At 36.0% G+C, this 72,089-nt stretch overlaps 3 protein-coding genes and 2 long non-coding RNA genes across 6 annotated transcripts; 1 reads left to right on the forward strand and 4 right to left on the reverse strand.

The window, feature by feature from the left end:
* Nucleotides 1-9,855: 9,855 nt before the first annotated feature.
* On the reverse strand, nt 9,856-11,478 carry LOC138348116 (uncharacterized). The gene is made up of 2 exons (XM_069296727.1): nt 10,216-11,478; nt 9,856-10,095 (listed from the first exon to the last, which is right to left on the reverse strand). The coding sequence occupies exons 1-2, from the start codon at nt 11,476-11,478 to the stop codon at nt 9,856-9,858; spliced, it is 1,503 nt and encodes a 500-aa protein (XP_069152828.1).
* Nucleotides 11,479-11,598: 120 nt separating this feature from the next.
* Nucleotides 11,599-12,090, reverse strand: LOC138348117 (uncharacterized). Its single transcript, XM_069296728.1, has one exon. The coding sequence runs from the start codon at nt 12,088-12,090 to the stop codon at nt 11,599-11,601; it is 492 nt and encodes a 163-aa protein (XP_069152829.1).
* A 5,325-nt stretch (nt 12,091-17,415) lies between these two features.
* Nucleotides 17,416-21,591, forward strand: LOC109120132 (uncharacterized). The gene is made up of 2 exons (XR_003246521.2): nt 17,416-17,926; nt 18,343-21,591. It is a non-coding gene; the product is annotated as an uncharacterized lncRNA (long non-coding RNA).
* Nucleotides 21,592-28,751: 7,160 nt separating this feature from the next.
* Nucleotides 28,752-32,000, reverse strand: LOC101255490 (uncharacterized). 2 transcript variants are annotated; one of them, XR_003246522.2, is made up of 3 exons: nt 31,820-32,000; nt 30,399-30,589; nt 28,752-29,383 (listed from the first exon to the last, which is right to left on the reverse strand). It is a non-coding gene; the product is annotated as an uncharacterized lncRNA (long non-coding RNA). The 2 variants fall into 2 exon arrangements; XR_011220684.1 differs by having other exon boundaries at nt 31,816-31,990.
* Nucleotides 32,001-32,715: 715 nt separating this feature from the next.
* LOC101255088 (uncharacterized) lies at nt 32,716-35,938 on the reverse strand. Its single transcript, XM_004237486.5, has 2 exons — nt 35,769-35,938; nt 32,716-33,913 (listed from the first exon to the last, which is right to left on the reverse strand). Exon 2 carries the CDS (start codon nt 33,872-33,874, stop codon nt 33,263-33,265), a length of 612 nt encoding a protein of 203 aa, XP_004237534.1. The 5' UTR covers nt 33,875-33,913; nt 35,769-35,938; the 3' UTR covers nt 32,716-33,262.
* Between the last annotated feature and the right edge of the window lie 36,151 nt (nt 35,939-72,089).

Genomic DNA, 72,089 nt, shown 5'->3' on the forward strand with positions numbered 1-72,089 from the left:
GGACCCTTAGCTAATTACAATTCTTGCTACACTTCGATTTGATATGCATTTATATTCGTTATATTTCTTTGTGAATTTCGAAAAAAGAAAGTACAAATACAAACTAATATGAATACATATTAGGAGGAGAGAGGCGAGCGAGATTGAGAGAGGAAAAAGAGAGGATGAATACATGTTGTATTATTGTATAACGAATATAATTGATATAAACACAAATACAGTTGAATACAAACTTAATTTTTTGAATACAATCGATATAAAATACAAATCTTTCACCTATATTTGATTGGATACAATTGATATATAATGTATTTGATAGAGAGGATGAATGCATGTTGTTGTATTCATATGAATACCAATATAATATTGTTGATAAAAATTACAAAATATAAATATAGTTTTTCGAATATAATTGATATTACATACAAAACTCTCACTTATATTTGATTACTAGTAATAATAATTTTAAAAAAAGCACAATAATTCTTCATTTTAAAATAAGTGGTGTTTTTAGCTCGTGTACACCTTTTAAGGAAATTAAGAATTCCTAAATAGTGAGATGCATTTTTTCTAATTTACTTTTAATAAATACATATAGCTTTTTTTTATTATTTAAATAACGGTAAAATTAAAAGAACAATATTAACGTGTTCTTAATTATGTAAAACAAAATTTATTTTATAACAAACAAAAAATAAAAAGTTAAAACACCACTTATTTTGAATAGGAAAAATAGTAACTAATAGCGTAACATTACTAAGTACTCCTACGATTATTCCAAATCAGTTAACGTACAAAATAAATACATGTAGCTCTTAATAATAATAATTCAAAAAACAATAAAATTGAAAGGACATTATTTACATGTTCTTGATTATGTAAAAACAAATTTTATTTAAAAAAAAAAAACACCACTTATTTTGAAATGAAGAAAATAGTAGTAACTAATAATGTGACACTAATTAGTACTCCTGTGATTATTTCAAATTAGTTGTCAATTTACAAAATAAATTTATGTGATTCTTTTACGTGAATAACGACTATTATACAAAACCTTATACTATATATACGATACAAACGTGCAATTTATGTACCGTGAAACTAGTAATAAAAAAATTACACAATAGCCCTTCATTTTAAAATAAGTAGTGTTTTTAGCTTGTGCACCTCTTAAGGAAATTAAGTATTTCTAAACAGTGAAATGCATTTTTCTAATTTACTTTAATAAGTACATGTAGCTTTTCTTAATATCTAAATCGCGATAAAATTAGGAGAACATTATTAGCGTGTTCTTGATTATATAAAATAAAATTTATTTCATAACAAATAAATAATAAGAAGTTAAAACAACACTAATTTTGAAATTGAGAAGAAAAAAAATAATTAATAATGTGACACTAATTAGTACTCCTAAAGTTATTTCAAATTAGTTGTCAATATATAAAATAAATGCATAGAACACTTTTTTAAACAAATAATAAAATCGATAAAATTGGAAGGACATTATTAATGTGTTCTTGTTACGTAAAACAAATTTTATTACAAAACAAATAAAGAAGAAGTAAAACATCACTTATTTTGTATGAAGCAAATAGTAATATTTTATAATGTGAAACTAATTAGTATTCTTATGATTATTCCAAATTAGTTGTCTATTTTTTACAAAATAAATATGTGGCTCTTTTTTTAAAAAAAATAAATAAAGATTATTTTACAATATTGTATTCTAAATATACGATACACACGTACAACGCACGTGCTGTGAAACTAGTAATATGAAAAAAATAACACAATAGTCATTCATTTTAAAATAAGTGTTGTTTTTAGCTTATGCACAGCTCTTAAGAAAATTAAATATTCGTAAAAAGTAATATATATTTTTTCTAATGCAATTTTTCAAATTCACTTTTAATAAATACATGTAGCTTTATTATTATTTAAATAACGATAAAATTGGGAAAACGTTATTAACGTGTTCTTGATTATGAAAACAAAATTTATTTATAGCAAATAAAAAATAAGAAGTTAAACACCACTTATTCTTAAATGGAGAAAGAATAGTAATAAATAACATAACACTAATTAATACTCCTACAATTATTCCAAAATAGTTGTCAATGTACAAAATAAATGCATGCAGCTCTTTTGTTTTTATTTCTAATTTAAAAACCACAAAATTGGAAGAACATTATTAACGTGTTGTTGATTATTTAAAACAAAGAAGAAAAAGAAGAAGAAGTGAAACACCACTTTGAAATGAAGAAAATAGAAGTAACTACTAAAGTGACAGTAATTAGTACTCCTATCATTATACCAAATTAATTATCAATTTATAAATTAAATATATATGACTCTTTTTTATTAATTTAAATAACTTATTTTATAACATCATATACTATATATATGGTACACACGTGCAATGCACATGCCGTGAAACTAATAATAACAAAAAACGCATAGCACGATATATAGCCCTTCATTTTTAAAAAAGTGGTATTTTTAGCTTGTGCATACCTTTAAGGAAATTAAGTATTCCTAAAAAGTGAGATGCATTTTTTTAATTTCCTTTTAATAAATACATGTAGCTCTTCTTTATTATCTAAATAACGATAAAATTGAAAGAACATTACTAACGTGTCTTGAGCCTACACCCTAGACGTGGACGAGACTCAATGACCATTATTGGTCTTGAGCGAACCCTTGACCTGGTTTACTTCAATCAGCGGAAGACAAATAAACAGTCTCATGATATAACTTAAAGAAATAATAAGATGGCCAAATTGGAACTTAAGTCTCATAAAAAAGTATTTGAAATACAAAAATAAGAGACTCAAACTGACTATCTGATTGTCTACGACGTCTCTACAATACTAATATGGATGTTGGGACAGACCCCACAACATCCTATAAATGAAATACTAGAAAGCGAATAAAAGTGTCTTGCAGAATGCAAGAAGGCTCATCACTGACTACGAATGCTCAACTGGATCAACGAGTCGCCGTATGATTACCTGCGTCTGCATCATGAGAAGATGCAAGTCAACTGGCATCAGTACATTGTATGTACGAGTATGACAATTGAAATGCTAAACAACAATGTAAAGCTTGAAAAGAATAAGATGAAATTACCTTGACTTATCTCAACTCATGAATACTCAACTCAATGTATATATATAAGACAATTGAAACGCATATGATATTTATAAAGCTTTGTAAAACAGTAAAACAACTTAGTTAGTTAAAGAAAATGCAATAAAAAACTCAACTTTATTTATATATGAAAGTAATATAGTTCTGTGGGAGATTCTGATAGAATGTATGCCTTCACTTAACGAGTAATGGACCAGGTCCCTTACTTTACTTCAGAGAATTACCAGAAAGTTAAATGCAGTAAAATCAACACAATGATTTTACGTGGAAACCTCCTTGCTTAAGGGAGTAAAATCACGACCTGTCTCACAGGATTTTCAATCGTTTTCACTAATCTTCAAAAGCAAAAGAGAAACACGATTACACCAAACGTAAGAAAGAGTTATCAATCTTACCGTTAAGCAATAGATCTCTATTGCTCAACAAGCCAAAGTAGAAAAACAATCTACCCACTAAGCTATCCCACCTGGACAACCTAGACTTTGAACACAACACACCAATTCCTTTATAGATTTAGGAGTGGTTTACAATTTAAGAACAAGAGAATAAATTCCTAAACAACTAGACGAAAAGCTCCAGATGTTGCTGTTGTCCTAGGAATGATTCTGCCTTTGCTTTGTATTTGCCTTTGCAAGAGTTCTTGAAAAGTGTTTATCAAGTTGCAACAACTGAAGAAAAGTGTTTAGGAAAGTGCCTTTTATATGGGCAAGTCACTTTCCTAAACTTCTTTGCCATTGGTTGGAAGGGTCACACTTTCTGACGCCATCGGGAAGTGTGCACCTACTTTCTGCACCATCTCCAGCTGGCAGTTGACTGGCTCATCATCATGAGAGTCTGGTACCTCTATTAGGTCCCTGAGTTTTGTTTCATCTCCAATACTTCGAACAATACACCTGCAATACTCAAGTAGAAAACCCGGTACCTTTATGAGGTCCCTAAGTTTGTCAAATCATCAAAACTACAAATAACATTTTCCCCCTTTTTGATGATGACAAACAATGATACCAAAATCGTTCCCCTAGACTGTGTATTCCCCCTTACTGTATATTCCCCCTTAAAGTATGTTCCCCCTGACTGTGTATTCCCCCTTACTGTATATTCCCCCTTAAAGTATGTTCCCCCTTATTTAGATACTTACAGTTTACTTCCCCCTTTTGGCATCATAAAAAAGATATGCAGTAAACCATTGAGTCAACATAAATACTGAACAAGATCATAGCGAATCAGCAACCAAAACAGTAGAGGAAAAGCATTCACAAAAGAACATAGGAAGAACAGCAAAGGAATAAAGTAACCAACATGCCATTATAACATAAATACATTAAAAACAAACTAAAAATCCATTAACACGATGATTAGCCACACAACAAAAGAGACACAGGGAAGGATAGATCACAGTTTAGGAAGAGGGGGGAGTTTTGGATAGAGACTGGATAACAAGAGTGAGTCGTGCATTGGCAGCATCATTATCCTTGATGGCCTTTTCTTGCAGGGCAGTTATCGTCTCCTTCAACTCATTGTTCTCTTTCTCCAGTGCTTGTACAGCTCAAGAACCAGGTCTCTCACTTTGTGCAGTAAGCAGCTCTGCTTTGAGTACAGCAATTTCAGCCTCTTTACTACTCAACCGCACAGTGAGTTCTTCAGTCTCATGTTTAAGCTGATCCAGGTCCTCAAGAAGTTGAGCCATCTTGCTTTTTGGTAAGCCTATGCCTTCAATACATTCACATTTAAACAAGGTATGCTCAGAGATAGTTTGTTTAACTGTCCCTACCTTGCCAACACCAAGAGGAATCTGAAAGTGCTCGAATACTTTAGTGAGAAAGTATCCATACCCCATTCCATGTACTCCTTTCCTCTCAATAACTGTTTTGTGAATGTGTTCAATCATGAGACTAGGAAGGCACAGAGCCTCAAAGCTGCACAGCATCTCCATGACGTACAAGTCAGCAGCAGTAGCAAGTGTTCTCTTTTCAGTGCGAGGGAGAATCACTTTGTTGACAAACTCAAAGACCAGCTGATAGTCACTCTTCATAATTTTCTTATAGATCCCAGCAACCTTGGTTGTGGGAGTCTTAGAAATCAGAGATGCAAATTCTGAAGAGCAAGTTTTTCCCTGCACAGACCGGGTCCCCTCTGTAGGCACTCTGAGGATTTTGCCCAACACCTCCTCATTCAAAGAAATAGCAACATTGTTCACACGTGTGAGTAGACTCCCATCTTCCAGAAATTTAACATTGTAATAGAATTCACGAACCTCTTCTTCATGGAGGATGGGGGATTTTTTGTTGAACAGGTGCAGCCAAGACGGGATCTCCACCATGTCATGCAGAGAGTCCATGCCCGGAAGAGTAATAATCCCCATATCAAACACTCTTCCAGCGAGAACTGCTTGTTTCCTCAGACTGTCAACTACCTCCTGCAAGTTGACATTCTCAACTTTCCTGGCTTGAGGACCAGGTTCCTGTGTCCGCTTCCTCTTCCTTTCAGATTTCTTCCCTTTTAACTGTGACTTTTCAACCTTCTTTGCAACCCTTTCCCTTTTCTTATCTGACTTCTTCTTGTTATTTTTCTTTTCAACCTCTTCTCCAGACAACTCAACCAGTTTTTCTTTAGGTATCTTAAAATTTGATACTTTGAAGGTTCGTGCACTTCTGACTGCAGCAGCAGATCGTGCGCTTGCCTTCAAGGCATCGACCATCAATTTTTGTGCAGCAGACCTTGTATTAGGTCGTCTCTTAGGAGGCTCCTCCACGACCTTCTCCTTTCCTTTGCGACTCTCCATCTTCCATTTTAATGGTTCTTCCTCACTTGCAAATTCAGATGAAGAGGAAGAAGAGTACCGCCCTAAATCGAGGGTTTTATCGAAGATGGATCGAGAAGGCCTTACCTCTTCTTCATCCAGGGCGTCAGTATGTTCTGCTCTGGCCTCTTCTCTCATCATTGCCAGGCTCTCAATCACGAGTTCCTCACTCGCTGCCAGGATATTAGACCCTGAAGACATGTGTTCTGGTAGATCTCCCTCAAACATGTTGTCAGGCAACATGTCTTCACATGGACCAGGTACTGTAGCAGTGTTTAGGTCGATGGAGAAAAAAGGGTTATCCAGAGTATTTTGAGGAGGACTGGGTGGGGGAGGAAGTCTGTCTTGAGCAGTTGTTGGAGAGTAGAATGCTAGAGGCTCAATCTCACTAAGGGCATCCAACATTTTCTTAGAAGAAGATGAAGAAGAAGACATGTTTGTGATACTAGAAGGGGTCGTTGAAGGAACAGAAAGAAGAAGAAGACATATTTGCCTTTGAATGAGAGAAGTTTAGTGATAGAGGAGAGAGATAAAGTTTAAGAGACGGATGAGAGTTTCAAGAAGAAAAGACCCCCTTTTAATACGAAGTGAAAAGGTGCCAGGTCCTTGAGTAGATGCGTCGTTTGAGGGAGAAACGATTGGACTTATCGGTCAGAGTAACCGATGACTGACACGTGGCTTTTTCAACGGTCAAAATTTTAGTTTAAATTTAATGTATAAATGCTAACCTGGACAGGCACCAGGTACCATGATAGAGTTTAACTTCATTCCTTAATTGTTCTAGCCTCTTCTTTTGCTGAGCAGGTCCCTATTGAGAGTATACCTACAAAAGATACAAAGATTGATCTTGTTCAAATATTTAAGATTCACACAAAGGATACCTGCACTGCAATTCTAACCATCAAGGGAGTTCTACTGTTGGAAGCTAAAAGCATCACTTGGAGATCAACATTCCCAACTTTAATCTATTTTTCTCAAATTGATCCTTGCTCAGAGCCTTGGTGAAGATGTCTGCAATCTGTTCCTCCGTTGGACAGTATGTAAGCACAATATTACCTTTCTCAACATGATCTCTCAAAAAATGATGTTTAACATCAATGTGCTTTGTTCTCTTATGATGAACTGGGTTTTTTCCCATACTCACAGCACTAGTGTTGTCACACATTAGAGGAATTGCTTTGATGTGGATCCCAAAATCTTCCAAGTGTTGCCTGATCCACAACAATTGAGAACAACAAGCTGCAGCATCTACGTATTCAGCTTCAGCAGTTGAGAGAGCTACAGAATTCTGCTTCCTAGTGCCCCAAGAGACAAGTGATGATCCAAGAAAATGATTCATTCCAGAGGTTCTTTTCCTGTCAACTTGATAACCTGCAAAATCAGCATCTGCAAAGCCAACCAGATCAAAAGTATCACCTGCAGGATAAAAGAGAACCAGGTCCCCTGTTTTCTTCAGGTATTTGAGAATGCGTTTTGCAGCCTTCAGATGTGAATCACGAGGACATGTTTGAAACCTGGCACACATTCCAACACTGTAAACAATATCAGGCCTGCTAGCAGTCAGATATAGCAAGGAGCCAATGATTCCTCTGTACATTGTCTGATTCACAAGGGGATCAGATTCTTCTACTATCATCTTGGAATTTGTTCCCATAGGAGTGTCAATAGGTTTGGAATCAAACATATTGAATTTCTTCAACAGCTCTTTGATGTACTTCTCCTGGCATATTGAAGTTCCATTTGATGATTGCTTGATTTGCAGCCCCAGAAAGAATGTCAACTCACCCATCATACTCATTTCAAACTCCCTTCCCATTAATGATGAGAATTCTTCACAGAGATGTTCTGAAGTAGCTCCAAAAATTATGTCATTCACATAAACTTGAAGGATAAGCAATTTTTGTTCTCTTTTTAGTAAGAACAAAGTATTGTCTATCTTGCCTCTTTTGAAACCATTCTTCAGCAGAAACTTTGACAATCTTTCATACCAAGCTCTTGGAGCTTGTTTCAGACCATATAATGTCTTATTCAATCTGAACACATGATTTGGTAGCTCTGCATCTTCGAAACCAGGAGGTTGCTTGACATACACCTCCTCTTTGAGATCTCCATTCAGAAATGCACTCTTCACATCCATTTGATACAGCTTGATCCCCATAAAAGCAGCAAAAGCTATTAAGATTCTAATAGCTTCAATTCTGGCAACAGGTGCAAAAGTCTCATCATAGTCAATTCCTTCTTCTTGATTGTATCCTTGCACGCCTGGATTTATTTCTAGTAATAACTCCATTTTCATCAAGTTTGTTTCTGAATACCCACCTGGTTCCTATTATTGTTCTACCTTCAGGTCGAGGAACCAGGTACCATACCTTACTTCTTTCAAACTGATGAAGTTCTTCTTGCATAAAATTAATCCAGTCTGCATCACTTAATGCTTCTTTGACATTCTTAGGCTCAATGGATGATATGAATGCTGAGTATGCAACTAGATTTCTTGTTTTTGATCTAGTTTGAATCCCAGAATTCAAGGGAGAAATGAGATTATCAAGAGGGTGTGATGAACTATGCTTCCATCCTGACCTTGCAGCAGACTGATTTGGCAGATACTCATGATCTTCTTCATCAGGAGTGACATCATCTTCTGAGGAGTCTAATGTACTCTGGCAGGAGTTTTGAGTAGTACCAGGTACCCTATCATCCTGTTCAACCTCAGCATCCTCTTCAGGTGGACTGTGATTCTGATCATCACAATCATTATTCAGTTGTTGATCTGCATCAGTTTCAGCACCTTCAATCTTCTTGGATGTTAGCTTTCTGAGTACATCATCATCATCATTTGATCCATCATTCTTCAAGCTTCCATTTTCATCAAACACAACATGAATACTCTCTTCAATGCATTATGTTCGTTTGTTGAATATTCTGTAGGCTTTGCTGGATGAAGAATATCCAACAAATACTCCTTCATCACTTCTGGGATCAAATTTTCCCAGATCATCCTTCCCATTATTCAGCACAAAACATCTGCATCCAAAAGCTCTAAGATAGTTCAGCATTGGCTTCCTGTTGTTGAGCAGTTCATATGGAATCTTGTTCAACACATCTCTTATTAGACACCTGTTGGTAACATAACATGCTGTGTTAACAGCTTCAGCCCAGAAACTTTGAGGAAGATTTGATTCAATAATCATAGTTCTGGCAATGTTCACCAAGGTTCTGTTCTTTCTCTCCACCACTCCATTTTGTTGAGGAGTTCTTGGAGCAGAGAAGTTGTGAGTTATACCATTTTCCATACAGAATCTATCCAATGTTGAGTTTTCAAACTCTGTGCCATGATCAGATCTAATGCTGCAAACAACTTGATTCAATTTGGTTTGAATCATTTTAAAGAACACCACCAGCTCATCAGCTGTATCTGCCTTTGATCTCAAAAATCTCGTCCAGGTGTATCTTGAATAGTCATCAACAATCACCAAGATGTACTTCTTGCCATTTCTGCTTTGAATCTTCAAGGGTCCACAAAGGTCCATGTGAAGCAGCTCTAAGATTCTTGATGATGTTACCTGATTCTTGGGCTTGAATGATGATCTGATTTGCTTTCCTTTAACACAAGCTTCACATATTTTATTTTCAGCAAACTTCATTTTGGGCAACCCTCGGACCAGGTCCTTTGAAATCAACTTATTTAATAAAGATGAACTCACATGTCCCAGCCTACGATGCCAGAGATCAGCATTTTCATTTTGAGCACTGAGACATGTTAAGTCATCTCCATGAGAGATTTCCAAGTTTGCCACATACATATTTTTACTTCTGTGTGCAGTGAGAATTACCTTGTTTGTAGTTAAACTCACCATAGTGCATTTTTCAGAAGTAAATTTGACCTCATTTCCTTTGTCACAGATTTATGACACACTTAGCAAGCTGTACTTCAACACATCCACATGGTAAACATTGTCAATTGAATCTTCAAGAGATCTTCCTACTTTGCCAACTCCCAAAATGTACCCCTTCTTGCCATCACCAAATGAGACACCTCCACCTTGGAGGGTCTTGAGTGAGAGGAAGTTCTTTACATCACCAGTCATATGTTTAGAGCAGCCACTATCCTTATACCAACATTGACTGCTGCCCCTCTCACTCACCTGCACCAAAAATCACTTGTTAAGCTTGGGAACCCATTTCATCTTGAGTTCCCAGTAGGCAGACAAAGGAGTGATCAGATTGTACTTGGTCCAATATGGTAGACTTTGAATCTTTCTAACAAAGGACCTAGGAGCAAGAACAGATTTGTTCTTTGAAAATCTGTGAGTTGAGACAGGTTCTTTAGGACCAGGTTTCTCATTTGGTACATTCTGTCTTTCAGTATAATTAGAGTATCTTTCACATGAGTTTTTCCAGCTAACACACTCATTCTTCAAATGTCCATTCTTACCACAATGCAGACACAACAAATTGTCAGACACAAACACATACTTACTATGAGGATTATAAGGAGGACTTATGTTCAGACTTCCTAGTCCTTTCTTATTGAAATTACTCTGATTTGTCACATTTGACATCAGTTTTGAGGATTTGGTCCACTTAAGAGATTTTTCAAGTTCCTCCTTAAGTTTCACAATATCCTGTTCTAATTTTTTATTCTTTTCAAATGACAATCTGAGATTTGTCTCGGAGTTTTTCAATTTTTCTTGAATTTCTGCTTGCAAACTGTTTGGCTTTCCATTCAGCTTTTCAGCTTCTTCAGTAAACTGACACAACTGATGCTTAAGTTCAGAATTTTTAAACTTTAGAGACACCATTCTTGCCATTGTCTCTTCAAATTGAACTTTGTTTTCAGTTAAAATTTCAAGTTCAGCATTCATGGCATCTCTTTCAGATGTTAAATCTATCACAGAATCTAGCATGACTTTTGCCAAGGTTCTTAATTTCTTAAGAGAATATTTATCCAAGTCAATTTTCATGTCAAGAAGAGTTACCTGATTGTCCTCTTCTTCATTTTCTGTGTGTGCCATGAGAGCAAACATTTCATTGAAGACAATTTCCTCCTCATGCACAGCAATCATAGACACATCTTTTGGCTCATCAGGATCTTCTGAATCACTTGAAGAATCCCCCCATGCAGCAAGAGCTCTTTTGACAACCATATCAGCAGCAGCTTTACGATCTCTGTTTCCAAGTACCAGGTCCCTTTTGTTTTCTTTGTCACCCCTGTGTTTTTGATGTTCCTTGTTTTCAGTCTTGAGCAAAGGACACTCTCTAATGAAGTGTCCAGATTTTCCACACTTGTAGCAAGTATCTCCTTGAGCAGCATTTCGAGTCCCATTTGTTCCTCTTTTATACATTTTGTTCTTTCTCACAATCTTTTGAAATCTACTGATGAGATATGCCATATCATCATCATCACTTGAATCTTCATCTGATTTATACTTCAACATCAATGATTTGTCCTTCTTGATTTCCCTTTTTGACAAATCATAGTTTCGATTCATCTCATGTGTTTTAAGATTGCCAATCAAGGCATCCATAGTCAGCACCTTCAAGTCTTTAGCTTTAGTAATGGCATCAACTTTACTCTCCTAAGACTTTGGAAGAATTCGAAGCACTTTCCTGACTTGTTTGGTCATGCTTATAGGTTCACCCAAACTTCATAGCTCATTTATAATAGAAGAAAACTTGGTGAACATGTCATGTATAGTTTCTCCTTCCTTCATTTTGAAGTTCTCATATCGTGAGGTGAGCATATCAATCTTGGATTCTTTGACTTGTTCAGTTCCTTCATGTGCAGTCAACAAGCAATCCCAAATTTCTTTAGCAGACTCACAGGCTGACACTCTATTGTACTCATCAGGTCCTATCCCACAAACCAAAAGAGTTTTAGCTTTGAAACCCTTTTCAATCTTTTTCTTGTCAGCATCATCATATTTCTGCCTGGGCTTTGGAACAGTAATGGTCCTTTCTCCATCTTTTACTTCCATCATTGGAACAAAGGGTCCATCTAGTATAATATCCCATAACTCGCTATCTTCAGCCATGAGATAGTCGTGCATTCTAACTTTCCACCAACTGTAGAAGTGTCCATTGAAACGAGGAGGTCTGTGTGATGACTGACCTTCTTCGAGGTTAAGTGGAGCTGCCATTCTTAGAACAAAATCACTTCCTTGGTGTTAACCAAATAGGTAGTGTCCGCTCTGATACCACTTGATAGAATGTATGCCTTCACTTAACGAGTAATGGACCAGGTCCCTTACTTTACTTCAGAGAATTACCAGAAAGTTAAATGCAGTAAAATCAACACAATAATTTTACGTGGAAACCTTCTTGCTTAAGGGAGTAAAACCACGACCTGTCTCACAGGATTTTCAATCGTTTTCACTAATCTTCAAAAGCAAAAGAGAAACATGATTACACTAAACGTAAGAAAGAGTTATCAATCTTACCGTTAAACAATAGATCTCTATTACTCAACAAGCCAAAGTAGAAAAACAATCTACCCACTAAGCTATCCCACCTGGACAACCTAGACTTTGAACACAACACACCAATTCCTTTATAGATTTAGGAGTGGTTTACAATTTAAGAACAAGAGAATAAATTCCTAAACAACTAGACGAAAAGCTCCAGATGTTGCTGTTGTCCTAGGAATGATTCTGCCTTTGCTTTGTATTTGTCTTTGCAAGAGTTCTTGAAAAGTGTTTATCAAGTTGCAAAAACTGAAGAAAAGTGTTTAGGAAAGTGCCTTTTATATGGGCAAGTCACTTTCCTAAACTTCTTTGTCATTGGTTGGAAGGGTCACACTTTCTGACGCCATCGGGAAGTGTGCACCTACTTTCTGCACCATCTCCAGCTGGCAGTTGACTGGCTCATAATCATGAGAGTCTGGTACCTCTATTAGGTCCCTGAGTTTTGTTTCATCTGCAATACTTTGAACAATACACCTGCAATACTCAAGTAGAAAATCCGGTACCTTTATGAGGTCCCTAAGTTTGTCAAATCATCAAAACTACAAATAACAGATTCTCTAACCAATAAGCATCACTATGAGCCTAAGCGATGGTACAACGTCTTACCTCACATTGCAAGACAATCGTCCTATACCTTATCATCGGCATAGGACTTGAACTAAGTGAATCCACTAGTCTATGCTAAAACTCACTAAGGAATCATCTAAAAAGTATGACCCTTTATATGTCCATGTTGGCTATATGGTTTATAGGGGCTTGAGTTAATATGAACTCGCGTCCCCATATCAGTGCTCAACACTACTCACAAAATACTTAGCTCAATGTTTTAAAAATAACTTCTACTCTGGTTTGAGGTAGTTTATTCAAACTTAGCTTTTAAAAGCTCTCTTGAAAATCATAGTTTTGTCTTTAGTAAAAACTAGCCAAAGGCTCTGTTAGAAGTCTAGCTTCCTTTATTTCTCAAAATGTGAAAACATTTGTACTCTTAGTAAATATTTAGTCCCCTCATAACTTTTAACAAATGAACTTAATTTTTTACTCTTTGCTCAACTTGTAACTTAACTCTTATGGAAATACTAAGTTCCTTTATAACTTTTGAGAATTCTAACTCAACTCACTACTCTTTGCTCAACTTGTAGCTTGATCCTTAAAACAAAATTAAAATATTTGTTTAAGACTCTTGAAAATTTTTAAGAACTTAGTTTGATTTGTTTTTAACTTTTAGACTTGACTCTTAACTTATTTGACTTTACTCTTAACTTTCCTTGAATTGAATTATGAATTCAAGGTTCATGATATCATGTTTATGGATAATTTCATGATGTTTAGATGTACCTTAGAGTGTTGGAATCAACTAAGAAATGTGGTTATATCACTTAGGAACTAGTACGAAAAGATGGGGAAAGAATGGAGTATCCATGCGTCCTTGGCTCCCTGAGAGGCGTGGAACACCAGAGCCTGATGGAAAGAGGTTGTCCTGAGGGGATCTGGCTGGTGCGCCGCACTAGGGCTTGTTGGACAGAACCTACCCTGAAGGGCTCTGGCAGACGCAGCGCCCCAAGGCCTGTCAGACGGGAGTTTCAACTTTTCTTCTCTATTTTTCATCTCTAAACCTTCTAAACTTCCATGCATATTTCCCTAAACACTTAGGATTACAAATGACCTCAATACCCAATAGATTAAACTCGAGAAACAACCTGAAAACACGAATCAAATCAACTAAAGGCATGCAACAACTCAACCAACAAGATTTCAATAATGTTCTTCAAGAACTTCACTTTTCATCATCAATCTACTCACATACCTTATTATTGATCACCCCCGACGAATTCCACTTGAAAATCCTGGCGTTCTTGATGAATTCTTGATCTTTTCTCCCTTTTTTCCTTCTTCTCTTTTCTCTTCTCCAAGCCCTAAGTGTAAACAACATTTCTATTCTAAATTTCCAATTTATTTTAACCCCAAATAAACCCTTAAAACGGATTAGAAAATAGATGAGCGGAAAGACAAGTTTGCCCTTACTAAAATCGAAATTGGACTTTCCTCTCTTCAACAATCCAACTTCCAAAATGCATATCTCCCTCATACGATATCGAAATCGTGCAAACGCAGCGTCGTTGGAAAGATATTTCCAAGGCCCCATATAAAGAACTAACTCTAGCTCATCCTGAGCTAGAAGTTATAGGCGTTTATCAAAACTGACTTCTTACACTTCGGCAAATTTTCAAGATTTTTTCTATTCTTTTCAAAAATGATAATTTTTGGTTTCTTAGCTTATTCTTGGCTATTACGAGTTACGAGATGTTACATCTTGATTATGTAAAATGAATTTTATCTTATAACAGACATAAAATAAGACGTTAAAACACCACTTATTTTGAAATTGAGAAAAAAAAGTAATTAATAACGTGACACTAATTAGTACTTCTATGATTATTTCAAATTAATTTGTCAATGCATAAAAAAAATCGATATATCTCTTGTTCGATTTACTTTTTTCAAAAAATCGATAAAATTGGAAGAACATTATCAATGTGTCTATTATTATGTAAAACAAATTTTATTTTAAAACAAAAAAAGAAGTAAAACACCACTTATTTTGAAATAGAGGAAATAGTAGTAATTAATAACATGACACTAATTAGTACTTCTCTGATTATTCCAAATTTGTTGTCAATTTATAAAATAAATATATGTGGCTCTTCCTTTTTATTTAAATAACGACTATTTTATAACACATATTTTAAAAATGATATACATGTGCAACATACGTGTTGTGAAACTAGTAATAATAATTAAAAAAAAGTATAGCACAATAGCTCTTCATTTTAAAATAAGTGGTGTTTTTAGCTTGTTTACAACTCTTAAGGAAATTAACTGTTCCTAAAAAGTGAGATGCATTTTTTAATTTACTTTTGATAAATACATGTAGCTCTTTTTTATTATTTAATTAATGATAAAGCTGAAAAAAAACATTATTAACATGTTCTTCATTGTGAATTTACTTTTATAACAAACACAGAATGTTAAAACACCACTTATTTTGAAATGAAAAAGTTAGTAACTAATAACGTGATAATAATTAGTATTCCTAAGATTATTCTAAATTAATTTTCAGTGTACAAAATAAATGCATATAGCTCTTTTTTTTAAAAAACAATCCAAAAAATGATAAAATTGGAAGAACATTATTATCGTGTATGTAAATTTATTTTAATACAAATAAAGAAGAAGTAAAACACCACTTATTTTAAAATGAAAGAAATAGTAGTAATTAATAACGTGATTCTAATAAGTACTGCTATGATTATTATAATTAAGTTGTTAATTTAAAAAATAAATATATGTAGCTCTTTTCTTTTAATTTATACAACGACTATTTCACAACATCGTATACTAAAAATACGATACCCACGTATAATGTTGTCCTTCATCTTAAAATAAATGATATTTTTAGCTTGAACACACCTCTTGAGGAAATTAAGTATTCCTAAAAAGTGAGAAGAATCTTTTTCTAATTTACTTTAGATAAATATATGTAGCTTTTTATTATTATTTATATAACGATAAAATTGGAAGAACATTTTTAGCATGTTCTTGATTATGTAAAACTAATTTTATTTTATAGCAAACAAAAGATAAAAAGTTAAAATATCATTTATTTTAAAATAAAGAAAAAATAAAAATTAATACTGTGACACTAATTAGTACTCTTACCATTATTCCACATTAGTTATCGACGTACAAAAATAAATGCATGAAGCTCTGTTTTACGATAATTCAAAAAATAGTAAAATTGAAAGAACATTAATGTGTTTTTTGTTATGTAAAACAAATTTTACTTTAAAATAAAAAGAGTAGAAGTAAAAAACCACTTATTTTGTAATGAAGCAAATAGTAGTAATTATTAGTGTGACTCTAATTCGTACTCATGTGATTATTTTAAATTAGTTGTCAATTTACAAATAAATATATATAGTTCTTTTATATTTATTTAAATATCAATAAAATTGGAAGAACATTATTAACATGTTCTTGATTATAGAATAAGACAATATTTTTTTAAGCAAAAAAAAAAAAGAAAAAAAGAAACACCATTTATTTTGAGGAAGAAAATATTAGTAATTACAAATAACGTGACACTAATGTGTAATAGTACGATTTTTACAAATTAATTGTCAATTTACAAAATTAAGGTAAAATTACTCTAATTTTCCCCATATTTCCCTTCAATTTTTTCAAAAATATAAATATTGCAAAATACCAAAAATGTTCTTTCATTATCAATTTTGATGTTTACAAATCAAGAACATAAAGATAAAAATATATTTAAGCCATAAAAAATAAATCAGTAAAAATACACATATTATTCATGTTTCTCGAGGGGCGTTAAAGAAAAAATAAATGAAAACAAATACTAATATATTACCCTTTTATTTCTTTTTTTTAATATTTAATATAAAAGTGAACAAGGGTTGGACTAAGACTGGTCAACGGAACGGGATGTACCGGTATTGTTCCGGTTCATCCCGTTTCGATTGCCTACGGGACGGGACGGGATAGTCTGAACCGGTACACGGAATGGGATGAAACCGTGATTTCGTATCGGTATACCGGTACCGGTTCATCCCGGTTTCGGTTCCGGTCCAGTCCAATTCCAATCCTCTTTAATTAATATATATTAATTTTTTTTATATTTTATATAATTTATATTTATATTTTCTATAAATTATATTTCATACTTTATATTTTATTTAATATTTACAAGACACAAATTATAAATATAACTTATAAAATAAATATTAATGAATATAAGTAATAACTTATAAAGTATAAACTTCCAAAGATTTAAATTTTGAAAACTTTATTAAACTTTACTTGCAAACTTAACAACAACAAAAAAAATTATAAAATATCTTTAAAATAAACTCAAGTAAAAAATTATAGTATAAATTTAAAAACTATTAATTTATACTTAGAAAAATAAAAATAAAAATTATATTTTGGTAATCCCAAAAAATATCGCTTATCCCGTCCCGTTCCATCCCGGTCCGTTCCGGTTCCATCCCAATATATAGTGAAACAAGACGGAACCGATTATTTATTCCGATAATTCCTGTCAGATTCATTCCGATACCGGTCAACAGGTTCCGTTCCAATCCGATACCAATTTGTTCCGGTCCAATGAACCGATTCCGGTCCGTTGACCAGTCTTACGGCTATCATTTGTTGTAGCGAAAAGCTTTGTGAATAGTACTTCAAAATTATAAGCAAACCACGTGTACTGAATTTGTGGTCATTTAAGGGGTACTTCTGATTTTATTTTTTGGATTTGATTTTAGGTCTTATTTTGTCTACTTATTATTCGAATGGTTTGTTTTTTTGGTTCAATTTGCTGATCTATTCGGTCTTTGTGTGTGTTGCATGCACTGAATTTAAATTTAATTTGGTGTTGTTTTGATCCATCAAATGTAGAAACTTCATATTCAAAAATATCTCCATTTCTCATAGGGTAAGTTGGTGTGCGGTTTCAATACAGATTACATTCTTTGACTATGTTTAATCTTCTCTGATTTGATTGTAAGAGGTTTTTTTTTTTTTTTAAATTTTTCCTTTAGTATATAACATTATACTTGCTCATGTTCGACTCTGTCCATGATCAAATTATGATAATTCTATTACAATCTTTTTTGCTTTTGTGGCTCTCAAATTTTGTCACCTTTTTTCTGTATATCTCTATCTTGGTGTTTGTCTTAGCTCTTTGTATTGGTGAGACTGTACTTTCATTGTTTATAGTAACCCCAAAAAATTGGGTTGCTTCTTGTTTTGCTGAAAGTTTGTATACATCTCAAGTATTTTGTGTCCACCAAAAAAGTAGAATAGAATGTATGACTTTTACTTTAACAAATTGAGCACTACTTGCAACAGGAATGTTCGACAAAGAAAATGACGAGTGTTGCATGCCTTGAAGGAAGTTGGCAGGATCTATCCTTTTTGCTGTTTTTGGGCTAGATTCTGAACTATCTTCATGACTTCTCCCTGTTTTTCTCACTTTTTCAAAGTATCAAATTTCCTGTTGATGGATATCTGATGGTAGTTTATGGCTTGAGAGCCTAAGACTTTTAATTGGTCTCTAATTTCACTAATGTAATCGCTAGGTAGTAATTTACAGAAATGCATATACACTTCAATCATCTTAAAAGTCTTAAACTATTACTTGAACAAGTTGGTAAAATTTGTTCTAAACACTGAAGCTAAAATTATAGGGATGATCGAAATCATATATTAGATGTCATAGATTCTAACTTAAAAGGTCACAATTGTTTCACTATTACATGGTATTCAATAGTGTTTGTCTAAGCTGAAAATACATCTATTTACATGTAACAATAGTTCACCTTTTCGGTCTCGCTGTCCGCGTTTCAATTTATTTATCCTATTTTGACTTGGCACAAAGTTCAACAAAATATAAAAGAATTTTGAATCTTGTCGTCTAATTAAAAGTTATGTCAATTGGACCAAAATGTACTCTAATCTTGTGGTTTTAAGTAAAAAATTGAAATTGAAGAGTTGCTTAACAAAGGAAAGAGACATTCTTTTTGGACTAAAAGGAAAGTAAGACAAATAAATTGTACCGGATGGAGCAGTTTTTTTTTTGTAAGTATATGTATTAATAATTGCTATGATATTTATTTGAAGGTAAAAGAGGCATAAAGCATAGGGGGAATTTTATAAACTTGCTCTAATTTAGAGATGAATCATAACTTTGGTTATTTTGATGAGTATCAATAGGCCTAAGGATTGAAAGAATGAATTTATAAAATGATGATGATGATAGTCGAGATAATTTTTTTTTGGATATCTGAGTGCTTTTTAAGGAAGAGGAAGAAATTATTGTGATAAAATTTGACATGCTATTTCTAATCTGTGGAAACGTGGTAACCCAAAAAGAGGAAAAAAATGTAACTCTTCAAAAGCTTGAATCTTTAAGCATATTCTTGGCAACTTTTCTAATTGACCCAATTAACTCCTGAAATGTTCCAATTGTTGAAAATATAAATGAGGGAAGAAAAGGTAAAAAGAAAAATTACTATCATCTAAGTCCGGAATTGTTGTGTAAGATCGGTGAAGTTTCCATGTTGTTTGTCCTCTGAGGAAGTTCTACCCTCAAGTTTCCGGGTTAGGTTCATGTTCCCTAGAACAGAAAGACATAATTGGATATAGTTGGTCATTTATGTGTTCTATGGTGATACAAATCTTACATTTAATATGTTTTTATTCACCTTGATTCAGTATTTTCACATTGATAGGTGATATGATATGCTCTGCTTTTAATTCTACAAATCATTCATCCATAATTGTATTTAAAGTCATTTAAATTTTCATGGAGTTGATGTGAAAAATGTAGTAGCATTAACATAGAGGAAAGAATATGTTGATGAAAACACCTCTGGAGTATGTAGTTTTCTTAAGCATCTCCCCGATACATTTGTGTTTTCTAAGACATTTATTATATTTTGTTTGAAGCCTTCTTTGGCAATGCCAACATAATTGCCTTAGATTTCTTCGATTATTTGATGTTTGTTTCTCCCCATCTCTTCTCAAATTGGATACCTTCTATCACATGTTTCTAACAAATGTATTGGCTACAAGTTTCATGGTTTAATAGAACATGATGAAATTTTTATCAAGCCATATCAAATCTTGAATCACAGTGATGGCAATGAGGCACCCGGTCAAAAGCGAGAGAAACCCCATCCCTCTCTTTCCTTTTTTCGCCCCCATGTCGCCACACGGGGGGAACATAGGGACGATGAAAGCGATGGAATTCTTGAAGTAAGTGTAGACCTTTGAAATTATTTTTTTCTAGCAATATCTCGAAATCTTTTCAGCTGCTCAACATTATAACTGGTGGTGTCACCTTAGGAACAGGAAAAAGAGTAGTTTGATTGCTACACCCTTTACTGGTAAGTTTGCTACTTTAGTTCTTCTCCTTACCTGTATATTATTATGTATAGACTGGACGACTAAATTGACTCCCTGCCTATTGGTTGGAAATTTTCAAAGTACGATATTTATTCCCTCTCCATATAATAAGATTCTTCATTCAACTATTTCATGGAACATAGTAGGTATCAACATAATATGAGACCTTTTATTTTTTAAAATCGTACGGAAAAGGATTTCAAATATTGATTCAGCTTTGAATTTATGATTGTATGCATGACTTAACTACTAAGAAGGAAAAGAGGATATGGAAATTTCTAGCTTTCCTATTGAGTCAGGCAGTCGACTTTAGCGTGCAACAAGTCGATTAAATTTTCTACTGCTTTCAAAAGAAGAAATATTATCCAAGATAATTTTTTTTGCTGCAAAGATAAGTATCTATCATGTACAATTGGTGTTGCCAATATTCTTATTATGATGATTTAATAGTTTTTACCTCTGTAGGAGTGATGACACATTTCTTGTACAAATTTACATACAACCTATACTATCGTTAAACTAATTCAACTCCTTTTAAGCTTACAATAAGAAGCTCTGCCGTGAGTATACTTTTGCTACAAATATGATTTTTATTTTGTTTGGTGTTTATTTTGTGCTCTTTGCATAGTTTATATGTTCTAGGACCAAATAGTAAAAGTTACACTTCTGAAGTTTATACGTTGTAGGTGACATTGTAAAATTTTCTAGATCTATGTCATGATAGAGTAAGAAATAATAGTACATGAATGATTATGAGATGATGGAAGCAAAAATTTAATAGTATGATGCATGATATGTGTAATGTTTTATGATTTTGTAATTTATTGCTTTGCTTTTACAGGAATTTCTCTGTTATGTTATTATCAAGTCATGACATATGATTCATTTATGACATTACAACAAATTGAATTTATCAACTAGGACAGAATGCAACTGACTCTTCTCGACATCTGCCACTTCACTAGATATTTTTAACAAAAAAAGACATCTGATGAGAAATTCAAGAATAATTGGCATCTCCATGTTTCCTTTTGAGAGTGATTGTGTCACCTCACTTTAGTTTCATGTTTCTTTGTTAGAGAAGATCCAATTAATTATTACCAGATTAAAATCTGATTTGTATGAGAAAAAAGGTGTATGCCTTTGTACTTCTGCTACAATTTCATTTATCAATTTCCGCTTTTTGTTCAAGAGATTGAACAATCAAGGTGTTTCTGTTGAATCTGATTGGATAAGCTTAGTTTTAATAGGTACTACTTGTGTAATTTTGTTTTGCATATGTGGAATGCCTATTATTGCCTACCAAGACATTCTAACTTAAATACTTACTCAATGTACTTTTACATTACTGTGGCAGTGCTGGCTTTATGTTTTTCCTTTCAACTTAATCATGTGTTAGAAAGTATCCATCACATAAAAATGTGAAATATTAAATATTAGCGTGGGCCATGCATCTCTAGTATGAAGCTAAGTGAGTAGTTTGGAAAAAACTGTCACGTAAGACAAAAGATGTATTAAAAAAAAGTTCATGGAGTAATAGAACCTTAGTTAAGGTGTCTCTAGGAGTTCGGTCATAGTCTAGAGAGGTACTTGTACATTTTTCCAAAATAATCTAATTGATACATAATACATTTGAATGAATTTCTTCTTATTGGCAAGGGCAAGAGAGGGGGCAGTGAGAGGAGAGTCAAGGGAGAGAGGGAGAGAAATTTGTTATAAAACCATACTTAAAACTATGAATTATAATTATTTGAATAACAGTGATTTATCGTAAATACATACTACATATTTGCTTATTTGTGTAATTTTTCCTACTTTGTATTCTTCAAACCAAATGACGTGAAAAAGAATACTTGCTCAATCTTTCTATCTCATGATTGAAGGAATAGGGTCTTAAGAAAAAGGAACCAAATTTTTTATTTAGAGCTTATTTGGGAAGCACGTAAGAAATTGTATTAGTTTAATTAATCATTTTTATTACTATCTTGAATATTTTAGTGGATTTATCTTGATAAATAATGTTTTATCACTCATGTAAAAAAGTTAAAATTGAGTTTGAAGTCGCAACTTGCCCCGACCCGCATTAGTTTTTGAAAAACACACTCCAAACTGCCGCGCAAAACCTTAAATCGCCCCACCCTACATAGCCTTAAAACCGTCCTGCATCTACCCCGCCGTATTGCCATTCCTATGTCGAAGTAGAAGAAAAATTTTCTATTTTGAGCAAAAGAATAGAATAGTAGAATGTTTTTATCAATTGTAGTTGGCAAAGGTAAGAAATTGATAATAAGACGGTGACATACGATTTGGTTGTGTAGTGAGTTGGCAAATCCTTTAAATGAATAACTCCTCTTGCAGAAATTAGCAAAACACACTAAAATAAGCAATACCAGTGTTTTTCCTGCTTTTTAATTTTTTTCATAATACAATAATATTATCATATGAGAGGACTCTACAAACAAGTTTTCATCACTACTGTCCAACTGCCAATTGGCTCTCTAATTTACATTATCTACAAAGTAAAATGAGAAAAAAGAAAAGGGTACCTAAAAGAATTCCCAAGAGAAAATTAAAGCAAAGTGGCATATTTTGCTGAGAACAACCATGTACTCGTCAAATTCCAATGTCTGCTAATTACCATCCACTGCAACAATCATAAGTCCCTTCTTGTTCTCGGAGTTGACGGACCTGTGTGATGCCTTTGGACTGGCTGAGTTCAAGAGTCGTACTTCTGGGAGGCAAGATAGTTAAGGGCTGTAACCACGTCTGCTATTAGAGGGCACATGTTGGGCTGCTCCTGGACACACATTGCAGCTACTGCAAGAGCTTGATACAAGCCTCTAACTGGATACTGACCTTGAAGCTCTAGATCAGCCATTTGTGAGAACTTTCTACGGTCTTTGAACAATGGTCGAGCCTGCAAATTTTGAAATGTAGCTCTAAGGTATAAATTTCTTACCCATAAGTAGCTTGACAAACCAAGAGCTATGAAACTCTTACTCATTGGGCAGCGAACTATATAACAGGATTTAGTTTGAAATGCAAACAATCTAGAAGTGAAGCAAGGAACTGGATAAAACTAAGCAGGTAGGTGCAGGTTGGTATACCGAATACAATAAACACACATGAGACTATCCGAGAAGCAACTAACTGGACAAGGCACTCGAAAGTACAACTATTTGAATAAAGATATGGACTAGGTTGATGACTTGATACTAAATGACACTGACAACATTGCAGCCGAAAGGTTCTAATTTGTGTAGAAGATTGGTTGTATTTCATAGAGTATCATATCTTTTGTACATTCTCTAGTTTTAGGTATGCTACTTGTATACTAGAATTGTTCCCAACATTTTATAAAAATATTTACCTTATCATGAGATAAAAAAGAAGATATATATAAATGTGATGTAATAACTTGAAGACCAACTAGAGATGTAGCAGAGAGCACCATTAAATGCCCAGAACCCAAAGGACAACAGAATATATTCAAGTCCTAATGAGCATTTGAGTGGTTGATTCAGAAAGAAGACAGGGAAAATAATTGAGAAACCTTGCACATAATAAAAACCGCAACAGATTGGTCGTGCAACATAATAAGCATGCACCAACTAGTTGAAGATTAAAGAAAAGACACATAAACTACACAGACTAAGTTGTTCCACCACTGTCAGAACAAGTGACATCATAAAGCCAACACATCTCCTTGCAATCTTCCATGTTGAATTTCTTGAGAATTTCCTTGGCATATTTCTTCTAGCAAATGAAAATTTCATCCTGTCCCTGGTTGATTTCCACACCAAGAAAATAAGACATTAGACCAAGATCAGTCATCTCAAAGGCTTGCATCATTTCTTGCTTGAAATCCTCGATATGCCCTTGTATTGCTTCCTGTAATTAGTGCATCATCCACATATATAGACACAACAAGAATATCAATGCCATGATGTTTAACATAAAGAGTAGATTCTAATACTCTTTTCAAAGCCTAAGCCAAGTAAATGGCGATCTATTCGACCATACCAGGCCCTTGGTGCCTGTTTAAGTCCATAAAGTGTCTTTCTTAACCTATAAACTTTGTCCTCATTTCCTTTCTTCACAAAGCCTCCAGGTTGCTCAACATAAATTTCTTCCTGTAGAAAGCCATTAAGGAATGCTGATTTGACATCCATCTGATACACTTTCCAACCCAACTATGCAACAAGAGCAAGAAGTAACATGATCGTGTCAAGCCTAGCTACTGGTGCAAATGTATCAAAATAATCCACACCAAAAATTTGAGCATACGCCTTAACTACAAGTCTTGTTTTATGCTTATTCACTGAATCATCTACATTTAGCTTGGTTCTAAAGACCAATTTCAACCCAATTATCTTTCTGTCTTCAAGTTGATCAAGAAGCTCCCAAATCATGTTTTTCTCAATCATAAACAACTCTTCTTTCATTGCAGCAACCCATTTTCATCATTTTTGGATTCATTGTACCCAGCAGGTTCACATACTGCTACATTGCATCTCTGGTATATATCTCTGAGTTGTCGAGTACCTTTGACTGGTAAATGATCCACCATTTCATCCTGCCGTGAGAGTGATATTTTCTTCTCAAAAAACTTGGTAGGAGACTTTTCTGCTTTGTCAGACGTGTTAAGGACAAATCTCTTCGAGTCTTTCCACACCAGTCTTCATTCTCTATAAAATTCACATCTCTACTAAAGATTATATTTTCAGTTTGTGGTTGAAAGATTTTATATGCCTTTGAAACTAAACTATATCCAATAAAAATGTCTGGGACAGATTTTTTATATTGTTTATCTCGTTTAACCTGAGGAATGTAGGAAAAACAGAGACAACCAAACACTTTAAGAAAATTTAGCGATGGTTTAAATCCATACCAAGCTTCAAATGGAGTTCGGTCTTTCACTGCCTTTATGGGAAGCCTATTTTGAAGAAAAACTGATGTATTTTCTGCCTCTGCCCAAAAAAAATTTGGCAAGTTCTCCTCGTGCAACATGCATCTAGTCATCTCCATAATGTATCTGTTTCTTCTCTCGCTTACTCCATTTTGTTGTGGAGTATAGGGAGTAGGAAGCTAATGATGAATCCCTGCTTCCTCACATAACATGTCGAACTGGTAAGAAGTGTATTCCTTTCCATTATCTGTTCTTACAGACTGAATTTTACAGTTGGCTTCATTTTCTACTTTTGCTTTGAACTTCTGAAAAACATTAGAAGCCTCTGACTGATGCTTGAGATAATAAATCCAGCACATGCGGGTTAGATCATCTACAAAAATGATATAGCAAAGACTACCTTTTAGTGAAGGAGTCCTTTGAGGTCCTGCTATATCAGTATGAATTCGTTGCAATTTGTTCGAGGCTCTCCAAGTTGTCTTTGGAAATGGTAGTCTGCTTTGTTTTCCATATTGACACGCAAGACAATTTGAAGAATGTACTTCTAAAATAGGCAAATCCTTAACTATTTTCATTTTTTGCATTTTAACCAACCCTTCATAGTGATAGTGTCCGAGTCTCTTGTGCCAAACTTCTGCAACACTTTCTTTTGTTGTAAAAACAACATGCTTTTCCTCAAATGGATCTAATGAGAAACTTTTGCCTCTCAATCTTACTTTAAAACATTTCTTGATATGAAGCATCCTTGATCAAGCAATGATTATCTTCAAAATTTAACTCGTAGCCTTTTTCCATCAATTGACCAACACTAAGCAAGTTTTGATCTATGGCAGGTACATAAAGCACATCAGAAATTGTTTTAGTACCTAAATTATTTGGAATACCAATGGTTCCTTTCCCTCTTACAGGAAGATGGTCGTCATTACCTATTCTGAATTTAGTAATGGTTGTGGGCTTCAATTCCTTGAAGAGAGACATGTCATTTGTCATATGATTAGTGCATCCACTATCAATCAGCCAACACTCACTAGATGATCTACTTGAAAAACATGTAGCAACAAAGAGTTGATCTTACTCCTCACCTTCAACAATTTTAGCCTCTACTTCTTGTTGCTGACCATTGTTCTTGCAAATGACAGCTTCATGCCCAAATTGATTGCATTTACTACATTTAGCATCAGGCCTTCTCCAACATTTATATGGTGGATGACCTTTCTTGTTACATAATGCTTACAAGGAGGATAACTTTTCTTTGAGAGTCAAGTTTTTCCTTTGGTAGTACTTGTTGAAATGCCTTCGCCATTCTTCTTGTTCTTCTTCTTTTTGTTTTTGCCTCCATCTTGAGGCTTGGCAAACAATGCTCCCTCTGTATTTCCTTCTTCTCTCATGACTCTTCGTTGTTCTTTTGCTTGCAAAGCATTCAATAACTCTGCGAAGGTGATCTTGGACAGATCCTTTGTGTTTTCCAAAGTAGTTATGGTTGCTTCAAATCTTTCCAGCACAGTTACCAAAATCTTTTTAACAATACGTTTATCATTAAACACGGAACCAAGCAATCTTACCCTGTTTGCTATGTTCAAGAGCCTTTCAAAGTAATCTTTGATGGTTTCAGTTTCTTTCATCTTCTGCATCTAGAAATCTCTTATAAAATTTAGCACTTGCATACCTATGATCCTTTCATCCCCTTCGTATTCTGCCTTGAGATAATCCCATATGGCTTTTGCTGACTTTAGAGACATAATTCGAATGAAGATTGAAGAAGATACTGCTGAAAATAAATTGCCTTTGATTTTTGGTTTTCCTGTCTTTATGGTTTTTGATCTGGGGCATAGTAGGATTGTTAGGCAATAGAGGAACTTCATAATCTTCTTCGACTGCCTCCCACATATCCATGGCATCTAGATATGTTTCCATCCTTACTGCCCAAATATGATAGTTACAACCATTAAAAACAGGTGGTGCCATTACGGAAAAACTTGATTCTCTACTTCCACGATTGATAAACTTGTCTTGTTGATTACAATCAAAACGCCCACGGATCCATCAAGAAATAAATGTTCTGATACCAATTGTTAGTTTTCATAGAAGGAAAAACATAACAATATGATCTTCTTTTGTTATTGAACAAGTAGGAACATTAGTGAAGAAAAAATTTATGAAAGCAAAACTAAAAAACTTCATTATAACACATATATTTATAGAGTTTACAAGTAAACCAACTCCTAAGGATAAGATTAAAAAACTAAGGATAAGATAGAATTTAACAGCTAAACAGTAAATAACTACCCTAGTAAATAACTACCCCACAATACAGATAACTTGGACTGATGCAGTCCTTATGCATATTTCTAACAAAAGTCCCATCAGATACCGATTTGTATCGAAAGGAAGCTATGCAATATTTTCTTTTATGGTGCAGCAAGATTTGATATTAATCCCTTGGACTATTTAGTACTTCACAAACTAACCAAAATTCCTTCAAATAAATTCCAGATGAACTCCAGTAGTCATATCATTATATCACCTAAGATAGAAGTTGCGGTATTGCTATTTTAATCTTAAGAACACATTTTTTTGTCAAGTACAGCAAGATCCAGAACATGGTAGAATTAATTAATTAGTTATCTTATACATACCATGTAGATGGTCTTCCAGTAATCCTAACGGCATGAACTCGTAAACGAGAAGTCTCTGATCTCCATCAGCACAATATCCAATCAAGTTGACAAGGTGTGGATGGTGAAGTAGGCTTAACATCAGGACCTCAACAAGAAATTCCCTATTTCCTTGCAATCCATTTCGGTCGAGTTGCTTGATGGCCACGACCTATATAAGAAATCATTTTCATGCCTCATAAGCAATCTAAAGAGTACGAGCAATATCCAATTGACAAAACAGAAGTAATCTACTGTTGAGCACAGTAACAGTAAATGACCCCGTGGCACCTGGAACACATTAGGTGGACGAGTCTTGTTTTTCTCTCGAGGCTGGTAGCTCTAGTATCTATCCCCGCTAACAGCACAGAAGTATAGATAAAAGTTAGTTATGAACGGAGGAAAAATTCAAAGGTGGCAAAACTATTAGTTTTTTTTAGGTGGCAAAACTAATATGTCAGACTCAAGTTGTGCGTCTACAACTTCTCCGATGGATAAAAGAATTCTCGCTAACAGCATCATAAGAGCCAAAATGTTGCAGAATATAAAATGAGAAGACGACAATGCAGGTGATGAATCTGAATCTGTTCAGTCATAGTACCATCGGTCGAGGAACATGGAAACAAGGCGTTACGGCACAACATTATAAAGGTATAAACCACAGGAGGCTAAATATTAAGATGCAATCATTAAGGTTTCTCGTCCTCGAAGTCATCGGGGATGGGATAGTGCACCTTTCACCATTACATTTCGGTGATGTTTGCAGTATCAGGTATTGCAAGGACTCCTTTTCTTTTTAGAAAATGGCAACTTTATATTCACACCAAAAAATAATGAATTGGAAATTTACATCCCACATCCTAAGGGTATTCTTTACAAGTTTCCTATAAAATCTACTCTCTCCTCTTATCAGATTTTGTTTACACCAAAAAAAAAGAAGGCTTATACAATTCATTCTAATCTTCTGTAGATTAGTCTTCTGTCCATCAAAACACCTTGAATTCCTTTCTTTCCAAAGAGTCCACCAGATGATGCTGGGATAGTTCTCCACCAGTGCTCTTTTCTGTACTCTTTTCTTCCTCTGTTACCAATACCATTCCAATTGTTTAGGGGTTCCTTTGTTGTACTGGGCATCACCTACTTGACTCCTAACAAATAAAAAAATATGTTCCATAGGCTCATAGCTGCCTTACAATGAAGAAATAAATGATCATTAACTTCTGCTTCCTGCTCACACATGACAGATCTTGAGCAAAATTGCCATCCCCTTTTCTGCAAAGCCTCATGAGTCAGGCAAGCCTTTCTGCATACCAGCCAGCTAAAGCAATCTACCTTTGAAGGGCATGTGGGTATTGCAAGGACTTCTGGTGCAACAGGAAGCTCTTCAGCAATAATACTCATTTCCACCTCCACAAAACAACTATGCTCCATTAAAAAAAGTGGAATCAATAATAAGAAACTTTTCAATAGTTGAACTTGTTCAAGATTTTAAAGGGTTTCCACCTCCACAAAACAGCTATGCTCCATTAAAAAAAGTGGAATCAATAATAAGAAACTTTTCAATAGTTGAACTTGTTCAAGATTTTAAAGGGTGGGGGCTGGTGGAGTTAGCGCAGAAGGCAACCAAAAAAGGAAGCAGATTCGCCTGTATTATCTCTTTAGACTTAACCCTGGAAGCAGTTAAGGGGCTTTAGCAGATACAGCAGCATGGTGTTTGTTAGCATAAGTCAAGTCCATACTATGGTCTTCTTCACGGTCGCTGTGACCAAGCTGATTCTTATTTCTTCTTTAAAATTGCTTCTATTTAATGAACAAAAGGGTCTATACTTGAGTGACTTCTCCTTAACCTGTATTTTAAGGACAATCAGATGATAACAGGAGACTGGGAAAAACCTTGAGGTGGAATTGCATTATGATCATTTAAAATCTTTTATTTGTGCAGAGCTTTGATGAGGGTGTCTTGGTTTCTGTTTTACTAAAGTTTCTTTGTAGTCTACCGATAGATGAGAAAAATTAGAAGGCTCTAGCTCTAAATCAAGAACCTGAAAAGAGATTAGCTATCTTTAGATTGTCGGAGTGACTGGTTTCACAAAGTTGAGCTAAACTGTAGTTGAAATCAGATTTTAAAGACAAAACCTTGCACCATCACCCCAAATTAAAACCAGAAGATTAAAACCAACTGTACATACAGAGAGATCCATGCAGCAAATGAGTAATCAACAAATTGCTGTCTTCTAAATTATTTCACTATTCCAAAAGACTTTGCACTTTCCTCTCTGAGAGGAAGAAATCAAGAAACAGTACAGCATGAAATGGAGAGAATGCTTACTCAAAATTAACTAATAAGAACAAAAAGTGTTTGAACACATTGATCATAAAAAGCAAGTCACCATTTTATTTTCAATTCAAGACTTAAATTTATGAGATAGACCAACCTGATTAGTTCTCTCTAATCGCCCTTTATATACGCTACCAAAGCCTCCCTCTCCCAAGAGACAATCTGCCCTAAAATATTTGGTTGCAGCAGCTAATTCACGAAATGTAAACGTATGTGCCGCTATGTGTCCAGATTAACCATTTCTGGAGCTGTCCTTTTCACCCAGTGAAGTATTTACCTTGATTTTTTCTGAAACATGAAAGGAAAAATTGTTAGTTTTTCTGAACTGGAATGTATGGTAGGCCAATGTAACCTCCAAGCAATGTCCACAGAAATGGCTTCATTCATAAGCTTCAGGAGAAGAAAACAAAACAAACAGAGGTGGGGTGATTTTTGCATTCATGCATAAAAGTGAAATGTGTGTTAGCAGCAATAGAATGTTGTTCATCAACATGTGCAGACAGTAAAAAAACTTTCGGAGTAGTAAATAACTAAATATAGCAGGTGCAATGGTACTAGATTTCTCACTAATTTGACAAATGTAGCAACCCAAAACTGAAAAATCCCAATGTTAACGGTACTTGAGAAACATGATTCACTTCATTCTAGAAGAACTGGCCCTAGTCTTGACATGTGTTTGAGAATACAATTAACTAATAAAAGAGTACTCTCTCTACCAACTTAAATTGTTAGATGAGATGATTACATACTTCAATATAGTATTAGAGTAGGCAAATAATCTGAGATTGAATCTCACCGCCACCCAAATAAAAAAAATCATGTCCTTGGACCAGTAAAAAGAGTCAAGTCCGAACATGAGGGGCGTGTAGAGAATAAAATCAACTAATACAAGTATACTATTTGTAATGACTTAATCTTTTAGATGAGATGATTACACACTTTAACAATGTGTTATCCAATTTCATAGGAGACAATAGCTCCAAACAATTTCTAACAACTTAAGTTTTTAGCTTGAGATGGTTACACACTTCAACAATGTGCTATCCAATTTCATATGAGACAATAGCTCCAAACAATTTCTAACAATGTAAGTTTTTAGAGAGATGGTTACACACTTCAACAACGTATTATCCATTTTCATCAATCTCATCTTGCATAGAAAACTTCAAAAGAAACCTTGAGCAACATCACTGAAGGATTGCAAGTTCCATGCTGAGAAAGCTAACAACAACAATAGTATAGCCAAAGTAATCTCATAAGTGGGGTCTGGAGAGAGAGGGAGGCCTTATGACAGCAAAATAGTGGAGAAGCATCAAAAACTAGAGACACTTGAATTTAACTAAACATATTATTTATATGGAAGTATGTGAATAAGTTAAAGTTTAAAATCCCAAGCTCAACAAAGGGAAATGGAACATGGCACACAAGTCACAAAAAAAAGGACCATTTACAATGACGTAAGCTATTTTTGCCATGAAAACTCAAAGACAAAAGGCAAAGTGATTTAACAGCACATACTGAGGATGAGATCTGATGAGCAGAAAACTTTCCAAATTGCTTCTTCTTTGATTTTACAGAACAAAGGAAGCATCCCATTTCTTCTTCTTCTGCCCTTTTGACAAAAATGGGAAAGCAGCACCAAGACAGTAGAGAGAGTATATTCCTATTTTCAATTATTTTGCTTAGCCTGACCCTTCTTAATCCTTTTTCACTATAAAAACCTACAACATATTCTCAAGTCAAGCAAATTTTCATAACTATTAAATCGTTTGGACGAGTGTATTGGCAAAAATAATGTATATTTTTTCTTTGTTTATTTTTATTTATCATGTTGGTTAGTTAATTTTTATCTTACTTTCAAAAGTAAATTAGATATCCGATCTGTTGAACAAAAAATTTAAATATACAAAAACTATATGAAAAAGTATTATACATTGCAAATTTTTACATATTAATTTTATGAAAAAATATGTTCTAAAATGTTAGTCAAAATTTTATATTTTAACTCAAAATGAAAATGAAAAATATGACAATTAACAGTGAACAAAAAAAGTATAATAAATTTTATATATTAATATCTTGTTTGATATATTTTTTTCATGTTAGGTTAAATGACAAGTAATTACGGACAAGTGGGGTATTTGTGTAATCACTTTCAACTAAATGACAAATCTAACCTTTTGACTGTCCTTTTTAAGTTTGTCATATCAAATTTAACTCACCATATGTAATGTAAAATTATAATTAGAAATTATGTATTTTTTAAATAAAATTTAATTGAATATGCAATTTAAATTTTTGATAAATGAAATTAATTACCGCATGAGTTAGATCCTATAAATCTCATTTTTTTTCATAAATAAATAGAGATAAAGATGTTATAAAAATACTATAATATTGATACTGGACAAAAATTATAAATAGTGAATAAATAACATATTATAAATATTATATCATAGTAAACCATTGTCTTGTAAACAATTTCGACTCCATAAACATGCAAATTATTTTTGAATCGTTCATCGAGCTCTGTAACAATCCAAAGGAAAATCTCCTAACTCAGAACTAGTCAACTTTTGGGTGTCCCATATCCTGTTGTCGCTCCTTTCACAGTTGCTTTTAAACATGTCCATTCATGGCTGAAAGTTAAGAGATTGCCCAAAATCAATTGTTAAAACATGACTCAAGAAACAAGAAAGGAGGAAGATATTTTCTTTTCTTTTGGTTGGTATTTGCAAGAGTGAGTTGCAAATAGGAGAGAATTTTGAGAAACGAAACCTTTTTTTTTTGGAACGGACATCTTTCCCCTTAGAAACGGACTTGATTTGTATTCTTTGCATTACACTTGATTAATAAAGAGTAGAACTAAAACAAGTTTTATAGGAACATGGAAGAGAAGCACGCTTATAACTATGTTCTGAATTTCTCACCAAAAATAAGCTACAATTAATGTCCTTAGCGCTAAGAGAGCTCAACTATGTTAGCTCGATTTACAGGCTGTCGCTTCCTCTTCAATGCTTTCTTAGGAGAATCCTTTTCTGTAAGCTTAGATTCTTTTCCTAGAGAAGAACCTCCATCATCATCATCATCATCATCATCATCACTTTTGTTGGTATCCTCAATGTCATCCTCATCGCTAGTGTCTTCAGATTCTGTCGTATCATTGGTATCCAGATCGATTACTGGTTGGTAACTTGCTATTGCAGATTCAGCAGCTGATACAGCCTCCTGTGTGTGAAGTTCAGCAACACCCAACATTAAGTCCATCTCTATGTATTCAGATTCTTCACCGGTAAGAGCTTCGATATCATATTTCTCAGGATTCTTCTTTGCTTCAAGCTCCACTTTTCTATTGTTTTCCAAAAATACTCCCAAAAAATCCTTGACCTTTGTTAGAACTTGGCTTCTCGGTACAGAAGAGATTTCAGGCTTGTTAGGCTTGTTATCAGGAAGGTCGTCAGGTTTCAAATTTAGAGATTGAGATCCGCCATCACTAGTGCAAAAGAGAAGTTTTGATTCCAAGGACAAGCCTTCAGTCTCCAAGTGAAGCAGATCTTTGCTGTTTGACTGCATATCAGAACCAAGGGCAAGCAACTGATGATCTCCTATATGCTGCATGTTAATCGTTAAATTAGATTTCTGATATAATCATAAATCCAAAGTGCAGGAATAAGAAAACATCTAATTGAGAATGCAAGGCAACGGAAGTATATCAAGTGTGGACAAACAAATTCACAATCATAAATGCTTTTAAGAACAACTAATGACTTCTTCTACAAGTTTAAGTTTTCATATATTTTTTTTTTTTGATGAAGTAGATTCAATTCAAGGCATCAAGAAGATGCAAACTTTACAAGGATAGATCAGTTAAGCTCACATAAAAAGGATTTGTAGCCTCTTTCTAAGCTATAGAGCTAACAAAATCCAAGAATAATTTCATATTTTGCAATTATTTTGGGCTATTTCTGCTTATTTACATGAATTTGCTATTTCCAACAAGTCCACAAGGAAACTAGATGACACAAAAAGAATGAGCAAAGACCTTATAAACATTCTTCCAGCAATTTACCATTTTCTGAACAACTAACCAGCTAGATTTTATCTTTTTTTTGGAAAATACAGAAATGTACAAGTATGGGATATGTATCAAATACAACCAACACCAAACCATCAGTATCTCAGCTAAACCTCCTTCCCCCCTATTCTCTATCTGTACCTCCTGTTCTACGACACATGAGAAAAAATCATTTCTGTAGTCTGCACTGTTTTTAAGGGTAAACATCGTGTTGCAGTAGGAAACTTTTGTTTTGGCAGCAGCCTCAACAATGCACCTCTAGTAATATCCTGCAGACTTCTTCAACAATTCTCTTGTTTTGAAACACTCTTTGATTCCTTTCTAGCCAGATAGAATAAACATCCCCTACCAGTAACCTCGGGCACTGGCCATCTTCCCATTAGCATGACTGATAGCCCATTCCAGTTCTTGTGTCCATCCCTATGCCTCCCTGTGTATATTCATCCAGTGTAACAGCTTTGCCCATAAATTAGTTGAGTATGGGCATTTGAAAACAGGTGCTCTAGAGTTTTATCGTCTTACCAAACATAGAAGGCACACAGTTGCAATAGAAACTCCCCATCTAAACAACCTATATCTTGTATATATCCTGCCCTGTACCACCAAAGTGAATAGAAATAACCACTTAGGACTACCTTCATTGTTGCATACCATTTATCAATTGCTAACATATGTTCAGTTTCTTTACTCCTTTAAATCCAGTGTGAAATTCTCCAGAGCTACTTTTTTTCTGTAGCATTTGATTTTACGTTTTGTACTATTTTTCTATATTTAAATCAGTGTACACCAAATTTCCCTGCTCTAGGCATTCAAGTTAAGAGCACCACGCCCTTTGCCTCCGAACATGGACCGCTAAATAACCTTCGCAAAACCCCACTAGATTGCAACCTAATCAGGATAATAAACAGGGACCTTGAAAATAGTCAAGCCCAAAAATATATAAAATAAAACCCAAAGCAGGCTCTTTTCACATACTAGGCTTAGCGGGTTAACTAGTCCATTAAATCAGTGGCAGCGGTTCCTCAAAGAGCTGATTTTGAATGGTAAAAGAACCATTTCTCATAAAGCAGACTCTTTTCACATACTATGTTTAGCATTAAATCTCGAAGACTCAAACAGTAAAGTCACTTGGCATAATCAATAGCATTAACAACCACCAAATCACATCACATAATAACTTAATGAGTCTAACAACAGTCTAAAAAGTTAAAAGATAGTTCTTCTGTAACTATCATCTCAACTATAGCCTCTCTAACTACTTCGAATTCATGGTTTGAACAAGCAGAAATATCGTTTCGAATTAGATTCAATTCAGTTATTGCGTGTATATACTTGGGGTTCTTTCAGAAGATTTAATTTGTTCCTTATGAGAAAATAAATGACAAAACTTACCTATAATGAACAAGCGGCAGCTGGCGGCGGCAGAGCGGCAGCCGGGAAAGACTCAGCAAGATATTTGAAAAATGAGTGTTATTTTTGGAACCCTAGTCTAAAGTCTAACGGATCGTTTGGTTATTTGTTCCGTTGAGGAAATTTTATTCCATTTAATGGAAAAAATTATTAGGCCTTTCTTATATCTAAATATATTATAAAGAGGAGAATAATTTTTCTAAATTACCCTTTAAATATAATTAAATACAATGTCTTGAAAAATTCAATAAAGAAATAATTCTAATTAATGATAAAGTATTTAACTGTAAAATTGTTCATTGATTTCATAAAGTAGACAAGTGTCGTTGGACAAGTAGACAACTATTATAGAACGGACGGAGTGTTTATTTTGCGTTATACTTTTTAAATACATATTTGTCTTTAGGATCCGTTTGGTAGGAGATATTAATCAAAATAGCCATAGATTAAAATTTAGTCCAATAAAAACATTTGTTTGATAACTTTATTTAACCTATCCATTGATTAATTATACCTCATACAAGGTCTTATTTTATCCCTAAAAAGGGAGGGATAACTAATTGAAGGTGTAATAATTCTTGGATAAGATCTCTAAATGACTAAATTATCCTAAAAAAAATTCTTATTTTTTTTTGTAATTGAATGTTCCTTTTTATTTATATGAGAATATTTATAAATATTCTTTTAACTTCTCCAAATCCATTCCATGTAATTTGATGACCTTCAAAGTAATATTTTTTTCTATGTTTGATTTGTTAAATTGAGTTGATTTTTTAATTTTTTTTCTAAGATGTAGTTTGTCGATTGACCGCTTGAACATTTATTTTTAAAAATAATAAGCTTCGCGTATTTGAACAATTTAAGTAGTGTTAAATTTATGTTAAGCTTAAGATATGTTTGATCAACAAAAAATTAAAAATATACTATTCTATCAAGGATCTCTATAGTGACATATCACACCTCAAAATAATAATATTTTTTAAAATTATATTTTAATATTTAACTTGACTAGTTAAATAAATATAAAATCTCATAATAACTCAAGGGTATAATAGGAAAAAACTTTTTCCTAGATTTTAAACTAGACATAAGATTAGGTGAGAAACATAAACAAAATACTTAATAAAAATTAATCCCTGCAATGCTAAATCCTACATTACTAATTCATGTTTTACTAATTCATGCGTTAGTAATTCCTGCATTATGAATCTTTATATCAAACGGCTCCTTAATGTCTTGAAGTGTTAATTTCATGGACTCCATCCTTATTATTCTACACAAATTTTTATTTTTTAATTTCTTATAAATGGCAAAAATAAGTGGTCGTCTCTTGATTCTCTAGAATATTAGAGATCTTGTTATAGCTGAGTACTCATCCAAGAAGTAAAAACACTCTTGTCCTTCTAATCTTTCTAGCTTTTGATCAATAAATGAAATGAGACAGTGATCTTTCCTTGTGGCTGCATTCAAATTCTTATAATCCATTAAAATTATAAATATTTTTGTTGGAATGAGATCTTTTTTTGTCATTAGTGATAATTGGCATTTCACCTTTATTAGGTACATATAGAATAAAGCCCGCCACATATTACCTAAAGTTGATATATATTGTCATCTAGTTACTATATTTCCTGAGATCCTAACAGAAGATTATCACAAACCAAATATTTTAAGTCCATTTTTATTTGTCTAGAGTCGATCTTAGAACTTATATCTATTTTTTATGCACAATATTTTTAAGAAAGTTGTCTAATGTTATCGTAGCATATTATCGATTAAGTACCTAGTTTGTTAAGACGCTTGGGTAACTCTTCTTCTTTTAAACCTGGAAAAAAATAAAAATTCCAACAAGATATCCTAAAGAAAAAAAATACTAAGTGTGGTTCAAAGTACTCTCTAAAAAAAGAACGGAAAACAAAAATCAAGAGTTGCACTTAAATAACTATTAGCATGACTCTTCACCGACTACTTAATTAACTACTTAGGAGTCGTTTGGTGTGAATTCAAGTTATGACGGGATCATTTATGATTGGATACGTTATGATGAGCTTAGTTATGAATGGATAAATTATGCTAAAATTATTCTTTATTGAGTATTGATTTATATTATTCAAAATAATGAATATTAAGGAAAAAATATGTGTTTATAAAAATAATTAATCTCTCAAATGAGATAGTGAGAAATGTTATTATCTCTTAGAATCACTTTTCTTCTTCCTTGAACTTCAATTGGAAAGATAATTTGGGCAAGCTAAAATTATGTCATGTAGCAAAGCAAATAAAACATAAAATTATAAGATTTTTTTCATTTATAGTTTTAGCCTAACATGCGTAAACTGGACCAATTCGACAAATTTCACTTCTATAAGCTTACTTGAACGATCTTACTATATAAACTAACAAAACGATCTCCCTTTCTCCTAATTTCTTTCTTCTTCGAAAAATGATTATAAAGCTCAGAAAGCCACAAGTCAAATTCAGATCTCAAAACTAATATGAATGGACAACGTTTTCTTAATGGTGGATCTTATGGAAGATTTTTGAGGCTCGAAGAAGAATATCACGCACAATCAAACCCAGATCTTTACACAGAAAAAAGAAATCTATGGACAGAATGCACTACTAAAAAAATAGTGAACACCGACATACAAATACTCTCATAATATACTTTGTTCAGTCAATTATGTGCATAACCATATCCATCAACTTTGTACGGTGGTTCTTTAGTTACCTTTGAAATTTTTGGAACCCTTTCGCAAATATCATCACCCGTTAATATTGGGGGTGGACCATTTCTTTCAATTTAATTCTTTTTAAATGCATGTTTCTTACTCCTAAACTCATAATCAGGTGACAAGAATCGCCACTGATGATCAAACCATGATTTTTTCAGACATGTTTTAATGTGAATGAATTAGTATATTCCTTAGAGTAGGTACATGCTAACTTTCCAGCTGTCATCCATCCAGATAACATTTCTTAGACAAGAAAATCATTAATAGTCCACATTAAAGTAGCACACATGTTGAAATACTTTTTACGAGAAATTTCATGTGTTTCTACCCCGTCATATCACAACAATTTCAACTCATCAAACAAAGCTTGTAAGTACACACCAATCTTGCTTTTTTTATTACTCAGACCAGGAATGAAACAATTCAAAAATAAATATGGACTTGTCATACACATCTTAGGTGAAAAATCATACGGTGTAAGAAATACAAGTCAACAAGAATATGATGCAGCCCCAACTAAAAAAGGGGTGAAACTATCTGCACACAACCTAACATTCCTTGGTTCAGCTACGAAATCTAGATATTCTATGAAAATGTTTCAAAGCCTCTTTGTCAGATGTATGACACATGACACCAGACGACCTTTTATTTTCACGATGCCATCTCATCTGAAGTCTAAAGCTATTTGATGCATACAACCTCTTCAATCTTGATATAAGAGGTGAATAATGCGTCGTCATTATACCAAGTTTCTTTTTGATAAAACCAGTCGTATAGCAAGGGTGACTACAAAACTTACAAGACTCTAGATCGACATCCTCCTTATAATATAACGTGCAAACCCCCCTTTTTGCTTTTACTTTCTAAGGAAGTCATCAACCGAACAATAGTAATAACAAGTTGAAGTTAAGTCTAGACTATTTTCCTCGTGGGAACGATCCCAGCCTCACTAGTTGGGTTATTTACTTGACACGACTGCTTTACTTCTCATTTGAGAAGTAAGTTTGAGTGTATCAAATTTTGGCGCCGCTGCCGGGGAAGATAGCTTTTAGATTAACTTAAACTTCTTACTATAGTTTAGTTGATATTTTCTTGATTTTACTTTGTTTTATTGTTTTTGATTTCTTTTCAGAACTATCCTCCTTGTATGCCAAATACACGGAGAGGAAGAGAACCGTTGTTCCCCTACGATCACGAGTTAGAACGTACACTGCGAAACATGAATTATAATTTGGGAATCAATGATGAGGATCCAAACCAGAACATCCCAGCTCCGGCTGATGTTCATGGTCAGATGTTACCCGATGCTCCGGGTGAACATCAACAGAGGGGACAGAATCCCGCTCCACAGCCCCAAGCATACTACAGAGGCTATGATAACATAGCAGATTCGGATGGGCCACTGGTTTTGCCTCCTCTACCCACAGGCCACACTTTTGTGGTAACTAGTAGTCTGATGCAAATGCTCACAGCCAGAGGTTTGTTTTCAGGGCTACCTTCTGAGGATCCACATGCCCATATAGCTAAGGTAAGGGCAGTGTGTAAAAGTTGTGTGGGGAGGCCTGATTTGGATCTAGATGTAATAGGTCTCAGAGTGTTTCCTCTCTCACTGACGGGAGAGGCTGCTATGTGGTTTACTGAGCTCCCATACAACTCCATTTTCACTTGGAACCAACTACGGGATGTCTTCTTAGCACGCTACTATCCGGTCTCCAAGAAATTAAACCACAAAGATAGGGTGAATAACTTTGTGGCACTACCAGGAGAGTCAGTTAGTAGTTCTTGGGATAGATTCACCTCATTCTTGAGAAGTGTCCCAAATCACCGTATTGATGATGAGTCACTAAAGGAATACTTCTATAGGGGACAGGATGATAACAATAAAGCGGTGTTGGATACTATAGCAGGTGGATCTTATGGAGAATGCCCTTATGCTGAGATTGCTGAGAAATTAGAGAAAATCTCCCGTAACAACAAAGCTTGGAGTACTAGGAAGTCCGATACAGGGAGAAACACCTTCGCAGTGCAGTCCACTCACAACCCAGCCACAGATGATATTCGGGAAGAAATGGCTCAGATGAGAACTGAGCTTGGGTTGGTACTAAAACATGTCACTGGGGGTGCAGAAAAGGTTAATGCAGTCAACTACTTGGCTAAACCACCACCTCCAATCGATGAGTGTTATTATGAGGAGGATTCCTATGCAGTAAATGAACAGATGGGGGGTTTCCGACCAAGTGCCCAAGGCTCTAATCAGGAAAATTAGCGCCAAGGTCAAGGGAACCAAGGTTGGAACTATGGTAACTACAATCGTGAGGGTCATTATGTTCGAGATGGAAACTACAATCGCGACAGCAACTTCAACAGGAGTAGCTATGGTAACAGAAATGACAGAAATGGACCTTATGTTCCTCCTCAAAATCGTGAAGTTACTCCTAGGGATGGTGGAGGTAGTATGTCGCGAGTTGAGGATATGTTGCATAAAATGATGAGGAGGTTCGATGTTAGTGATGAGCAAAATAAAGAGTTGAGGAATGATCTAGCGGGTATTGGGCAAAAAGTTGATACCCATGCAATATCAATTAAGCAACTTGAGTTACAATTGGCCCAATTATCTGCAACTGTGAACACACGGCAACCAGGCACTCTTCCTAGCAACACTGTCCAAAATATGAAAAATGATGGACATTGTATGGCAATTACTACTCGCGGTGGTAAGCAAACCATTGATCCACCTATGCCATCTGATGAGAATAAGGTGACAACAGAATTTGATAAAGTGGTAGAAGTTGATGCTGAATTAGAGGATAACACTGCAAAAGATGCTGAAGTGCCTAAAAAGGTAACTCCTATGCCTAGGCCACCACCCCATTTCCTCAAAGATTAGTGAAAAAGACCGAGGATGGTAAATACCAGCGTTTTATAACAATGTTGAAGCAACTTTCTATCAATGTCCCTTTGGTAGAAGCTTTAGAACAAATGCCTGGTTACGCCAAATTTATGAAAGATCTGGTTACAAAGAAAAGATCGGTCACTTTTGAGGATGATGATAGAATGCAACATTGTAGTGCTATTGCTACAAGATCTCTGGTCCAAAAGAAAGAAGATCCGGGCGCGTTTACTATTCCTTGTACAATCGGGCTATTACATTTTGCGAAAGAATTATGTGATCTGGGGGCAAGCATAAATCTCATGCCCCTCACGTTTTACAAGAAGTTGGGTTTGGGTGACCCAAAGCCCACTGCGATGCGGCTACTGATGGCTGATCGAACAGTAAAACGACCTATAGGGATACTCCACGATGTGCTAGTAAAAGTGGAGTCATTCATCTTTCCAGCCGATTTTGTTATTCTTGATTGTGAGGTTGATTTTGAAGTGCCTATTATCCTTGGGAGGCCATTCCTAGCTACGGGAAGAGCCTTAGTAGACATGGAAAAGGGGCAGATGAAATTTCGTTTGAACAGTGAGGAAGTGACCTTTAATATTTGTAGGTCCATGAGGCAGAGTGGTGAGCTCCAATCGGCATCTGCTATATCCTACAACATGGGTGAGACCTTTGAGACACAAATAGAAGAACGTCTAGGTGTCGAAGCATTAGCGGCAGTGATAATGAACTTTGATAGCGATTGCATTGAAGAGTACGAGTCATTAGTCGCGGCTCTTGACCGAGGTGATGTTCGGTTTAAACCAAAGAAATTTGAGCTTGATATGAAGAATCGCGAGTCCCCACCCGCTAAACCATCTATACAGGTAGCTCCAAAAGTTGAATTAAAAGCTCTCCCACCTCATCTTAGGTATGAATTCTTAGGAAATGGTGACACTTTACCGGTAATCATTGCATCAGACCTAGATGAACAACAAGTTCAGAGTTTGGTGAAGGTACTAAAAAGGTTTAAAAGAGCTATTGGGTGGACCATTGCGGACATTATTGGGATCCCTCCTGGTATTTGCTCTCATAAAATCCAACTCATGCCTGATCATAAGCTGAGTATTGAGCACCAGAGACGCTTGAATCCTCCTATGCAAGAGGTTGTGAAGAAGGAAATTATCAAGTGGTTGGATGCTGGAGTAATCTATCCAATCGCCGATAGTAGTTGGGTATGCCCGGTTCAGTGTGTACCTAAGAAAGGGGGAATGATTGTGGTCCCCAACGAAAATAATGAACTTGTTCCAATGAGACCGGTTACTGGATGGAGGGTGTGTATGGATTACCGTAAACTGAACTCATGGACTGAAAAAGACCATTTTCCTATGCTCTTCATGGATTAGATGTTGGATAGACTTGCCGGAAAAGGGTGGTATTGTTTTCTTGATGGGTATTCGGGGTATAATCATATTTCTATCGCACCAGAAGATCAAGAGAAAACCACTTTCACTTGTCCATATGGGACTTTTGCGTTCAGAAGAATGTCGTTTGGGTTGTGCAATGCACCCGCAACCTTTCAGAGATGTATGATGTCAATATTTTCTGACATGGTGGAGGATACTATAGAGATTTTTATGGATGATTTTTCTGTGGTTGGTGATTCATTTGAGCGATGCTTGACCAATTTATCTGAGGTTCTTAAGAGATGTGAAGACTGCAATCTGGTACTAAACTGGGAAAAGTGTCATTTCATGGTGAAAGAGGGTATTGTGTCGGGTCATCGCATTTCAGAAAAGGGCATAGAGGTTGATCGAGCTAAAGTTTAGGTAATAGAGAGACTTCCCCCGCCGATCTCTGTGAAAGGTGTGAGAAGCTTTCTTGGGCATGCAGGTTTTTATCGGAGATTCATCAAAGACTTTTCAAAGATTGCACACCCATTGTGCAAATTACTGGAGAAAGAATGTAAATTTTGTTTTGATGAATCCTGTCTTAAAGCATTCGGTGAGCTAAAAGAGAAGTTAGTGTCTGCACCTATCATTATTTCTCCGGATTGGAACAGTCCATTTGAGGTAATGTGCGATGCTAGTGGGGTGGCTCTTGGTGTAGTATTGGGACAGAGAAGAAACAAAATCCTCCACCCAATTTACTATGCTAGTAAAACCCTAAATGAAGCCCAGAAGAACTACACAGTGACTGAGCAAGAACTCCTCACAGTAGTCTTTGCTTTTGAGAATTTTCGCTCCTATTTGCTAGGTACTAGAATTATAGTGCATACTGACCATTCAGCACTGAGATATTTGATGGCGAAAAAGGATGCGAAACCAAGGCTGATTCATTGGGTATTACTGTTGCAAGAATTTGACTTTGAAGTGCTGGATAGAAAAGGGACTGAAAATCAAGTTGCTGATCATTTGTCCCGTCTAGAGGATGAAGCTATGAGAGAGTTAGGGGATAAGACTGACATTGATGATACTTTCCCCGATAAACATGTATTGGCTGCTTCACAAGACTTGATTCCATGGTTCGCAGATTTTGCGAACTATCTGGCTAGTGATATTGTTCCATCAGACTTGTCCTTTCATCAAAGGAAAAAGTTCATGTACGATGTGAAGAAGTTCTTTTGGGATGAACCATACTTGTATAGGAGTTGTGCCGACGGGCTTATTCGGCGTTGTGTGCCAGAATGTGAAATGTTGAATGTATTAGAGGCGTGCCATTCTTCACCTGTTGGCGGACATCACAGTGGTATCCGAACCGCTCACAAGATATTGCAATGTGGTTACTATTGGCCAACTCTTCATCAAGATGCTCACGGGTTTGCTAAATCATGTGACAAATGTCAACGAGATGGTGGTATTTCAAGAAAGCAAGAGCTCCCTCTAAACCCCATTCTTGTGATTGAGTTATTTGATGTGTGGGGTATTGACTTTATGGGCCCTTTCGTGAGTTCTCATGGGATGAAGTACATTCTTGTAGCAGTTGATTATGTATCTAAATGGGTCAAAGCCATAGCTCTCGCAAACAATGAAGGGAAGAGTGTCACTGCATTCTTGAAAAAGAATATATTCTCCCGTTTTGGCACTCCAAGGGCCATTATTAGTGATGGGGGTTCCCACTTCTGCAACAGATTGTTCAAGGGGTTATTGGAAAAATACGGAGTTCGCCATAATGTGGCCACTCCTTACCAACCTCAAACTAGTGGGCAAGTTGAGGTATCGAATCGGGAGATCAAACAGATATTGTCCAAAACAGTGAATGCTAGTAGAACAGATTGGTCAAGGAGGCTTGATGATGCTCTTTGGGCCTACCGGATAGCTTATAAGACTCCCATAGGTATGTCTACATACCAACTTGTATATGGGAAAGCTTGTCATCTTCCGGTTGAGTTAAAGCATAAAGCCATGTGGGCTATGAAGAAGTTAAAATTGGATTGGAGCGAAGCTGCAGAACAACGGTTAAATGGGTTGAATGAACTTGATGAATTTCGCTTGAAAGCCTATGAAAGCTCAGCCCTATATAAAGAAAAGATGAAGAAGTATCATGACAACAAAATTGAAAAACGAGAGTTTATGGTCGGGGATTTAGTGCTTCTATTCAATTCCAGATTGCGCTTGTTTCCAGGCAAACTCAAGTCCAAATGGACTGGTCCTTACACGGTTACCCAACTATTCCCTCATGGAGCAGTTGAGTTGGAAACTAAGGAGGGTGTGCGGTTCAAGGTAAATGGACAGCGCATAAAAATCTATCTAGGGCATGCTGAATCGGTGAATGAAGTGATCGAGACATACCATCTTGATGAAGTCTGAGTAATCAAGTGGCCCCAGTCGTGCCGCGACATTAAATCTGGCGCTTGTTGGGAGGCAACCCAATACTTATCGTCTTTTTAATAATGGTAGTATTTTTTTTCTATAAATGAGTTTTAAATTTGCAGGCACATCACCCGGAAATTCTGTAGAAAAATACTCAGCAGTAGCCACTGACGGATACAACGACGGACCATTGCGAATGAAACGGATCGTCGTATGCATCCGTCACACCAGGTACGTATTTCTGTCATTTTTGAAATTAGGGCACACACGACGGAACCTACGACGGGGCGTCGCATGTGCGACGGACCGTCAACGGGGAACTGTCGCGTGATTAATGAAATTTACCCGACCCGACCCGGCTGGACCCCTTTTCAAAATTTGACCGTTTATACTCCCCACCCCTCCATATTCCACCCCATTACATCCAACTTCCTCTCATCTCCCCTCTCTTTTCAACTTCCACACTTCCCCCACTGATCATTACTCCCACAATCTCCCCAAACCTTATCATTATTATCTACTAGTGGGTGCTGCTGCTATTGGTATCTACCTTGCCACCTGAATCATTCTCCACTTGTGTTTTCTCCATTTCCAAGGTATGTGTCTTTAAATTTATACTCATTTCTCTTGCATTTTGGTTTTGTAGTTGGTATTAACTTAGTTCTTAGTCGTATACTGTTTCCTTTATATGCTTATGTCGAAACCTAGGTTCAAAATGTTCGTCTGTGCCATGTTGATAACCCTAGGCATAGGTGATTTTGCTTGGGTAGTTTCTTAGGTCGTTGGGATAGACACATATAGGTCCACAACACTACACGACCATGTAGGTTCATCGGGGATGCGTAGGGTACCCCCAGTTCTAACACTGCTACTCAGAACGAGACACTGATGACGGCCCGTCGCTCACACGACGGACCGCCGTAGGGTCCATTGCACAAGCCCTAGCACCCTGCCCAACGACGCCTGTGACGGACCGTTGTGTTCACGACGGTCCGTCCTGCACAACCGTCATGATGGTCAGAGACCCCTCTGATAAGGGTCTCAAAAAAAAAAAATTTAAGTGTCCTACGACGGACACTTACGATGGACTATCACACCCACGACGGTCCGTCCTGCACGACCGTCATGATGGTCATAGACCCCTCTTCTAAGGGTCTCCCATCATTTTTTAAGTGTCCTACGACGGACCGTCACACCCATGACGGTCCGTCCTGCACGACCGTCATGATGGTTAGAGACCCCTCTTCTAAGGGTCTCCCATCATTTTCTAAGTGTCCTACGACGGACTCTTACGACGGACTGTCATACCCACGACGGTCCGTCCTGCTTGACCGTCATGAGGGTCAGAGACCCCACTGATAAGGGACTCTCAACATTTTCTAAGTGTCCTACGACGGACTCTTACAATGGACCATCGTACTCACGACGGTCCGTCCTGCTTGACCGTCATGATGGTCAGAGACCCCTCCTTCAGGGTTCCTTATATATACATATACCAAGTATAACACGAAGGACCTCATGACGGTCCGTCATAGTCACGACGAGCCGTCATCGGTCCCGTCGTGTGATACAGTTTCAATATTACTAACACACTATTTTCAGAGTTTAATGTCATATGAGCTTGCCTGTCTTTCTTGCCACTACTCATACTAATATTGCCCTTTTACAGGTACTATCGACTATGGCACCCAAGCAAGACCGCGCTTATGCACGCGGGCGATCTAAGTCTGTCGCCCCGTTTGCCCGCATGGTCCTCGGCTCTGATGATGAGCGGGACCCTGAATACATGCCCCCAGGCACCTCCGCCCCTTCCCGTGCTACACGTGCCCCAGAGACACACCCAAGATGGTGGCATCCGGCGTAGTCACTGCCTCCCAGTCTGATGAGGAGCGCACACTGACCGGCACACCCTCTGGGTCGGCCACAAACGAGGAAGGAGCGTCTGGCTCCTTAAGAGTATCCTGGTCCGAGGAAGCTTCAGGATCTGCTGAGGTTCCCGCACCCGCCACTGCTGCAGCGTCGGCCTCATTTGATAAGGATGACAGTTCAGACTCTACATCCGGTGCACCAGCCCAGGTCCCCGCCCCAGCCTCTGACCAGCCAAACCGGTGGTGCGTTGAAGGCCAGTTTCAAGTTTACTCCGATGCGAAGTTCTTGACCGATAAAGGAGTAATGACTCGAACACTCATCTGGAGCGGCGGGTACTTACAGGGAGTCTCCCCTCGATGCCGGAGATCCACAACATATTCACCAGGCATCGCTTAGAGTGGACAGCCCGTCCGTTGGGATGATACAGCGAGGAGATGGTCCGAGAGTTCTACGCATCCTACGTAGCGAATCTCCGATCACAGATCGACAGGCGAGCTGCTCCCGCTAAACAGGCCCCATTGGAGCAGGTTCTAGTCCGGGGCGTGTAGGTCGACATTTCCTTGCCCGCCATCCGCCGGTTCCTATACGGCGAGAGTGCAGATGCTACTCGGACCCCCATCACTACCGAGTTTGATTACCGCTGGCAGATAATGAAGGATGGACAGTTCCTGTGAGAGCCAGCACTGAGGGAGACCACCAAGCGGTGGATGGCCCTGCACTTATCAGTCGACGGAGAGGGTGCCGATTGGGTCACCGAGCCGAAGGGGGCCATCAAGAAGGCCAACCTCACGTTCGTCGCCAAGTTCTTGTGGCTGCTCGTGCGTCACTGCCTTTCCCCCACAGTTGCTAATAACATAGTCACCTGGGATCGAGCAGTGCTGATGGCGGCGATGATAGCCGGCTTCGAGGTGGACTATGCATGGCTTCTCCAGGCAGTCATGCACGAGAGGGCATTCAAGGTCACTACCACCTACCCCTTTCCGTGCGTGATCTTTGCCCTTTGCAGGTCTACAGGTGTGCCCATATGGCACATAGATCAGTTAAGGACCCCGCCGGGTACCGTTGACATCGGCCTCATCAGAGACGAGGCCAATGAGTTGGCCCCACACTGAGGGCCCCGTCCAGAGTTGCCACCACTATCTGATGATCTTGCGGATACGGTGGCCCAGGCCCGCACAGCTACACAGGCATCCACGGACACTACCCCGGTCGAGTCTATCCCGGGTAGTAGCACAGCCCCTCTACCGACACCGACCCCGGTTGCTCGAGTCCAAAAATTGGAGGCACAAATGGCCACTCTTCTGCATCATATCCAGTCGTGGATGCAGAAGTCTATTGCTGAGTCTGAGGCGCGTATGGAGAGGCAGATGCAGCGAAATATTGCTAAGGTTAACCAGCGCCTAGATGCCTTTGACTTGAGAGTATTAGCTCGACCAGCCCCTCCGGTAGATGTGTCAACTCTTCAGGCTGCAGTCGACAGTCTTCGTGCAGACATCGACACGATCTTAGGGGCAAGAGTGCCGGAGTCTGTCGAGCCTGCTGAGGATACTATATTGGCGGCCCTGTTTCCTACTCCACACATTCCCCCATATTCCCCTCGAGAGAATGCCAAGAGGCGTAGGGGTCGATCAGAGGATGAGGCGCGAGCAAGGAAGAAAGAGCTCTGAGAGATGGAGGCCGCGAGGAGAGCCTCACTTGCTGAGGCGGAGGCACACCAGATCAGAGCATCGCAGATAGCGGCTGGGGCGTCTAGCTCCCGCACTATAGAGACAGCAGGAGGCACTACTGAGGGTGCGGTTGTTGCTGAGGACATCACTGAGGGTGTCCAGATTGCAGAGGATGTGGGTTCTGGGAAACCAGACCCACCAGCTTGTTGATCGACGGCGCTATGCGCCACAGGTTTGCTTCACCTACCCCTCTAATCTTTAGATTTTTTTTATGCATTGAGGACAATTGCATGCTTTTTTGTTGGGGGTGGGGTAAATGGAAAGTGAGTGTTAGGGTGAAGTCTGAGTAGCCCAACTCACTATCCTCTTTTGGGGTTTTCTTGCCTGTGTTCTTTTTCTCCAAAAGACTGATTACTTTTTCTGTTGAACCGGCACGTTATATCTTTTGTACATAGTTTAACTCTGAAGCATGATGGCTAAAATGATATCTCGATAAAACTGGAAAAGGTTGCATGAAAAGGCGTAGTAACTGATAATTGTGTGGATCTAAACATGAAATAGAGTTACACCATTGCACTACCCTAAATCTTCAAGCCGAACTAGGTGTCTGATAATCTGGTATAGTGATGAGATGTCAAGTGAGTGTGAGGAAAGTTGAATAGTCCACTACTGATACTGAGCTAGAACTTGCCTGGTTAGTCCTGCTAAAAGTAAGTTGTAAGAGACAATTAGGAAAGGATCATAGGCCCTTATTCAATATAGCCCATTTCTAGCCTAAATAAAAGAAACCAAATGAAAGTTATCATTCTTTGATCCAAATAATTTGAGATTAAAATTAGACCTTTCTTTTTCATCCCAACTGATCTTTTCAAGGAACAATATGTTGGCCCTGGTCCCTCCTTGGACATGTGCACCTCAGCTTATGCCAAAAGCATAAGTTGAGGGTGGCTAATGTATAAACAACCTTCGTTATGGCCCTGACCCGACTTTGGGTATTGTGTACCTTGACTCATGGCAAAGCCATGAGTTGAGGGTAGCTGTTTTGAGGAATGCTCTGGAAAGTGGAGTTGAAAGAATAAAGAGAGAGAAAGAACAAAAGTAAAGTAACTCAAGAACTCTTTTTTTTTAAAAAAGAGAAATATTCAAGAATTACAAACGAGAAAAGAGAAATATTCAAGAATTACAAACGAGAAAAGAAAAGAGTTACTTACACAAATGAAGAAAGAAGGAAAACAGCAAGGTGAAAGAATAGGAGAAACTGGGCGAGATAAAGTGATAGAAAGTGGAAGGTTTAGCCGATATGTCAAGGAGGGAAAAAAGTCACTAAAGTATACCTAAATATACCCTACCTGACTCTAAGCCTACGTTACAAGCTAAAAAAGTCCTATCGTGATCCTAAGGGTTGTATAGCGAACTTAAGGCAGTGAAAATAAGGGCAAGCTTATGGCAATAGGTATGTATGAGTGTGACTTTGTTTTGAGAGCGAGTGTTGAAATGTAATCCTTATACTCAAACTGAAATCATTGTGTGAAAAATGAGGATTTTGTTCTAAAGTGAGGACACTAATTGCTATACCGGAATTGTTAGCTTCTCGGTGAGAAATTGAAGAGGATAGGTGTTAGTGCGTGGTGAGTCTGTGTCATGTTCGAATCCCACAAAATTCAAGCCTAATAATGATAGCATGCATAGATTTGATGAGATTAATCGGGATTGATAGCCAAATGATTGCAAAGGATAAAAACATGAATACTATTGTACAAAGATTGTGTAGTGAGTCATAGTGCGTCGCTTGAGGACAAACAACGAATTTAAGTTGAGGGTTTTGATATACCGTGGTTTCACAGTATAATTACTACTTTTTCCTTAAGTTTAGTGTGTCCGAAAGCCCTTTTTGTGCTAATTTTGATATAAGTTTCTCTTTGTTTTGCAGGAAATCTGTCCAAAGCTGAATGCGGATATTTTGAGCGAAAAATGCAGAAGAGACCACCTACGGAGCTTATGACGGTTCGTCGTGCCTATGACGGTCCGTAGGTGGCAGCGTAGAGAAGCTGCTGAAGGAAGACGGGGAAGTCTGACCAAGTGTGGGATTACGAAGCTTGTAACGGTCCGTCCTGCAGGTTCGTCGTGAAGATCAGAGAAGTGATCCCAGTACCCAGATTCCAGGAGTTGAAGTATTTTAAAACGAGACCCTCGACGGACCATTGTGCTTATGACGGTCCGTCACACTTGCCGTCGAGGGGAATAAAGAAAGCAGCAAAAGAATTGCACCAAGTATGGGACGACGGAGTCTACGATGGTCCGTCATGACCACGACGGTCCGTCGCGTGGTCCGTCGACCCAGCCGCGTTTTGGCAGATTTCCAGTAATTAGAATCCTTGTTTAATTAGGTTTTTATTTTTTTTATAAATAGTTCGAAAAACCTCGTTTTTGAGGTTAGACTCTGTGATATTAAACATTATATTGTGAGACTTTGTGTTTGGAGTGTTTGATTGTTAGAGATTCTTACAAGTGATTTTTGGTGATTAATCAAGCAAATTTTTGGACTTTATTCTTTCTCATTGAAGTAAGTACATGAATTCTTGTTTACCATATTTGAATATTGTATTTATGGCTATGAGGAACTAAACTCCATAACTAGGGTTGTGGGAACCATAGGCAAATAATGAGATAAAACCTAGCTAAAATAACAATTTTAGAATCGTGTCTTGCATGTATTAATAATTCTTTCGCTTAGAAGTCTTTTTAACGAATGATCAACGTTAGAACTCGCCTTAATGCTACTTGCCGGACCAAGGAGGTAGATAATAGGAAAAGAATTATTAACATAGATTTAGTGTATACTATCGAATAGGCTAGTATTGATTGGTACGAGGTAATAACTTAGTCAAATATCGAATACGATGCTTAATATGAGGTAAGGATAAGGGTTAGGAAAGTAACACACGTAGCCGGACCAAGGTGCGGAGTGAGATTTTCTAGATGCCGGACCAAGGATTTAGAAATACATAACTTATCACTTTGCATGCAAGATACTAGGAAAGAATTGTTATAGTTAGAATTATCAAGTTATGAACCTGTGGGGAACACGTAAACCCTAGTTACTTTGATTACTTGATTAAAACTCAACATTAAAAGCTGTTAAGTGTCTCTTTCAAGTTTGTTAGTTATTTTTGCTCATTAGGAAATACAAACCCCCCTTTTTGCTTTTACTTTCCAAGGAAGTCATCAACCGAACAATAGTAATAACAAGTTGAAGTTAAGTCTAGACTATTTTCCTCGTGGGAACGATCCCAACCTCACTAGTTGGGTTATTTACTTGACACGACCACTTTACTTCTCATTTGAGAAGTAAGTTTGAGTGTATCAGTCCTCACTTAGACACCAATGCATTTACTTTATAATAAGAATCAGTAATCTCTACATTGAGATCAACTAATTCCTTCATAAGATCTATCATACAGTCCATTGCTGCTTGAGAAATATTATTATCAGATTTGACACTTAACAATCACTGAAACAGACAATTTAGAGTGTTGAGTCCCACTGAACAAGGGACTATTACAATCGCACAATTGTTCATAAACATGTTTGTTTCTTCATTGGGAGTTTCTTTTACATTTTCTCAAATTCAAAATTAGAATGCATCCCAAAAGCATTAACCATATATGACATTCTAGTTACTTGGAAATAATTATGCTCTGTAGATCTACTAATTTCACTGACAACAAAGTTATTAAACATAATATCACTTTCAACCTTATGATGACTAGTCCAAAATATATACTCTAATTTGAATCCATTCATCATAAGATGCATTGCAATATTCTCTGTTGTACGATATCTCATTTTCACAATTAACTCACGAATACCTAATTAATCTTGAAGTTAAAAAAATTATCAAATGTCTTTGCGTGATTTATAAATCTAGTGACACTTTCTGCGAATTCTGCAATCATACCCACTCGACCCAGAATGTTTCTATTATAATCCAACTACGATCAGGATCCATCTACACAAATAATAATGATAATTTTAATTCCAAACAACTAAATAACATTTGAACTTATTTGAACAACTTAACAACTTTCTAACTAACTAGTTTTGACTTATTTAGCTGGACCTGACTTCAATAAAAAAGCACGTGAGAGTCACGTGGGAGACTCAATTTTTATTAAATCAAAGTACAAACCCTGAATAAAGAATAGAGCCACAACAGTAAAGTGGACTTTCAGTCTGAACACAAAAAATTATTTGGGCCTGACCCAACAACCCTTCTGATTTATGATAAAGTGCAAGACAGTAAATGGGGACACAGAAAATATGATCTAGTCGTAGAAGTCCTTGATTTCAGTAATTATCCCCTACAGACCAGAAAATTCTAGAGCCACTAAAATATACAGAAGCGATCGAATTTTGTGACACTATGTAGATTGCAGAAAACACAAACAAAGATATGGGAGTAGAGGTACTACTTAATAATATGGAAGAGAACAGTATGGTGTTGGAAGAAGATGGAGCTAACAAAATTCCGAAGGAGTGAAATTGGGTAGTGGAAGATGTTGTTCCACTTCACGTGCAAACCCAATAAGTAACTCTTCATAAAGAAACAAAAAATAACGATTTGGGTTCATGTAAATTAGGAGCACCAGGATACAACATCAACTGATGATGATGCCATGTTAATCATCCAGGAGGAAAGTAGATCTGATACAGAAATTCATGTAGATCTAGAAAATGAGCGTGTTGATGTCAAAAAGATCAACAATGTCCCAGCCTCCCAGGGATCCTTTTTAAGTTAGATAATAAAAGATTTACGATCACCTGCACTGGGATTCATCTGGAAGACTTTGGAGAATATGGATTTTGGTGGAAAATTGATGAAATTCTGCATCACAACTGTGAATTTTTCCGTTCTGATAAATGGATCTCCTTTTGGATTCTTCTCATCTCAGAGAGGATTAAGACAAGGGAATACCCTATCCTCTTTTCTCTTTATTATGGCAATGGAAGGACTAAATGACATGCTTAGAACAGTCCAAATGAAAGGATGGATAGGAGGTTTAACCGCCAATATGAATGACAAACAGGGGCTGGCCATATAACATTTACAATATGCTGATGGCACCTTGATTTTTTGTTATGTAGAGAGATGCCAACTAGAGTATTTAAGAATCATCTTTATATTATTCGAAGCCATCTCATGATTACACATCAATCGGAGTTAAAATTTTATGTACCCCGTCAGTAAGGTGCCCAACATAAATGTGTTAGCAAATATTTTGGGGGAAAGATAGGATAAGTTCCCACAGTGTACCTTGGCATGCCCTTAGAGTGATAAGAGAAATTAAAAAGGCATATGTAATAATATTCTGGAGAATGTGAGAAGAAGTTAGTGAATTTGAAAAGTATATATTTGTCTCTAGGTGAAAGAGTTAGTCTCATCAACAGTGTGTTGGATGCCATGCCTACATACATGATGTTAGTTTTCCAATGCCTGCAAATGTGATTGACATAATGGATGATGCTATATGGAGAACTTTTTTGTGGAAAGGGAACTGTGATCCTAATAAGCACAATATCATCTTGTAAAGTGGGATGAAGTCATTCAAAGAAAAAAAAAGTAAGGGGTCTGGGGATAAGGAACCAAAAAATGCAGAACCGAAGCCTTTTGATGAAATGGCTGTGGAGTTTTGCATCACATGAACAAGCATTATGGAAGAAGACAATCAAGACTAGGTTTGGAATGGAGAATAAATGGACTGCCTACATGCCCACACAACCGTATGGGACTGGAGTATTGAGGTCTATCAAACTTAGTGGATCAAGTTTGCAAACAACTATAAAATTAAGGTGGGAAATGGGGAAAACACTATTTTGGGAAGATGTGTGGGCTGAACAAGAAACTTTGAAGAACAAGTATCCTGACTTGTTAAACCTCAACCTTCAAAAGGTATCCACAATTAGAGAAATGAGAGACAATCAAGGGTGGGATCTCAGGTTTAGGATACACTTAAACGACTGAGAAATTAACAGAGTGGCTGAACTTCTCAAGACTATGAAGCAATACAAAGATTTAAATCCTAATAAGAACAATCTATTTTGCCTACCGGATAACCAAGGCAGATTTTCAGTTGGTACAACTCACAAGACATCACAAAGATAAATCTCTCAAAATAGTTGCTGGCCCTGGAAGATGATCTGAAAAGTCAAGGTACCCTTCAAGGTTGCATGTTTCACTTGGATACTATCCAAACATGCCACGCTCACCCGAAAAACCTTATGAAAAGAGGTCTCAATTTTGCTCTAGGTGCTCTTTTTGTGAATGTGAGATTGAGATAATAAATCATCTCTTTCTACATTGCAAAGAGACTCTGGAGTTATAGTAAATTTCATCAATTCAAGAGGCTTAAGTTGGACTATGCCAAGGAGCATCAAAGAGGCTCTAGCTTGTTGGAATAAAAATGTGATTCAGTTGGGACACATGGAGAGATGGAAGATTGTGTCAACCTGCATTTGGTGGACTATATGGATGGAAAAGAACCATAGATGTTTCAAAAACAAGAGTTGCTCTCTGCAGAAATTGAAGATGAACTATCTAGTCCTTTTCTTTTTTGGTGTAAACACAGATATCCTCAAGAAGAAGAGGATATTCGTAGTACTTTAGATTATTTATGAAGCTTAGTAGGGATACCTCTCCCTCTGAATTTTTTTTATAAGTATCACTGGAATACTTTTCTGAGTATTCCTTTAATTCATAAAACAAGTAAAGTTACCTTTTTCAAAAAAACAACTTAACAACATTTTTATTTTAACTAATTTAGTTTAGACTTAATTTCAATAACTAAATCCATCAATTAAACCACATATTTATTTTAACTTATTTAAATAATTTAAATTTTAAAAACATTAACTAGTTTAGTTTAGACTTAATTGTAACAACTAAATCTTTTAACTAAATCACATTATTTATTTGAACTTATTTAAATAACTTAACAACTTTTTGACTTAAACAAGTTTAGTTTTGACTTAATTCCAATAACTAAATTCACCAACTAAACCACATTATTTATTTTAACTTATTTGAACAACTTAATAACTTTTTATTCTTAACTAGTTTAGTTTAGACTTAATTTCAACAACTAAATCCATCAACTAAACACATTATTTATTTTAACTTATTTAAAGAACTTAATAACTTTTAGCTTTAACTAATTTAGTATTGACTTAATTCCAACAACTAAATTCACTAACTAAACTATATTATTTATTTTAACTTATTTAAACAACTTAATAACTTAACAACTTAGTTTAGTTTAGAATTACTCCCAACAACTATATCCACCAACTAAACCACATTATTTATTAAAATGCACAAGTACCCCCTCAACCTATGCTCGAAATTCTAGAGATACACTTATACTATACTAATGACCTATTACCCCCTTGAACTTATTTTATAAGTAATTTTCTATCCCTTTTCGGCCTACGTGACACTAGTTTGAAAGTCAACCAGCATTGGGCCCACAAGATAGTGTCACGTAGGCCGAAAAGGGTAGAAAATTATGAATAAAATAAGTTTGGGGGGGGGGGGGGTAATAGGATCTTAGTATAATATAAGTGTATCTCTGAGATTTCAGACATAGGTTAAGGGGGTACTTGTGCATTATCTCTTTATTCTTACTTATTTAAACAACTTGACAACTTCATCCAGTTTAGTTTAGAATTAATTCCAACAACCAAATTTACCAACTAACCATATTATTTATTTGAACTTATTTAAACAACTTAAACTTAACAACTTTAACTAGTTTAGTTTAAACTTAATTCCAACAACTAAATCCACCAACTAAACCACATTATTTATTTTAACTTATTTAAACAACTTCACAATTTTACCTAGTTTAGTTCAGACTTAAAACATACAACTAGATCCACCAACTAAACCACATTATTTATTTTAACTTATTTAAACAACTTAACGACTTTTTAACTCTAACTAGTTTAGTTTAGGCTTAATTCCAACAACGAAATTCACCAACTAAACCACATTATTTATTTTAACATATTTAAAAACTTAAAACTTTTTGCCTAGTTTAGCATTAACTTAATTCCAATAACAAAATCCACCAACTAAACCACATTATTTGTTTTAACTTATTTAAACAACTTAACAACTTTTTAACTTTAACTAGTTTAGTTTAGACTTAATTCCAACAACGAAATCCACCAACTAAACCACATTATTTATTTTAACTTATTTAACAACTTAAAAACTTTTTAACTAGCTTAGGATTAACTTAATTCAAATAATGAAATCCACCAACTAAATCACATTATTTATTTTAATTTATTTAAACAACTTATCAAATTTTTAAGGGAAAATGCACAAGTACCCCCTCAACCTATGCCCGAAATCCCAGAGACACACTTATGCTATACTAAGGTCCTATTACCCCCCTGAACTTATTTTATATGTAATTTTCTACCCCTTTTTAGCTTACGTGGCACTAGTTTGAAAAAAAAGTCAACCATCGTTGGGCCTACAAGATAGTGCCACGTAGGCTAAAAAGGGGTAAAAATTATTAATAAAATAAGTTCAGGGGGTAATAGGACCTTAGTATAGTATAAGTGTGTCTCTGAGATTTCGGGCATAGGTTGAGGTGGTACTTAGGCATTATCCCAATTTGTAACTTTAACTAGTTTAGTTTAAACTTAATTTCAGCAACGAAATTCACCAACTGAACTACATTATTTATTTTAATTTATTTAAACAACATAACAACTATAGTTTATTATTGACTTAATTCCAACAATATACTACAAGAAATTAGACCTTTAACAACCACTTTTTAACAAAGGGAAGAAAATACAGTCGTTATAAATGTCTTTATCACAACCAATATTTTTTGGTCGTTGAAATTAAAATTCAAATAAACACCATTGAAAGAAATACTCCACTGTGAAAAGTGAAATATTCCGTGGTTAATTATTTTTATAAAAATAAAAAACTGTCAAATTCTACCCTTTTTTTCCAATTGCCAGCACCATTCACCCACTTTCTTAAAAAAAAAGGAAAAACCCTTTTATCCTACCCTTAAAAAATGCTTACGATTGCTTCATCACTCCTTATATCTATTATTTTGCTCGATACAAAGCTCCGACGGAAGAATTCTAGACTTAATTTTCTGAAAGTGAAAAAGTTTTGTCAAAGAAATTGTGATTAGCAGTCCAACAAGTGTTTGGTAAGATTTTATTTTCGTAAACATTGTGAAACTTTTTGATTGAATTAGGCTCTCATATCTCATAAAAGATTGTGTTGAATAAAGTGATTTATTCAGATAGTGAACCAGTGTTTTCAAGTCAAGAATATAGCATCCAAGGTGTTACTTAGTATTACGGGATTTGTTTTGGGTTTTTTCATTTATACTTATGGGTAAAAGTTTTATTGTATCCAAGCTAACCCGGTTGACATCATCATGAGTATATTAAAGATAATAAGCTAGTGTGGAAGCTAAATCATAAATAAAATGAAAAGATGGGGAGTTTCTCTCAGCAGAAACTTAAGATGAACTGTCTAGTCCTTTTTTTTTTATGTAAACACAAGTTAAGTTACCTTCTTAAAAAAAAAAACTTAACAACATTTATATTTTAACTAATTTAGTTTAGACTTAATTTTAACAACTACATCCATCAATTAAATCACATTATTTATTTTAACTTATTTAAACAACTTAAATTTTAAAAACATTAACTAGTTTAGTTTAGAATTAATTCTAACAACTAAATTTATCAACTAAACCACATTATTTATTTGAACTTATAGTTTTAACTTAATTCCAATAACTAAATTCACCAACTAAACCACATTATTTATATTAACTTATTTGAACAACTTAATAACTTTTTATCTTTAACTAGTTTAGTTTAGACTTAATTCCAATGATTAAATCCACCAACTAAATCACATTATTTATTTTAGGGATAACGCACAAGTACCCCCTCAACCTATGCCCGAAATCTCACACACACATTTATACTATACTAAGGTCCTATTACCCCCTTAAACTTATTTTATTAATAATTTTCTACCCCCTTTCAGCCTACGTGGCACTATCTTATGGGCCCAATGCTAGTTGACTTTTTTTTAAGCTAGTGACACGTAGACCGAAAAGGGGTAGAAAATTATTTATAAAATAAGTTCAGGGGGTAATAGGACCTTAGTATAGTACAAGTGTGTCTCTGGGATTTCGGGCATAGGTTGAGGGGGTACTTGTGCATTTTCCTTTTATTTTAACTTATTTAAAGGGATAAAACGCACAAGTACCCCCTCAACCTATGCACGAAGTCTCAGAGACACACTTATACTATACTAAGGACCTATTACCCCTGGACTTATTTTATTAATAATTTTCTACCTCTTTTTGGTCTACGTGGCACTATCTTGTGGCCTAACGCTGATTGACTTTTTTTTTCAAGCTAGTGCCACGTAGGCCCAAAAGGGGTAGAAAATTACTTATAAAGTTGTCCGCTTAATTGACTTAGATACCTAAACTGAGATTTGTACCTGTTGAACACTTAAATTGTTCAAAACATGTACCTAATGCTAATGTGGTAAAAAAAAATGTGTTTTGCACTTTCCTAAAGCGCGTGAAAAGATTCAAAATAATGTTTTTTTAAATTTTTTTTTTACATTTTTCTTCTTTCATTGACACTCGACACTATAATTAACTTACAAAATTTTTTTTCTTCTTTCATTTTGCACTTTTTTCAAAAAAGAAAGCACCTCACCCCCTACTACTCATCATCTTCAAAATTTAGCTTGCAAATTTTTTCCATTCTAGCTCCAACATTGTTTGTCTCTATTTTTTATGTATATGTAAAAATTATTTCTTCCAAATCTGAAGATAAATGATAATCAACTATAAAGAAATCATACGATTCATATTTGAAAGAAAGACATTCTTTTGTATGATTTATTGCAAATCTCATAAAACTAATGGAACAAATATGAAGAAGACAAAAGAAGGTAAATGATTCTTAGTATAAAAAAAATTAGTCGATATTTTTTTTATCATAATTTTTGAACAAATAGTTTTACTTAAATTCAAATATAAATTTATTAACTATATCAAAAATGATATTCAAAAATTTGAAAGAATTTATTTTTGAGCTATTAATTCCTTTTTTTCATCGATGTAGAAATGAAGAAAGGCCTTCTTTTGTATGATTTATTGCAAATCTCATAAAAATAATGGAACAAATATGAAGAAGACAAAAGAAGGTAAATGATTCTTAGTATAAAAAAATAAGTTGATATTTTTTTTAATCATAATTTCCAAACAAATAGTTTTACTCAAATTCAAATATAAATTCATTAAATATATCAAAAATGATATTCAAAAAATTTGAAAGAATTTATTTTTGAGCTATTAATTCCTTTTTGTCATCGATGTAGAAATGAATAACCGCCGATAAAATTTTCTTGCTTCTTCACTCTCAGCATGAAAAATAATTTTTTTTATTAAAAAAGTTAATCTTCAAGTTATTTGAAAAGAAATTAGGTTTTATGATGTGAGAAATTAAAGAATGTATTTAGGGAAGAAGATGAAGTTGAAAGAGGAGGTTTTGTGATTTGAGAAAGAATATGTTTTGGGAGGAATATGAAGATGAAAGGGGTTGGGGGTGGGGTGGGGTTCTTGAAATAGGTTAACATTTTGATTATTTTAAAAAAAGAAAATTAGATATAAAATGTGTTTGAAAATTTTTTAAATAACTTTTTAAATATAATTTTAGTGGCTCAATGCCATATGTCATTTTTAATTAGTTGATTTGCCATGTCAGGTAAGTGTATTGCACACTCTTCATATTTTTTGCTGATTATCAAAATATGCCTAATAAGAACAACTTTTGAATAGGTAAAATTGTTCAATAGGTACTAGTCTTAGTTGAGGTGTCTAAGTGAATTATTCGGACAACTTAAAAGGGACGTCGATGTCGTGACCCAATCCATCGTGATTAACACCCACCCTAACCTTCTGGGGAAAAGATCACTTCTACCATCCAACTAAAATAAATAATCTAACACTAAGGTATTTAAGTTACAAAAGCAAGTTAAATAAAATAAAATAATGTGAAAAATACGCCTTGAACTTGAAAATCATTGTACCAAAATTCTACTCACGACAAGTCCAAGAACAAGGGGGACAAACCCAAAAACTAAAACAACACTTTAACAATAGTCTGAGTCTGTAAAGAGTAGACTTAAACAAAAAAGAATTTAAGGCAACCCGAAGAACCAACTCACTCTTGAATTCGAAATGGTCACTGTCTTCTAAATGAGGTCTGTCAATAGCCACCAGAAGATGCTCTGTACTGAACAAAAATAAGACCCAGTGTAGATTTCAATACACAACAACAGTTTACTGGTAGGATCACGTGTCTATCCTAATAAGTGAGACATATATTAACTATTACAACAATATAACCACATAACATGCCGAATATCAACAACATTGATTTACACAATCTTCATGCTATAAGAGAACCAAACCACAAACACTCTTAAATTCCACTTGTGAAATGCATGAATAAAGTCTCATTCCCCCATTCACACTAAGTAGAAATCTTTTGAGAAGTCATAAGTCATATTCCATGTTCATGTTCATAACAATAAGACAATATATTACAAGTCAATGATCCTCTCATGGAACCAATCCTAAACTGTTAGCTTGTTGGGATATGGCAATATGATCCCAAGTTATGTTGGAACGTGGCAACCAATCCAAAGTTAGCTTGCCGAAACATGGCAATTCAATCTCAAGTTATGTCATAACATGACAACCGATCCAAGTTAGTTTGCGGGAATGTGACAATCTGATCCCCAATCACACACCACAATCACAAACATAAGTACATAATCAAGATCATACAACAAAGTGGTGATTAATGAGTACAAATTTTCAATTATCCTCATTTACGATTAGGGTGATCAATAATGCAACATTTGCATATATACATGCATTATAATGAAGCAATTACAAACATATATCACACCAACATGAAATCTTAACCATCACCTACCTCGAATCCAAGCTTGAATCCCCAAAGGCAGTCGAATCTTCCATTTTCGAATTCTTTTCGCTTGTTCTAGGTCCACATCAATTAACATACGCAAGGACCAACAATCAAATGTCTATTTATTCGGATTATAACGAACTCAACAACCCTAGACCAAACCCAATATCATAATAACCAAATTAGAGTTTTTTGCACCATAGTTCTTAGATCAAAACCCTTCCCCGTTGATGATTACCCAGGAAAATAGGTTCTACGAATTGAAAAATATATCCGGAGAGTTAAACCTTACCTTTAGCCTAAAAAATGAAAAAAACTGTTAAAAACTCGTGTGGGCTCGCCTCCTTTGTCCTAAAAGTCGAAAAGTACCAAATATGATTGTTTTAGGGTTTATTAGAGACTTAAAACACGTCTAGACTGCTCCAGCAGACTCATCCCGCTTCAACAGCCTCAACGCGGACAAAATGTGTACATTCACGAACAGATCATTTTTGGGAGATACGTGTTTGTTATCGTCTTATTTATACACTCATGTGATAAAATTCACAATTAGATCTCTTATTTATTACTGGATTATCCCTACACCTTAATGAATTCAATTTCTTCTAAATCCGGACTAGGTTGGGTAACTTCAAGTTACCACGAAAGAGTTTTCTGGCCCCATTTTTTTCTTCATTGACTTTTCCCATAACGACGGAATCAGGTCGTTACAGTCGATGACTCAAGCATGCTTTTTTTAATAGAAGTGTATAATTTACCGACCACAAGATGTCTGTATCTTTTAAAATAATTATCTATATTTAAATATATTTAATAAATATCGACATCATGAAATCAATAGTATTTAAATAAAATAATAATTGAAATATACCGACCTTTTAATGTTGGTATTTATTAATTTATTTTAATATAAGCTCATCTTTTAGATTGATTAGTCACACACACGCACGCACACACACACCCATACATACGCGCGTGCACACTCACTCACACATAATTTAACTATACATTAACAAAAGTTTAGTTTAATATACTTTAATTTTATCGATCAAATTAATTTTATAAATTTAAATTATATACCTCCTATTTATATAAATTTAATTTTTTCGATTAACAAATAAAAATTTATCTATATCAAATTTAATATATAAATATACTTAAATTGATGATCAATATTTATTTAATTAATTATGTATTTCATATTTGAACCACTAATATATAGCCCTTTATTTGTTAAACTACTCGAGGAGTATATAATAGTCAACATATTTCATACTCCGATGAATTATCCTTTACATGTCATCATTGCCTACGATATGATCACTATACTTGACACCCATTTAAGATCTAACATATATAATAATATTATCTCGCATTTCATACTCGAATGGGTTATAGGTTAGCTCTCACACAAACACAATTTAACTACATATCATGCAGAAGTTTAATTTAGTAAATTTAATTTTATCAGTCAAGTTAATTTGATAAATTTAAATTATATACCTACTAACTATATAAATTTAATTTTATCGATCAACAAACTAAAGTTTATCAATATCAAATTTAATATATATCTCCTTGAATTGATCATCAATATTTTTTTAATTGATAATTTATTTCATATCTGAACCACTAATATATAAGACTTGATTTGTTAAACTACTCGAGGAGTATATAATTAATCAACGTATTTCACACTCCGATGAATTATTACATGTCATCATTGCCTACGATATGATCATTACACTTGACATCTATTCAAGATCGAACACATATAATTATATTATCCGCATTTCATACTTGAATGGATTATATGTTAGCTCTTCACCTCTACATCATGCCATGATATATTAAGTTCATGATTTGAGGACGGACTAATTCTAGAAATATAATTATAATTATCTCTTAATTTATATCAACGTAGTTTCATACTCTAAATATGAATATATATATATATATATATATATATATATATATATATATATATATATATATATATATATATATATATATAGTTACATATATATATATAGTTACACTGTTTTAAACAATTAATTGTAGGTGTAAATGATAATTTAGTATTATGCTAACGAAGTTATGATTTATAGGAACATTTAAACAAACCGACCAAATTAGCTTTTAATAAAAATAATTACATGAAATAAAAAACCGACCTCATGAGTTGAGTATTTTGTTTTTAACTTATATAAAACCGTCTTCTGGAGGACTATTTACTTGAATTTAATTGAAAATATTGACTTACTAATTTTCTAGAAGCCATTATATAAACATTTAATGAAAATTAATTTGATTGCGTGATATTTAATTTGACCAACTTTCAAATGTCGGTATTATAATCTCTTTTATTTGTATTTTATGCAAAACCATCATTCGAAAGACGATTTAAATGGAATAAGATCAAAATATTTCTCAATTTTTTTATATTTTATTGAGAAAAAAATATTGTTATTTATTTTATTAATACCGACATCAAGAAGTTTTTTTTTTATTATTATTCATTTTTTTGAGGAAATATTCCGACCTCTCGATGTCGGGATTTGGTCTTCCCGCTTTATTTTGTATAAAAATCGAGTAGTGGATTTTCATATCAACGTAGTTTCATATTTATTATTTATTATTTATTATTTATGTTTTTGATTATTCTATGTATTCTAACTTTTTATTTGGGGATAATACACAAGTACTGTAACGACCTGTTTAGTCGTTTTGAGCAGCAGATTTTATTTCTGGAAAAACTGGCTGAGACGACGGATCCCACGACGGACCGTCATGTGCACGACGGACCGTCGAGGTGGTCTCGTTCCAAAACACTTAGAATTCTGGAATTTGGGTACTGAAATCGACTCTCTGAACTTCGTGACAAAATGACAGGACGGACCGTCACAAGCATGACGGGCCGTCACAGACTCTTTAATAAAACGAGTCTCTGAACTCTGTGACGGAAACAGCAGGACGGACCGTCGCAGTCACGACGGCCCGTCACAGGTTGCGTAATCCCAGACTGGGTCGGATTTCTGTAAATATTTTAAGAGGCGTTTTGGAATATTCCTACTTATAATTATAAAGTTAGTGGTTTAATATTAATAACTCAATTACTTGGGGGTTAAAGGAGATAACCTTGAGTTAATTAGTGGGTTAATTCCTCATCTTTTATACTTAATCATATGCTAATTAGGGTAAAAGAAAGAGGGTTTGAATAGGAAAAATAGAATGAACCAGGAGAGGGAAAGAGAAACGATCGAGAGAGATACAAACGAAGAGGAAACACAAGCTTCGGGGAATTTTCTTGCTTGATCACGAATCTTCGGTGGAGGTAGGTTATGGTTTATGCTACTCGTAGTAAACTCTTAATAGCGAATGATATGTATTGGGTAGTGTTGTAAACCCTTCTATATGCTTAATTGTATGCTTGCATGAATGTGATTATATAATTGTGATAAAATAAGCATGATGAAGCTATTGAATCCTAAATCTTGAAAACCCTAATCCACTTTGTTAATGATGATGCCTTGGTAGAAAAGAAGGCTTGATGAACATGTAGTGAGATTAGGGGATCGGGTGCCACGTTCCGGTACCAGGATAGTATATGAGGATCGGAGTGTCACGTTTCGACACCAGGATAGTTTATGGATCGGGTGCCACGTTCCGGTACCAGGATAGTATATGAGGATCGGAGTGTCACGTTCCGACACCAGGATAGTTTATGGATCGGGTGCCACGTTCCGGTACCAAGATAGTATATGAGGATCGGAGTGTCACATTCCGACACCAGGATAGTTTATGGATCGGGTGCCACGTTCCAGTACCAGGATAATATATGAGGATCGGAGTGTCACGTACTGACACGAGAGGGATAATGATAATGAATCTTGAAAGATGTTAATATACTCAATTTAATGAACCTAATTCCCAAATGAGTATGATGGGGAGGCGTGAGTCCTCATTGATGTGCTTGGTGTTGTGACCAAGGGTTATGGTAATTGTAAATGCCGCATGTTGAGTATTGTAGTTGATTTTATGATAATATCTGATATATACTGTTTTCTATTTTGAGTTGGCCGATGATATCTACTCAGTACTCGTGTTTGTATTGACCCCTATTTGTATGTTTCTTTCTTTGTTATTTGTGGAGTACAGCAAACGTACCGTCATCATCAACTCAACCGCAAGTCTAGCCAGTCTTCATTACATCGGATTTCAGGGTGAGCTAACGCTTCTAGCTTGGACTGGATCTTCTTCTTCATGTCTTGATGCCTTGAAGTTCCGGCATGGACTAGCTTTATATTATTTTAGCTTTTTAGATACTCTTAGATTAGTAATTTGAGGATAGATGTTCTTGTGATGATGACTTCCAGATTTTGGGAATAATAAGTATTGAGTTTTAGAAGTTATTTATTGATTTCGTTAATGAGTTTTAAGTCTTCCGCGTTGTATTCTGTTTATTATGGTTAAAACGTTGGGATTTAGATTGGTTGGTTCGCTCACATAGGAGGATAAATGTGGGTGCCACTCACGACGCGTTTTGGGTCGTGACAAACTTGGTATCAGAGCATTAGGTTCGTTGGTCTCATCACACAAGAACAGGTCTAGTAGAGTCTTGAGGAACGGTAGGGGGACGCCCTAACTTTTCTTTGAGAGGCTATAAGACTTTAGGAAAACTCCATTCTTTCTTTTCTTCTTTCGTGCTATTACTTTGATCCAATTGATATTTAGGTGATACAAATTGGTATCTGACCATCTTCACTCTATTTCGCAGATGGTTAGAACTAGAGCAACAACGACTGTGCCACCACCAACATCGACAAGACAAGAAGCATCTGAGCCAGCCACTGGGGCTGTGGCTTGAAGAGGAGTAGTGACCAGAGGCCATGGAAGAGGTCGTGGGAGGACGTCCTCTAGAGGAAGAGGACAAATACCTAGCCCATCTGGTACTAGGGCGGTGACTCCTCCACCAACTGAGGAAGTGGTAAGAGAGGGTGAGGATGGGGAGAATGAACAAGTACAGAATGAGGGATTGCCACCCCAACCTACCCTAGAGATGATCAATCAGGTTCTTGCTTATCTTAGCGGGTTATCTGATCAGGGCCAGACACCTCCAGTGTTTTCTGCACCAGCACCTCAGGTTCCGGAGGTACAACATGCAGCTACTGTGGCTCCCCGCATGGATGCCTCATTGGAAATAGGCACGTTTCCTCGTCTGACTACAGGGCCTATAATGACAAATGATCAACAGGAACTTTTCAGTAAGTTCTTGAAATTGAAACCTCCAGACTTAAAGGGTGCTGAATCTGAGGATGCCTATGATTTTCTGGTTGACTGTCATGAGCAACTACACAAGATGGGTATAGTAGAACGGTTTGGTGTTGAGTTTGTGACTTATCAGTTTCAAGGGAACGTCAAAATGTGGTGGCGGTCACATGTTGAGTGTCAACCAACAGAGGCACCACCTATGACTTGGGCATCATTCTCTAGCTTGTTTATGGAGAAGTATATCCCCCGGACTTTGAGGGATAGGAAAAGAGATGAGTTCTTGTGCCTAGAGCAAGGTAGGATGTCAGTTACTACATATGAGGCTAAGTTTCGTGCATTATCCAGGTATGCCACCCAACTTTGTTTCAGTCCACAAGAGAGGATTCGCCGTTTTGTGAAGGGGTTGAGATCACAGTTGCGAATTTCAGCCTTACAGGTAGCGGCTACAGCGAAATCCTTTCAAGAAGTGGTAGACTTCGTGATAGAGGTAGAGGGAGTGAAGCCAGATGACTTCACCATGGCATCGACATCAAAAAGGTTTCGTAAGGGAGGTGATTTTAATGGTTCTTACTCTAGAGGACAGGGTTCATGAGGTTACTCAGTCCGACCAATTCAGTCTTCACTACAGACTGTAGTTGGGGGTCCACCTCAGACCGGTAAACACTTCTCTAAGAGACCTATGCTTGAATCTAGAGAATGTTATGGATGTGGGGAGACTGGACACATTAAGAGGTATTGTCCAAAATCGAGTTATAGACCCCTAATAGCTAGAGGTAGAGGTGGTCATGGAAGAGGCCTCTATTCTGGAGAACGTGGTGGCCGAGGTAATGGTGGTCACCAAACCAACCGGGGTGGCGGGCAAACTGGAACTACTGTGGCGCAGCATGGTAGGGGCAACGGGCAAATAGGTGATAGGGCCCATCGTTACGCCTTCCCTGGGCAGTCTGAAGCGGAGACATCTGATGCTGTTATCACAGGTAATCTTTTGGTTTGTGATTGCATGACTTCTGTATTGTTTGATCCTGGATCCACATTTTCTTATGTATCTTCCTCATTTGTTAATGGTCTTAATTTACATTGTGAATTGCTTGACATGCCTATTCGTGTTTCTACCATGGTGGGTGAGTCTGTGATACTTGAAAAAGTATATAGGTCTGGCCTGGTGACTTTTGTGGGGAGCAATACTCATGTAGACTTGGTTATCTTAGAAATGGTTGACTTCGATGTAATTCTGGGTATGACTTGGCTTTCTCCAAACTTTGCAATCTTGGATTGTAATGCTAAAACTGTGACGTTAGCCAAGCCTGGGACAGATCCGTTAGTGTGGGAGGGCGACTAAACATCCACCCCGGTTCGTATCATCTCCTTTCTTCGTGCTAAGAGGATGGTTAGTAAGGGGTGTTTAGCTTTCTTGGCACATCTCAGGGATGACACTACCCAAGTACCTTCAATCGAGTCGGTTTAGATAGTTCGTGAGTTTCTAGATGTGTTTCCCGCATACCTTCCTGGTATGCCACCGGATAGAGATATTGACTTCTGCATTGATCTTGAACCGGGTACTCGCCCCATTTCTATACCCCCTTATAGAATGGCTCCCACGGAGTTGAGAGAGTTAAAGGCTCAACTTCAAGAATTGTTAGGAAAGGGCTTCATTAGACCAAGTGCATCTCCTTGGGGTGCTCCTGTATTGTTTGTGAAGAAGAAGGATGGAAGCTTTCAGATGTGCATAGACTACAGACAACTGAATAAGGTAACAGTTAAGAACAAGTATCCTCTTCCTCGCATCGATGATTTGTTCGATCAGTTACAAGGTGCTTGTACTTTCTCAAAAATCAACTTGAGATATGGTTACCATCAATTGAAAATACGGGCAATGGATGTGCCCAAGACTGCTTTTTGGACCAGGTATGAGCATTATGAGTTCTTAGTAATGTCTTTTGGGCTTACGAATGCCCCTGCTACTTTCATGATCTTGATGAATAGGATTTTTAAGCCATATATGGATCTCTTTGTCATCGTATTCATCGATGATATATTGGTATACTCAAAGAGCAAGAAGGAACATGAGGAGCACTTGAGAATGGTATTGGAAATGTTGAGGGAGAGAAAGCTTTATGCCAAATTCTCCAAGTGTGAGTTTTGGCTAGATTCAGTGTCCTTCTTGGGACACGTGGTTTCTAAGGATGGAGTGATGGTGGATCCATCTAAGATTGAAACAGTGAGGAATTGGGTAAGACCTACTAATGTGTCAGAAATAAGGAGTTTTGTTGGTTTAGCTAGCTATTACCGTCGATTTGTCAAGGGATTCTCTTCCATTGCTTCCCAATTGACGAACTTGACTAAGCAGAATGTTCCATTTGTATGGTCGGATGAATGTGAAGAAAGCTTTCAGAAGCTCAAGACTTTGTTGACTACCGCACCAATCCTTACCTTGCTTGTGGAAGGTAAAAATTTCATTGTCTATTGTGATGCATCCTATTCGGGTTTGGGTGCAGTACTAATGCAAGAGAAGAATGTAATTGCTTATGCTTCGAGGCAATTAAAGGTGCATGAATGTAACTATCCGGCCCATGATTTGGAGTTGGCTACGGTAGTGTTTGCATTAAAGCAATGGAGACATTATTTATATGGGGTTAAGTGTGAAGTCTACACGGATCATCGTAGCCTACAGTACGTCTTTACTCAGAAAGATTTGAACTTGAGACAGAGGAGATGGATGGAACTACTGAAGGACTACGACATCATTATTTTGTATCATCTGGGAAAGGCTAATATTGTGGAAGACGCCTTAAGTAGAAAAGCAGGGAGCATGGGTAGTTCAGCCCACTTACAAGTTTCTAGACGCCCATTGGCTAGAGAGATTCAGACTCTTGCTAACGACTTTATGAGGTTAGAAGTAAATGAAAAGTGAGGATTTCTGGCCAGTGTGGAGGCGAGATCTTCTTTTCTTGACAAGATCAAGGGAAAACAGTTCGACGATGAGAAACTAAGCCGAATTCGGGATATGGTGTTGTGAGGAGAGGCTAAAAAAGCAATAATGGATGAGGAAGGTGTTTTGAGAATTAAGGGAAGGGTATGTGTGCCCCGTGTTGATGATTTGATCCACACTATTCTCACAGAGGCTCATAGTTCCGGATATTTTATACATCCTGGTGCAACCAAGATGTACCGTGACCTAAAGCAACACTTTTGGTGGAGTAGAATGAAGTGCGACATTGTTGATTTCGTTGCCAAATGTCCAAATTGTCAGCAATTAAAGTATGAACACCAGAGGCCCGGAGGAACACTTCAGAGAATGCCCATTCCTGAATGGAAGTGGGAGAGAATTGCAATGGACTTTGTGGTTGTTCTTCCAAAGACATTGGGTAAGTATGACTCCATTTGGGTGATTGTTGATAGGTTAACTAAGTCTGCTCACTTCATCCCGGTCAAAGGTGACCTACAATGCAGAGAAGTTAGCTAGACTCTACATCTCAGAAATTGTTCGATTGCATGGAGTTCCACTTTCCATCATATCAGATAGAGGTACGCAGTTTACTTCTAAGTTTTGGAGAACATTGCATGCTGAATTAGGTACTAGGTTGGACCTTAGTACTGCATTTCACCCTCAGACCGATGGTCAGTCTGAGCGAACAATTCAAGTGTTGGAGGATATGCTTCGTGCATGTGTCATAGAATTTGGTGGTCATTGGGATAACTTCTTACCCTTAGCAGAGTTCTCATACAACAATAGCTATCACTCAAGTATTGATATGGCCCCATTCGAGGCATTGTATGGGAGAAGATGTAGGTCTCCCATTGGGTGGTTTGATGCATTTGAGGTTAGACCTTGGGGTACTGATCTTCTGAGGGAATCTTTAGATAAGGTAAAATGCATTCAAGAAAATCTTTTAGCGGCTCAAAGCAGGCAGAAATAATATGCGGATCAAAAGGTTAGAGACATGGAGTTTATGGAGGGTGAGCAAGTCTTGCTGAAGGTGTCGCCCATGAAAGGGGTGATGCGGTTTGGTAAGCGAGGTAAGCTAAGCCCAAGGTATATTGGTCCATTTGAAGTTCTGAAGCGCGTGGGGGAGGTAGCTTATGAATTAGCCTTGCCCCCAGGACTGTCCGGAGTGCATTCGGTATTTCATGTGTCTATGTTGAAAAGGTACCTTGGGGATGGAAACTACATCATTCGTTGGATTCAGTTCTGCTTGATGAGAATTTGTATTATGAGGAGGAACCTGTTGCTATTTAAGATAAAGAAGTCCGCAAGTTGAGGTCGAGGGAAATTGCATCTATCAAAGTTCAATGGAAGAATCGGCCGGTTGAAGAATCCACTTGGGAGATAGAGGCTGATATGCAAGAAAGATACCCACACCTGTTCACAGATTCAGGTACTCCTTTTCGCCCTTGTTTTTCTTCTCGTGATCGTTCGGGGACGAATGATGGGTAAATTGGTATCTATTGTAACGACCTGTTTAGTCGTTTTGAGGAGCAGATTTTATTTTTGGAAAAACTGGCTGAGACGACAGATCCCATGATGAACCGTCATGGGCACGACCAACCGTCGAGGAGGTCTCGTTCCAAAAAACATAGAATTCTGGAATTTGGGTACTGAAATCGACTCTCTGAACTTCGCGACGAAATGACAGGACGGACCGTCACAAGCATGATGGGCCGTCACAGACTCTTTAATAAAACGAGTCTCTGAACTCTGTGACGGAAGTAGCAGGACGGACCATCACAGTCACGACGGCCCGTCACAGGTTGCGTAATCCCAGGCTGGGTCAGATTTCTGTAAATATTTTAAGAGGCGTTTTGGACTATTCCTGCTTATAATTATAAAGTTAGTGGTTTATTATTAATAACTCAATTACTTGGGGGTTAAAGGAGATAACCTTGAGTTAATTAGTGGGTTAATTCCTCATCTTTTATACTTAATCATATGCTAATTAGGGTAAAAGAAAGAGAGTTTGAATAAGAAAAATAGAAAGAACCAGGAGAGGAAAAGAGAAATGATCGAGAGAGAT

This window comes from Solanum lycopersicum, chromosome 4, assembly GCF_036512215.1.
Source record: "Solanum lycopersicum chromosome 4, SLM_r2.1".
In the NCBI taxonomy this organism is placed as follows: Eukaryota; Viridiplantae; Streptophyta; class Magnoliopsida; order Solanales; family Solanaceae; genus Solanum; species Solanum lycopersicum.

What these genes read in the sequence shown, in the direction of transcription:
- LOC138348116 (XM_069296727.1), bottom strand. Translation starts at nt 11,478, where the DNA reads ATGGATGCCTTGATTGGCAATCTTAAAACACATGAGATGAATCGAAAC. An exon ending in TTCTTGCTCCTAGGTCCTTT is followed by an intron (nt 10,096 to 10,215) that starts GTTAGAAAGATT and finishes TTTTTGGTGCAG; the next exon opens with GTGAGTGAGAGGGGCAGCAG.
- LOC138348117 (XM_069296728.1), bottom strand. Translation starts at nt 12,090, where the DNA reads ATGGCAGCTCCACTTAACCTCGAAGAAGGTCAGTCATCACACAGACCT.
- LOC101255088 (XM_004237486.5), bottom strand. Translation starts at nt 33,874, where the DNA reads ATGCAGTCAAACAGCAAAGATCTGCTTCACTTGGAGACTGAAGGCTTG.